The 72089-nt window shown below is 37.2% G+C and overlaps 1 protein-coding gene across 2 annotated transcripts; it reads left to right on the top strand.

The window, feature by feature from the left end:
- The first annotated feature begins 39979 nt into the window (after window positions 1–39979).
- Window positions 39980–66742, top strand: DCP1A (decapping mRNA 1A). 2 transcript variants are annotated; one of them, XM_032209885.1, is made up of 10 exons: window positions 39980–40152; window positions 43208–43248; window positions 43691–43818; window positions 49279–49345; window positions 53136–53259; window positions 55357–55467; window positions 56764–57516; window positions 58182–58247; window positions 58919–59134; window positions 64399–66742. In XM_032209885.1, the coding sequence occupies exons 1-10, from the start codon at window positions 40018–40020 to the stop codon at window positions 64477–64479; spliced, it is 1722 nt and encodes a 573-aa protein (XP_032065776.1). In that variant the 5' UTR covers window positions 39980–40017; the 3' UTR covers window positions 64480–66742. The 2 variants fall into 2 exon arrangements, with proteins under 2 accessions (XP_032065776.1, XP_032065777.1); XM_032209886.1 differs by lacking the exon at window positions 55357–55467.
- Window positions 66743–72089: the final 5347 nt, after the last annotated feature.

The following is a 72089-nucleotide window of genomic DNA, read 5'->3' as shown; positions in this document are numbered from 1 at the left end:
TCAATGGAGAAGAGCCTAATGCTGGGAAAGATTGAAGACAAAAGAAGAAAGGGACGATAGAGAATGAGGTGGCTGGATGGAGTCACCTAAGCAGTTATTATCTACTACAATGTTCTACCTGCCAATAACTACTTCAGCTTCAACCACAACAATACACAAGCACACAATAGATACAAACTCAAGGTAAACTGTACCAAACTCGATTGCAGAAAATACAACTTCAGCAATAGAGTGGTCAATGCCTGGAATGCATTATCTGACTCAGTGGTTTCTTCCCCAAACCCCCACAACTTTAACCATAGACTTGTCTACTGTTGACCTCACCCCATTCCTAAGAAGTCTGTAAGGGCATATATAAGCGCACCAATGTGTCCACCATCCCTGTCCTAATGTTCTCTTTTATTCATATCCATTTCATGTATTCATAATCTTTTATATACCTATATCTATTATCTCATACACGCTTGACAAAACAAATAAATAAATAAAATAAATAAACTAGAAATTATATTGTTGCTGTTTTTAATTATAGCCAACACTGTAGGAATGTAGAGTTACTTGTGAACTTGCACAGAGTCCTTGAAGAAGTTCTCAGCATGTGTATATGTATGGATGTAGGCAACTATTGGAAACTTTTACCACATAACTGAAGTGTTCTGAAGCCTGTGACAGTATTTCTCATTCTTCAAGAAGCTAACCCAGACTTTACTTTTAATTGATTGACTATATATTTTTATTGACTATATACTTTTTACCTCTTTGGAGTTTATAATGTCATTATTCTACAATTTATTTTTTTAATCCTAACCTAATTTTAATTTTAGCATTAATTTTTATATGTTGTTTTATTTATCAAGTATATTATACACTGCCCAGGGCCCCTCTTGGGGGAAGATGGGCAATTTAGAAATAAAATAAAATAAAATAAAAAAATAAAAAAATAAGTCATTAAGTCATATAGTGTTGACTCTTAGTGACCATGAAGATATATTTTGATACAGGATACTGTATCAAACCCAGTCCTTCAGATTTTCCAAATGGTACACCTATTGCTGCTGTAAAACTGAGTCCGTCTACCTTGTTGCTATAATCCCATTTTCTCTTTCCTTCCATTTTAATTTCTTCCCTATGTGCCACATAGCACCACAAAAAGAGACCATCGTCTCTGGACTACGGGACTAGAGATGGTATCCAGCAGGTTCTGACTAGTTCTGAAGAACCGGTAGCAGAAATTTTGAGTAGTTCGGAGAACTGGTAAATACCTCCTCTGACTGGCCCCATCCCCATCTATTATTTGCCTCCCAAGTCCCAGCTGATCTGGAGGAAATGGGGACTTTACAGTAACCTTCCCCTGGAGTGGGGAGGGAATAGAGATTTTACAGTATCCTTCCCATGCCACGCCCACCAAGCCATGCTCACCAAGCCACAGCCTCAGAACCGGTAGTAAAAAAATTGAATCCCACCACTGTAGGGGACAATAACCTTTTGTGTTCATTTCCTTTTGACCAGCAAAGAGACTTGATATACCCATGAGGCTATGGTCAGGCAAAGTGACCTTTAAAAAGTATGTGTCATTTCTCCTGTTTTCATGCATCTCTTCTGGCTGTATATGCAAATCTCTGACACTCCTGTATTAATCATATAAGTTAGTTTGGTATATTGGGTCATGGAAAGATTGAGTTAGATGGCTAATGCTCACATTCAGTTAGCAACAAGAAACAGGACAAATCTAAGGGTAAATTTGGTTGTCTCCAGAGCACTCCTGAAAGCAAAGATAATAAATCTTATCTTCAATGTATAGTGGACTGGTTTCAGCTTTAATGTAGTTTAAACACTGAAATCATCTTTCAATTAATATTTATCTGACTACATGACCCTGGAGTTCATTAAAAATTGCAGCATGAGTTAACACACTAATTGTTCAGTTACCCATCTGGCTTCATATGTTATCAGTATAGACAACTGGAGTGGTAGAATGGGATTAAATGATAAGATTTAACATGAAAAAATAGTAAATCTACTTAACATTGTATGTCCCTTAAAGTCTGCTAAAGACAGAAAGGTAGCATAATAATTATGATGATGATAGATACAAATGTGCATGCAAATATGCTGCCCTCAAACTACTGTGGGGGAGAAGGTTCCTTACTTTCGTGTATTTCCAAGGTTGCTAAATGCAATTTACCAAGCTTTAAACTGGCCCAGATGGCTAATCTTCTGGTTCTATTTATTCTAAATAGCACAATGGTGGGTGATAAGCCACGAGGCTTTAGCTTCAGGATGCAAAATGTCAACCCCTGACTATGCTAATAGCATACTGCAGTCTAGTAACTTATGTCTGCCACTTACAGGTTGATCCCCATCTAAACAGCAATCATCTGTCATTTTTCCTAAATGTTAAGTTCCCTAATGGGGCCTTTTGTGCAGAGACAGTATTTAATTTCAACACTAAGGCAGATTCTGGATTTGCTCAGATCAAGTGGAATGAGCATATCAGCAGAGCTCCAGGCAATCTGCAATTCTGTTTTGTAGATTAAGAAATGTTATTCTTGACCATGATGGTACAATCATCTAGAGGCTAGTGGAGTATCTAATCAATCAAATATATTCAGGCGCTTTAGCAAAGACTCAGACAGATCTAAAATGAGGATTGATCAAGGATAATATCTGTAGAAAAATAATAATGGTTAAGCTCTACAAGTTTAACCCATTGATAATTTTTCTGCATTTATTGGAAACTTATCAACACACACACACAAACACACACACATACACACACACCCCTTACACATATACATTTCTTTGAGGAATATACAGTATATAATAGAGATAGATAGATGGATGGATTGATAGATGGATGGAGATAGATAGATAGATAGATAGATAGATAGATAGATATAGATATAGATATAGATATAGATATAGATATAGATATAGATATAGATATAGATAGATAGATAGATAGATAGATAGATAGATATAGATAGATAGATAGATAGATAGATAGATAGATAGATAGATAGATATGAGAGAAAGAGAGAGATAAAAGAAAAAGAGAGAATATCTTATTCGTATGCCGTATTCCTCAAAGGTGCAGCAGTCCCATTTTTAATGCTTCAAATGACCTGAGATAATCCTGTGACTCCTACTAATTTCCTTGTTGGTCATTTACTTGACTGGTCACTTTCAAGATATTCAAGAACTGACATGAGGCCTCAAACTGGCAAGGCTCCAAGAAATGGTAAAACATCAGTTGAGCTCATGAAAGCAAATGCCGAGTGTTGGTTTCAAATTTTGCCATCTTTTTAAAAACATTTCTCTCAAACAGCATATAATTGTAATAATTTGAACATGACTACAAATGTCTTAATAAAACAAACAAAAATGGGACATCCAGGATGAAGCAGTAAACAACCCATAAACCTTATGCCACCAGACTCAAAATGTCTCTAGGATTTATTCATTTTAAGTGCAGCTTTCGACCTATCTCTAGAGAAGTCTTATAAGGAAGAACATAAAGCTTGAGAGCTTGGGAATGATTCTATGCTACTCTGGGAAGGATTCCATAGATGAACAACTTAAAGGGAAAAACAATTCAAGAAGCTTGGGAAACTCTGAAAAACATGATTTAAAAAACTCTGTTCAGCACAGTACTACTGGGGTATAAAAAGCTTCCACCACCAAACTTATGTGTAAGGGCAAATTCCTTTTTAAGGAATAATAAGAAATGATATTGAAAACAGAAATACCAATATTATAATACCGTAATATTAAATCAGTAATGTGACTAACCGCACCTAAAATATTATGTGTAGTTCTAGTCATCAGTCCTCAAAAATATAGTAGAGCTACAGAACATTCAGAGAAGGGCAACAACAATGGTGAACAAGATGCTGGAGATGTTTTCCTATGCAGAAAAGTTGCAATATTTAGAACTTTTTCATCTACAAATGAAGCAAATTTTGACAGGGGACATGATTGAAATGTATGAAATTATGCATGGAAATTTTGTACACCTAACATGCAACTCTCAGTCACAACATACAAATGGTATTCCTACTCATTCTTTTCCAACCTATTTTCTTCCCAAATGTTATATAACTTCTTCGGTACTGTCATCTGGACTCTTGCCTTACTAAAAGAGCTGGGAAAAGTTACCCATAGTATTTTATGCAGATGACATTATGAATTATTCACAAACTCTAGTCAGCAGTAACCCTCAGTAGAGCATTGAGACCCTTTCTCAGTAGTATACTGATATGTTGATAACCATCCACTGATTAATTGCAAGACGAGCCACAAGATGAATATTTGGAACTATGGTAGCAACCTTACTGCACTGAGCAGATTAAATAGTCTAAATCACTAGGGGATGGGTATTTCATGACTTCATGCTGATGCGCTTATGCATGCTCTTTTACGGCTCTCTTAGGAATGGTGTGAGGTCCACAGTAGACAGTTTAAGGTTGAAGCTTGGGAGTTTGAAGATGTAACAATGGAGTCAAGTAGAGCATTCCAGGCATTGAGCACTCAATTGCTGAAGTCATATTTTTCTGCAATTGAGTTTGGAGTGATTTACCTTGAGTTCGTATCTATTGTTTGCCTCTGTATTATTGAGGTTGAAGCTGAAGTAGTCATTGACAGGTAAGATATTGTAGCAGACAATGTTATGTACTATGCTTATGTCAGACCATAGGCGGCGTAGTTCCAGATTGTCCAAGCCCAAAATTTCGAGCCTGCTGGAGTAAGGAATTCTATTGTGAGCAGAGGAGTGGAGTACTCTTATCAGGAAATACCTGTGGACCAGGGGTGGGTTGCTGCCAACATTACTGCCAGTTTGCAACCTGGGTACCAGACATGCACTGTGCATGTGTGCATTGTTTAATGTAAATTGTTCTGCGTGCATGCGCAGAACAATTTACAGTGAACTGTGCACGCACAGTCATGAAAATCCAAAATGGTGGCAGCCAAGCAGCAGCGAGGGAACCGGTTTAGACCCAGGCCTGAATTCTATTACCAGTTCGGCCAAACCAAGCCGAACCAACAGCAACCAACCTTTCCTCTGGACCCGCTCAATTGTATTAATGTACGATAAACAGTGTGGATTCCAGTCAGAATATCATTGGGGCTAGGATTTACCTGCTCCAATAGGCATTTTAGGCTGATGTAGCTATATCCTTTACAGGGGCTCAGCTGCAGGAAAAGACCAGCCCCTCTGCCTTATGCAGAGGCAATTGAGGAAAGGGGGAGATAACAAAAAAAATTCTTTGATCTTAGTTCATTGTAGCCATGCACAGCATTGCACAATTACACACGAGGAGCAAAATTTGCCTGCCCGTGTTACAATCTTGTAACCAGGAACCTTTGAAACTGATCTTCATGGAAATCAAAGGAGTTTTAGTCCCAAGTAAATTCTGATTTGAATGGCATAGTTATGTGCTGAATGCCCAACAGGATTTAACATTAAAAAACAAACATCTTGGTTCAAATAGGTGGTTATTGTTTTGATAAATGAATGAATCGATCAAGTTCCTAATAACTATAACCATGGTCCTTTTGAATAAGGGACTTGTCCTTTGCAGAGGAAGGCAATTTTCTAAAAGGGGAATGCCCACCACTTGCCACTAATTGTAACATAACTGGTGCGTGGTGGGGCCTAGAGAATAATAAGTTAAACAAGTAATTCAGATTCCTTGCCAGCCGTAGTGCTTTAACCTCTGATGCCTCTATGATACTGTCTGTTTCAATTATGTACTGCATTGCTGTTTGGCCTTTGGGGTTTCTGCGGGATATTTTTAGTTGCTGGTCTTTGGCCATAATAAGGATATCTATCTATCTACTGATGCACATACACACAGCATTAATTCACCAACCATAAATCTAAAGACTGGGGGCAGACATCTCTCACAGTGCCCTAGAAAAGCTTGTGGCAAGTATGGCAAGCTCTGATTTCTTACTCTTGGCTGGAATAATAACTTTATATATAAAAGCTACCTGAATAATTGCACCCTTTGATCATGCCAAAAGTTCACTTTTGCATCTATATTTTATATCCTGGTGAGACATCATTTCTAAGTGATCTGAAACAAAGCTTGATCTCAGAAATGTCAAACATGCTAAAAGAGAGCGAGAGAGAGAGCTGGATATTGCAATCTTTGTAGTTCCCACTCTCAAAGGCTCTGCAGTTTCTTTTAACTCCATTAATTAAAGCTGACTTAGAAAAACAAGGTACGGCTTTTGTGTTGCACCCAACTGTACTACTGCTGCGTGTTCCTTTAGAATAATATAGCTTGAAGAACATGCTGTAGCATAAGTTGCCAGGGGCCCAGCCGATCTCTATCCTCTGAATTTTATGAGCACTTATCTGAAGCTATGAATTGGCAGTACAACTCCTACCCACCACCATAGCAGCCTGGACTCCAGCCAAGATCCTGCAATTCCCCACAGCAGTTTTTTTCCCAAAGAAAGGCAAAGTTCCCAGCCTTCATCAAGTGACTGTTCCACAATCGCAACAGGGAATCAGAAGGAAAGGGCTTTTTAAAGTGGGCTTCACTTTTGAACACAAATAGAAGCTCACGATAACATGAGCCTCTTGTTGTATCGCCTTGTTACCTTAAGGCAGTTTCCCCAAACAATACATGTGTGAAAATAGATGCAGGTGTATTGAATTGGGTCTTGCAGTAGTGAGCATGTGAAATGAAAAAGAAGCAAGCAAGCAAGATGGGAAGTAAAGGATAACAGCTACTTTGCTGTTTAATTATTTTTATTTTATTTATTTGTACCCGTCTTTCTTATTTTTACAAACAACTCAAGGTGGCAAACATAGCCACCACACCTTCCTCTCCCTATTTTCCCCACAACAACAATACTGTGAACTGGGTTGAGGTGAGAGAGAGGGACTGGCCCAAAGTCACCTAACTGTCTTTAGTATCCTTTCTTAGGAATTAAACAGCTATATCAGTAAAGTCGAAAACACAGAATACATCTTTGGAAAATGCTAAAATAATGATGGGCTTGGTAAAGAGAAATTGTGTGGCTTAGTTGAGCATGACTATACAGCTATATATTCTATGAAGCACCTCAAGCACTCCTTACTAGCACTGATGATGTTACCTAGTTTGGTAATGAAACATCTGCAGTAAAACAAGCAAGCTCAGAGAGCACGAAGGACCCCTCATTTAAACCCTGAGCTGCAAATAATTCTCCTTTATTGGTATGAAGTACCCCATTCACAATTTGGGCAAATGAAGTTAGCACTGTGATTTCCCCAAAATTGAAATACTTGTTAGAGAAGTACTGCTGGATAATGAGCTTAGTAACAGTTACATGACAGAGCCACTATAATTTTGAAGAGCTACAGTCACACCAGATAACAAATAACGCTGTGCCTTTCAACCGAACTTTGAAATTCTGCTAATTGGACAGAAATAGAGCAGAGTGCGGTGCTCAAATTGTCAGAGCTTGCCTCAGATCCCTAGAATTGAGGCATTTGCATTTATTAAGAGACGTCTAGGTAGGTGTAGAAATGAAATACAACTATGTAGTTCCCTTGGCAACCTATCACCTATAGTTTACATAACAAAAGCATGTATCTAGCCAAATCTGTCCAGGAGATCTAATCAGATTTAACCAGTCCTGCTGCTACATAAGTGCTCCCTTATAATACAAAATTATAGGGCAGTTACAGTTTTTTAGCATATTTTTTCTAGACAATATGATTAACCACAGTTTATTTACAGTATTATTAAACTGTAGAAGACAGGCTAGGAATACAAATCAAAATAGGCAAGAAGCTGGGAAGAGAACACCTATCCATGCTAGATTAGTTCAAATCGCCAGAACCATATAGATTACATCACAGGGTTCTGAAGGAGCTGACAGACATGATCTCAGAATCACTGAACAGCTCCTGATCCAGGAGCTAGGGGGAACTATCAGAGGACTGGAAAAGACCTGACCTGGTTCCAATCTTCAAAAAGGGGGAAAAACAGGTCCAGGTAATTAAAGACCAATCAGTCTGACATTAATAACTGGGAAAATCCTGGAAAAGATAATCAAATTGAGGATTTGTGAGGACCTGCAAATGAGCAAAGCTATTACCCGAAGCCAACATGGCTTTGTTAAAACAGATCACATCAGACAAACTTTATTGCCTTCTTTGACAAAGTGACTAAATTAGTGGATCAGGTAAACACTAGTTTACTTAAGACTTCAGTAAGGCATTTGACAAAGAAGATCACAACCAACTTCTTGGTAAGAGAGAAAAATAAGGGATAGACAGCATCACCACCAGATGGATTTTCAACTGGCTAATCAACCACTCTCAACATGAGGTCCTCAATGGAACTATATTTGGAGTACCTCAAGATTCTGTCTTAGGCCCACTTTGCCTCAACATCTTCAAAAATTATTTGGGAGAGGGGGATAGAAGGGAAGTAATCAAATTTGCAGACAACACCAAGCTGGGGGGAATAGCCAACCTTTAAAAGATACACTCAAGAAACAGAAAGAGCTTGGAAGACCTGAACACTGGGCCCTATCCCAGTTCAGTGGTGAGAAAAATAAGATCCTACACTTAGGCAGGAAGAACCAAATGCATAGTTACAGCGAAGGGGGTACCTGGCTCAACACTAGTAACTGTGAGAAAGTTGTCCTACAGACAGCCACTTAAGTATTGAACCCGCAGTGTGCTGGGGCTACCAAAAAGCCAATGCAGTTCTAGGCTGCATCAAAGAGGGATGCTATCAAATTCACAAGAAGTGATAATATCACATTATACTTCACTAATAAGACCACACTTGGAATACTTCATCCAGTTCTGATCACCACAATACAAAAAAATATGCTGGACTCTAGAAAGAGTGCAGAGAAGAGTAACAAAGATAAAGAATCTGGAGGCTAAACCATACAATGAAGGGTTGCAGGAGCTGGATATGTCTAGTCTAATAAAGAGCTTAAAGGTGGCATGATAGCAGTCTTCCAATATCTGAGAGACTGTCACAAAAAAAAGGGAGACAACCCAAGTTCCAAGAGCAAGACAAGAAGTAACAAATGAAAAATTATCACCTTAGAACTAAGGAGAAATTTCAGACAGTGAGAACAATTAATCAGTGGAATGGCTTAGCTCCAGAGGTTATGGGTGTTCCTTCACTGGAGATTTTCAAGAAGGCATTGAACAGCCATTTGTCTGGAATGGCATAGTCTCCTGGATGAGCAGTGAGTTGGACTGTAAGATCTCCAAGGTGCCTTCCAACCCTGTTATTCTACGTTCTATAGTTCATTTCTTTTTATCTCTGTTAATCAAAAATGTTGGTGTGTATGGCACAACTTCCTCTTTACTCCATCCTGCTATTTGTTCTCCCGAGGATATATATTGCTAAAAGTGTTTTGTTGAAACTCGTCATTCCAACCAATTTCCTTTGTTAGGAGAAACATTCTGTTATGCAATTTAAAGATTTATTTTTTAAAAATAAATGAGGAGATCTGCTTCAGAAACCTATTTGGACTTGTTCTTTCAGTTAATAAATGTCTGCACTGTGTAACAGATGGGGAAGAGTTTTCAGCAATATGTAACTGCTGGTGGGTGGTGGACTGTTACAAGTGTAGAAAAGTACCCTGGTCTTTTTATTAGTGAAATGTTGGTTGTTCGTTAAATCACTGGGGATCCAAATTAGGTGAAGAAAGGTCCGCAAAACTAAAGCTCAGCAACAATGACATCCAGCATTTGGAAACCATGGGAACCAGCCATGGGAGGGAAGAGCCCTGCAATTAGACTTAAGTTTCATACACTCTGTAGAATGATATCAATGTGGATATCAGGTTAACCAAAGCATGTTTAGATGAAAAAGGATTGGGAAACGAAATGGCTGAATCACAAGCTTTTATAGCTGCACAGCAGTAGAGAATACTAGAAACCATTTGGGATCAAACCAAAAGCCACATCGTGCTAGAAACCCCACTGAGTTTCTACTTGTTCTAGAAACAATTGGTTTTGGAGCTCATAAACAGCCCTCAGAACAATAATAGCAGCTTGTTTTATTACTTGTTAAAAGCAGGGTTACAATTTCACTTGGAGGATGCAGGAAGAAAGATAATTTTGTGATCTAAAAAGCCCAGTGATCTCTCAGGGATAATTGTGTTAAATTCCTCTTGACAGTTTACAATTCCAGGTCCACTAACTTCCCATTCTGATTATAGGATGAAATCAAGAGAATTTTGTTCCCCCTGAATGAGGGCAGGTACCTAGTTGCCATCCTGGCCATTGTTTCAAGTAAAGTTTTGCAATGTTTAGAATCAGACTGCGATGGAATGTAGTGAGGAGGTGGATTCCCAGGTGGAAAGGAGTGCATTCCATAGGAGGAAGAGGGAACTCAGACCAGATATTATATGTGAGGGAAAGAGGATGAAGACAGCTCACAGGGTATATTGTAGACGCAGATAGCAGAGTACTCAATCTAGCAAGATTTTGTCTATAGGTGAGAAACAATAAAGAGCTCAGCTTGGAAGAATCACCACACATCTTTCTTTGTTTTGGGTCTAATACAAACAAAAATTCCAAAAAAATAAATTTGATTTAAACAAAATGGCTTCCACCACCTCATTCTAAAGACATTTACACATTCTCCTACTTCTATGCACCTCAAAGTATCTAGTCCAATCAAAGTATGACTAGAAATTGTCTTCAAATCTAATCTAATCTAATCTAATCTAATCTAATTGGCTGTTTTTGCAACACTGAGCAAAAAGGAGGAATAGCAATAGCAATAGCAGTAGACTTATATACCGCTTCATAGGGCTTTCAGCCCTCTCTAAGCGGTTTACAGAGAGTCAGCATATTGCCCCCAACAATCTGGGTCCTCATTTTACCCACCTCGGAAGGATGGAAGGCTGAGTCAACCCTGAGCCGGTGAGATTTGAACCGCTGAACTGCTGATCTAGCAGTAGCCTGCAGTGCTGCATTTAACCACTGCGCCACCTCGGCTCAATATTCGGAAGAAATACTAACCTAAGATAAGCTGTTGCAGATTCTGCAACAACAATAATAACCACCAGAGTCATGGCCAAACACACCCAAAAGGACAAAATATTATGGAAAGTTCTGAACTGGATGTTGAGGGGTGGCCACAGGAGAGACTGGGGGAGGGGTTCCAGAGTTACCACAGCAAGCAAACCAAACTGTGCTGTGAGGAGAAAGGGTTATCATTCCCCAAAAGCTTCGGAGGTGAACCATGGATGCGTTACACGTGAGGCACCTTGGGATCGTGAGAATGAAGGCATTAGCGTGGAGCTACTTCTGGTGGCCCCAGATGGACAAGGACATTACTGAGTGGGTGGCCACTCAAACCTGCCAGGAAACACAACCAGCGCTGCCACGGGCACCCACTCGTGAATGGGAAGCAGCCAAGGAACCCTGGTCCTGCATACACATTGACTTTGCAGGGCCAATAGAAGAACAAACATTCCTGATTGTCGTGGACGCATACTCCAAATGGCTAGAAGTAATCATCATGAAGACAACCACAGCAGAAGCCACTATCCAAGCCCTCCAATGACTCTTCGCCACCCACAATCTACATGATGTCCTGGTTTCCGATAATGGCCCACAACTGACAGTCAAGACCATGGAGGCATTCCTCATGGAGCAAGGGATCCGGCATGTACTTATCTTTCCTTTCCACCCAGCAAGCAATGGGCAGGCCGAGCGGATGGTGATACTAACCAAAGAAACCCTCATCCGAAGGGGCCCAGGGAATTGGCAGGAAAAAGTGACCAGTTCCTCCTTACTCAACACATCACCCCCCCCCATGCAACTACCAACAAGAGCCCAACAGAGTTGCTAATAGGAAGAAGACTGAGGTTGCGACTTGACAGATACCACCCGGACGAACTTCCTGAGACCCCTCTGGACTCCTCATGGCCCACATGGGCATTCAACATATAGGACTCGGTATTCACACACAATTATGTGGGGTACCCGACCTGGCTGGCGAGCCAAGTCGTGGCTGTCACCAGCCCCAAGTCATACCACATTGAGCTGGAGGACGGGCGAATCTGGAGGAGGCATATCGACCAACTCATACACCACCTGAGGGACACCGAGTTGAGGAACCAGGATGACTGTACTGCGACCGGAGGGCCAGAGCAACCCTCGCAGAACTGAGGTGTCCACCCCGAGGAGCACGCTCAACTGCTGGCCGGGAAGCAGACAAGCGAGAACCAGGCCCACCCAGTGGCCCAACAAGGGAACTACATGTTAACCCGAGCCACGACCACTTATCTGGGATCGAGGGAATCCAGCAGGAAATGACGGTCTCAGAAGCCAAAGGATCCAGGCTGGAACTTGACATGCAGGCCGCAGAGCTCCAGAAGATTCCTTCCCAGGCAGCCAGAGGAACAGCAGATTTGACCACTGCAGCCTAGATCCAGGGGACAAGTGAACTGCGCAGGTCCAGTGCAGGGGTGGGTTGCTAATCCCATTCCAACCGAACTGGTTGGAACGGGGCCGGCGGTGTCCTCGTGCACGTGCGCAGTTCACGCATGCGTCTTAGCGCCTGCGTGATGCTCCAGCTGCTCGCAGAGACTCGCGCAGGCGCTGTATGTGCCATCCAGCTGCTCGCAGAAAATCGCGCAGGCGCTGTATGTGCCATGCACCTGCGTGGAAGCGCAAAAGCCTTCAAAGACCAGTAAGGAGCACGGGCGGGTGGATGGGCCCTTCACCGTTCCCGAAAGTTACTTACTTCCGGGTTCACCGTCCAACTGGTTCGCGGGGACCACCACGAACCGGTTGAAACCCACCCCTGGTCCAGTAGGAAGTCAGCGTGTCCTGCCTACCTGGAGGACTACGTCACATACATAGGCAGGGGATTGGGCACTGTTCATTCTAGGAGAGGAGGGGTGTTATGTACGGATGTACATCAGAAATCTACATAAGTTGTCATGCTCACTGCGGATTGGCTGTCCCAACCGCGGGGAATTTGAACTGCTGTCATTGGCTGGCTGGTCTGCCTGGAGCTCCTTAAAGGGACCAGCAGCCCAGCCAGTAGAGCGCCGTCACATTTTGCTGTAAATAAAAAGTGCTGAAATTACTAGCGACTCTCGCCTGCTGCATTCGTGCCGATCTAACACAGAGAGCAAATGCACCAAAGACAAATTTCTTGTGTGACCATTCACACTTGGGCAATAAATAATTCTATTCTATTCTATTCTTTCCCACCCCACATTCCATGTCTTGACTCCTTTGTCCCAAAGGAGTGGAAAAAATGAAGCTAGAAGAGCATCTGGTCATCCTTTCTCTTGAAAGACCTGAAGCCCAAAAGTCAGAAACTCTGGTCAGGCAACTCTTCATGCAAATGGAGAAATGGGTCACAGAACCAGTGTCCCAAAAGTGGAAAAGTTTCTTAGTGGTTTCAAACACACTGCAATGCAGTAAATAGATCTTCAGTAGAGCTTCTGAAACACAATCATAATTGTGGACTTGTGGACAATCAGACTTGCTTTCGAATGATGCAGACTCTTTGTATTGAAGTGCCCTATATATTTCTTTGCACGTCAGAGATGGTATTCAGCAGCTTCTGACTAGTTCTGGAGAACTGGTAGCGGAAATTTTGAGTAGTTCGGAGAACTGGTAAATACCACCTCTGACTGGCCCCGCCCCCATCTATTCTCTGCCTCCCGAGTCCAGCTGATCGGGAGGAAATGAGGATTATGCAGTAACCTTCCCCTGGAGTGGGGAGGGAATGGAGATTTTACAGAATCCTTCCCCTGCCATGCCCACCAAGCCCCACCCACAGAACCGGTAGTAAAAAAAATTGAATCCCACCACTGTTGTATGTGTTTGATTAAATTACTTCACCAACTTAGTATTTTCTTTCCCAAAGTACAAAATTTTAAGTCAATGTCAGAAGATGTTTAAATCACACCTTTTATAGTCAAGCACATGGATGGAGCTGAGAGAAGAAACAGTAAGCTTGATCTTATTGTAAGTTCTCTGACCATCTGAAAAAAAATTCTGATGAACTGGTGGGGGACGTGTAAAATGCTTAAATTTGGATTTCCTGATGGCTATTTCATAGCAATAGCAATAGCAGTAGACTTATATACCGCTTCATAGGCCTTTCAGGCCTCTCTAAGCGGTTTACAGAGAGTCAGCATATTGCCCCCAACAACAATCTGGGTCCTCATTTTACCCACCTCGGAAGGATGGAAGGCTGAGTCAACCCTGAGCCGGTGAGATTTGAACCGCTGACCTGCTGATCTAGCAGTAGCCTGCAGTGCTGCATTTAACCACTGCGCCACCTTGGCTCTTTCATCTTTACTGCAGAGCTCTAGAGCTCTAGATGACCAGGTAATGGCAGCAAAGTAAGAGTTTTCTGTGTCTCTTTATTGCTATCTAGTGGCTTTCTGGATTTTTTGTAGGCCAGATCTGACAGTCTCTTCCCCAGCCCCAACTGTTCAATTAACTCCATCCCTTTTGGTGTTTAGTAAGATGTGATTGTATCAGGTCTGAGGATCACAGGGAATCAGTGAGAGAGATTGTGAATCTACCTCTGGTATACAATACAAACCTGAATATACAAACCTGAGGCATGGAGAGAGAGAGATTGTGAATCTACCTCTGTTGTGCAGCTCATATGGCTGCACAACAGAGGTAGATTCACAATCTCTCTCTCTCCATGCCTCAGGTTTGTATATTTACTTTTAATTGTAATAATATTAATTTTAGCCTTGATTTCATTACATTTATGTTATTGTTTTCATGTATGGATTGTTTTATTGGATTATTCTATGCTACCCAGTGTCACCTTTGGTGATATGGGGCACCATATAAATTGAATGAATGAATAAATAAAATAAATAAAAATAGTAACAGCGTATTTTGCGGGAAGAAGGCGGGGCTTAGCAGTGAGAAGATGGAGTTTCAGGCTACTCCTGAAATTCCTCTATACCGAAGGATTTTTGGACGGGTTCTTTGAACTCTAGCTGTCCCAGAGACGACAGTGAAGGTGAGGAGAGACCCAGGACCTCAGAGACACCCGCAAGTCTCTGGGGGGGGGGTATTAACTCCTCGTGCCAATTCCTTTCTGGATTAGCTGCGTGCTAACTGAAACTGCAGGTTGCCCCTAAGAATGGTAGAAGTGATGTCATCTGGTAAGCTGATTTTATTATCCAAGAGAGACTGTTCGCGTTAAAAACTTAAGCTAACTGAAACCAAAGAATAGGAAAATTTAGCGGCGAATTGGCTTTTTTTTAATGGATTTATGGCTGGTGGTTACTTTACTTCTTAAATGCTTCAAGAAACTCCTCGACATCCTCCCCCCTCTGACTCTCCCTAAGTGGATCGTAAAATTTATTTTCTACTAATTAGCCCGTCACGATTCGACATTTTTATTACTTTATTACTTGGCTCTGTTTACGATCAGATAATATTGCACAACCTGCAAGAGAATAAGAAAAGTGCTTCGAAGTCTGTGGGGGAAAAAAAAAGAGCTTGCAATTTTTAACTGCGACACATCATGGCGTCTCAAAATACCTCTAAGATTTCATTTCAGATTCTTTTTTCCGCATGTAGAGGGCTTTTTGACTCTTATCAAAGGCTGGAAAGAAAATTGGATCATCTGATTTTAAAATATGAAGTAAAAACTGAGATCGTTGAATGTTTAAATGTTCCTGAAATACAAATGGAAAATGTGAGAAATGGTGTCTGGTCTATCTCAGAGGAAGAAAGGAGGGGGGAGCTATAAAGAAGACTCATTTAAAGAGACAGAGTGCAGGAGGAATGGAAAATCCACCCTTGAGAATTAAAGTTAATTTGGAAAATTTTACAAGCCCAGGACAACATTATTATTTCATCACTGACATTCAGAGTCCAAAGGTGCGAAAATATCTTTGTCTGGATTTGCTTATGAAAACATTTGGTAAATTTATCCAACGCGTGGCAATTGGTTTGAGAAGATTTTGCTATTGGAGAGACACTGGCTGACAGATGGATAAATCTGATTACCTTAATGTGTAATAGATATAGCTGAATAATGACTGATATGGATAGTAATATATATAATTTGGAACTGGCTGATAGATTGAAGAATACAATTGAAAACTAGCTAAACCTAATTGCTTTTTTTTGTAACAGATATAGTTGAATAATAATTGATATTGATAGTAATGTATATAATGTGGAGTTGATATGATAACTAACAATTGGATATGAGAAAACATCTTTAGATTATACATAAAGAGTATTAACTACAATAATTATCACTATTAAAAAAACTAAATAAAATACATACAATCAAATGTTAATCAATACTGGGAAAATGTTATGATATATGATATAATTAAATATTATGGATGTCCAGCTAAAATAGGACATGAGGATTTGATGATAATAGAGGATTCTACAAATAAGTAAATGAATTGTCAGCATGTGTTATGGATTAATTCTTTAGCATAGCTAAGGATGAAGGATGTTTAAATAACCATAGGTAATTAAAACTGGAGGTATAATGATGTTGATATGGTAAATATCCGAGTTAAGATATTTGAATTAATATGAGCTAATGGAAGAGAAGCACCAAAGCATGTTGTAACCAGTTGATATACTTCTTTTTTTTAATAATAGACACCTGTGTTTTGTTTTGTTTTCCTGCCTTGTCTCTTGTCGTTTTTGTCTTTTTTTTGTATTATTTTTATTTTTTATTTTTTATTTTAATTTTTATTTTTTATTTGCCCTTTTTTTTTTCCCCCACCGGTGTGGGCAGGTATTGTTCAAGATTATTACTTTTATTAATATTTCTAAATAATAATTACAGTTAAATGAAAATGGATATATAATAATGCTTGAGTTAATATGAGTTATGTTGGTTGACTGTGGAGGAGATGTACCAAAACTTATCTGTAATTGATTGATACATTTTCTACAGATGTAAAGAAAGATGATGTACCTGTTTTAAATTAAAATTAAAAAACATTTATTAAAAAAAAATAGTAACAGCGTATTTTGCTTTTTATTGTATCAAAACTTGCCAAGAGTCATTAATTGAATTATCTCTCAGTGTAGATTGAACTGCAAGGGGAGTCACACAGCAAATGCATTAAGATAATGCAGCTTTGCAAATGGTGTTGACTCAGGGCAAAATCAATATACCCTTGAAATGCAGAGTGTGAACCCAAAATACGTTAAAATTGAAGGTATTTCATTAAGCCCAAGCAAAAATGTGTTGAAAGAGAAATCAGAGGTTTTGTTTTGTAGCCTTTCCTGAAGAAATAAATAAGACAAAGGTACTGAAGCCTGTACTTCTCCCTTTGTCTCTTCAAAAAAATAACAATTCACTTCATTGCACAGAAAAAGATGGATTGGAACTAGACTTTCCTTTTTCATTCCAGGTGTTTAGAGAATACAACGTGTTAACATCCCAATTTTCTACCCCAGATTACAGATACTGCTGGTGGTTCTTATTGACTTTCTTCAAAAATATGTTGCCAATTTATATTGCTAAGATGTGAGAAGAAGGCATGAAGAGGATAGAGTCATTACCATCCTGATGTAATCCCCAGCTCTGCTGTCAGTGTGAGATACTGAATACATTTTAGGAAAATCAATTATATAATAACTACAAGTTCTTCTCACTTACACCCACACAGTTCCAATGACGTCAACGTGGGCTGGAGAATTCAGCCTTCCTTGTTCACAAATTCACTGCAAGACCACATATCTCAGGAATCCACACTGCTTGCTGGAATAATTTAAATGTGGGCATGTGTAATGAAATGAATGATCAAGCAGCACTAGAATGAATATTGTATACTTTGAATTGCTTGTTATTTATCAACAGCTTAACAAATGGACAGATGTAATAATAGTGTGCACACTCCTTGACCACAGGGCAGAGAAGCAATTAGGAAGTAAAATAGATGAACAGAACTATCTGCTCTCCATGTTTTACTTGGTGAAAAGAAAATCTACATTTTTTTTATAAGCACAGAGAGAAAATCAGTGATCATAAAGTACTGGCTGTCTTAAAGTGTGTTGATATAATGGTCATTTGGAGAACCACTGTAAAAGGAGTGTTATGTTTGAAGGAGAAGGTTGAAGACCAAAAAATTCATACACCACTCGTTTGATTTGTCTTTTGTTATTATAGAGCTACATTCTTCAAACTGCAGATGATAACTTATCAATTGCTGTTACAATCCTGCTATTTGGAACTAAAGTGCCCTTACAGCAAATGCTTACATGTCTGGCCCTTTAGCAGTTAGACTTATATACCGCTTCATAGGGCTTTCAGCCCTCTCTAAGCGGTTTACAGAGTCAGCATATTACCCCCAACAACAATCCGGGTCCTCATTTCACCCACCTCGGAAGGATGGAAGGCTGAGTCAACCTTGAGCCGGTGAGATTTGAACCGCTGAACTGCAGATAACAGTCAGCTGAAGTGGCCTGTAGTACTGCACTCTAACCACTGCGCCACCTCGGCTCTTTAAAAAATTGTGGGTGGGGGGGAGGGTTTTGTTAGCATTTGGACCAGAAGAACTGAAACAAATGTTTCAGACAAAGAAGGACTACTCAAGTTAAGGACTGCATTTATATTTGCCAATTATGACTGTAACGAAAAAAGTTGTAGTCAGAATCTCTTTCTTTTTTCTGTTGGAGTTTGTAATATGCTTGGATTCATAAAAGTAAAAATGTCATTTTTTTTTAATAAACACAAATACAACACAAAGAATCCTCTTTCTTTACATACTATAGAAAGTGTGTCAATTGGTTACAAAAAGCTTTCATGCATCTCTTCCACAGTCATCACCTATAATACATATCAAATCATATATTTTAAATCAAATATATTTATAGATATTACTATCATCATACTGCAGTTTTCATTTGACCACAATTGTTTTAATATCCTTTTGTATAAAATATTCCATTTAAAGCATAACCACATAATTGCATTTTGTTAACTATTTCCAATATCATCCAATAACATTAAATCCTTATAACCTATTCTAAATAAAAATCAATAATTTAGTAATCAAGTTTCTAGTCCTCCTTTCCAAATCACTGTTTACAATTTATATCCAATTTCCTTTTATTAAGCCAATACATATATATACATTATTATCATTATCAAACATTTATTTGACTATGTCCATTATCATAACATTTTTTGACCTAACACTCAAAGTTTAACTAGATTCAATTCATTTTTTTATTATTAGCTGTTATGTCATAACAAAATTTCTAATCTTCCTTTCATAGTCACCATTTACCATTCATAATTAATTCTTATCAAACCACTACATATGTATACATTATTATCATTGTCAATTATTTATTTAACCATATCAACTATCACTTCATTTTTACATAATGCTCTTAATTTTAACTAAGTTTAAGTAATTTTTTATTATAAGCTTTCATATATCAACCTGTATCTTTCCAGTAACAATGCAATCTTATGTCTTTTACCATTTGTGGAATTACTCTTCTGATTATTCCCTTAATAATATTTGTGCGGACTTCTCTTCACAACTCATTGCTTCTTGCATCTCTTATATAATCTCGATACCCTCCATCTGTTTCTTTAATCAGCATATTTTTGGTCATCAATGATGCTTCTGATAAGATTTCTCTCCTTAAATCCATCAATTCTTCTCCTTCTTCTTCTTATGTACTTTGCCATCTGGGTTAGAGTTCCTGGCCAGCTAGCTCCCCTTTCCATATTCCACTCTCTGCATTTCCAACCACACTCCATTCACCGTAGATGTCAACAAATTTCTTGACTTTATGCTCGTTTTTGTCTTCAATTTTTAGGACTCTAGCCTCCACTTTTTCCAATTGAGATTCTCCATCATATTTTGCTGTTGTATGCACTAGATTTTCCAGTTTCTCCTCAATTCTCTCTGATACTTTTAATAATTTTTGAATTTCAAACATTATCTCTTCCAATGTTAAAGTTTCTTTTTGATGTTGATGTGCCATTCTTCCGACTAGTAAACACTGCCACTCTGGCTTTCAAGGCTTTTTATTAGATTAAGCACAAATTCATTTATAATCTCTCACAATAAGACCTTGTTTCACTTTTCTCCAGCTGGCGATAAGGTTCAAAAGAACAACAGCATAAACACCCCATGCTCTTCTTATCACTCTCTGTAAACAAGCTGCAAGGTCATAAAACACAAAGTCGGAATGATCAAAGAGAGAAGTGAAAGTATGATGTTTCCAAGGCTCAAACCTCCAGCCTCCAAGTGGCAATGTTGCTTCCTTTCCCTCTAATGTTACAGCTCTCTTTGTACTCCTTTTGTATCTTTTTTGTATTCCAGGTTTTTAAAAAAGTAAAATTATTAAATGAAAAAAAATAGAAAAAAGGAAAAAACTCTTATAGAAATGAAAAAAGGAATTTTAATCCATATGTTACAAAAATAAAAAAGCAGTAGAAGAAAAACTAATCCATTCATTTTAAAAAGCTTTGCGCAAATTCCATCCATAAAATAGCATTTTAAAAGAAAGAGAACATACTGTCCAATGCAATCCAGTGTAGCTTAATTTCACCGCTTATTTCTTCTGTTCTCAAATTTAATTTAGCTTTAAGGTTTTTTTTCGGGCAGTCTCTTTTAAAACAGTAAAGTTTCCTCAACAGCTGTACACACTTTCTCTTTCCGTTTCCTTCCATTCTGGAGCTGTCCCAACTTCATCAGCTTGTGGCTGCACTTTTGTCGCGGGCTAGAAGAACTTCTCTTGGATCAATCAGGGACTTTGGGAGGTCCCTGAGATCAGCAAGACATATTCTTCCCAATCACCATCTCTGCGGGATGGTTTAGGTCCATACAGACCGTCCAGCGGCAAAGTATCAACTGAGATCTTGGGACTTTGAGATTGCAGGTTGTGTCGTCGCAACGCTGGCTCCTCCCTCCTCAAAATTTTTTCCTTATTTTCTTAGCATGTCCAAACAGGCAATATTTGACAAACAGCCAATAATTCCCAGAAATTAGGGAGAGTTCATTATTAAGCAGAAAGTACCTAAAACTACAGCAAAATATGATGCCAAATAAAATTATTTTTTTAAAGGAACAAAACTTTTGAAATTTAGCAGTTTTGTCACTAAAACTGCCTTGTAAGAGACAAACCTGTTGAACCTAAGTGTTTAACACTTTTGTAACTTTATGTACATTGTTTATGCTACATCTGGAATATTAATTGAGTAAACCAATTATTATAATAGACAATTGATAATAAGAAACAAAACTAAAAAGACTGACCAGGCATTAGATCACTTGACATGCTGAAGTACATCTGAATTGTATTCTGTAATACTACTAAAGAGCAGAAAATTATACTACACTATAATTCAGTATCAGGATAACAGATTAATAATACACCAATAATTACATGGAATCTATCCAAAAATTAAAATCAGGATTTGAAATAGATTTTAAGATCAGTATTAAAAAGATCAAGTACCTGGGAATTTAGTTTGCTACTTAATAGGTTGAAAATAAATTATAAGTTACCATGTGCCAAAAAAAAAGTTCTGCTCTATAGGGCAACATGAGCCTGCAGTTCAATGTCTTTCAAATTGGTAAAGTATTTTAGTTAATTCCCAATTTAGTTTGCACCTAGAACACTGCCTGTCAGTCTCTATATCCAGATTAGAACCAGTAGATACACTACTCATTTCAGTTAGCAAAAATGGTGGCTTGAAGCTTACTTGTTAAACATTATCAAACACCAAACCAATTAACTGGCAAAAAAAGAGAGATAAATGAACAACTGGTAACTTAACTGGGGACTTTATGTTATCAATGTATAAAAAGGCTCAAAACTTTCTAGAGACATTGAAAACAGCACTGAACATAAAGCAGCAGAGAAAGATGGAAAACCAATGAGCCCTTCTCTCTTCTGGTCCATGAAGGATACATTTAGGTGGATAGGATGGTATATTTAATAGCTCAGTTGCTTCTGGCAGATCCTTGAGGTGAAATAATTTCCACAAGGTTATGAAGAGTTGGAACTATAATAGCTTCTCTTTTTTGTAAGTTCACAATTGTGTTATTTTTAATAGTATTGAATCATCTGATTTTTTGTTGGACTTTTTACTGCTATTGACTTTTCCAAATTTCAGAGTTTGCTCCAATAACTCTGCCTTCATATGACACATCCATATTATTTAAGCCTCAGTTTCACTGTTGGTTTTTCCAATGAACAGTCTGGTTTTAGTTCATCTAAAATTGAATAGTTTGTTGTTCTTGCAAACCAAGTAATTCAGAATAATTTCGCCAGCATAGCATTTTAAAAGTATACATACTTTCTTTATTCAGGATTTCTGATGAATCAGTTTTCACACCCATATGTTACCATGGGGAAAACAATAACTTTGACAATCTGTATCTTTGTATTAGTTTTATATCTGTACTTTAATATTTAATCCGTTATAATATTTCTCTTAGTATCATATTTTAACTTGCCTGAAATACCAAGAAACAATATTTGATGCTTATGAAGTTAAAGTCTGCTGGTACCTCAGTTTTTCTGCTTAGCTGCACTAGCTTGATATTGCCTGTTAATGTTGTTTTTATCTTTGTTTCATCTAAATTTGGGGGGGGGGTTAGTACTGAATAGTAAATTGGCTTTCATCTTCTATAAGAGAAACATCACTTTAAGTCTTCCTCACTTTAGCCACAACATATCTAAGTTTATCAATTTTTCTAAGTTTTAATTCCAATGTCTATTTCTTACAGATGAGCATTTGTTATTGTATATTGCATTTTATACCTAAGTTAAATGAATAAGGTGAGAGTATATATTCTTTCCAATTTGATTGTGCTATATTCTATTCTTATTTTCTCTTTCTGGTCCTCATATAATTTTTTCCTTCAGCAGATGAGGTGACCTGGAATAAAATCTGCATTTAGCTTGTTCTTCGTTTCATTCTTAATTACAGATGGAAATTATGGAAATCACCCATCCACTATGACTAATGCCACATCCAACTGTTACTACATTTATACCATTCTAGGATAATCTGTCTAAAGTCATCCAAAACTTGAATATAGCATTAGCCTTTAGCAATAGAACTTAGATTTATATACCATTTCATAGTATTTTACAGCCCTCTCTAAGCAGTTACAGTGTCAGCATATTGCCCTAAACAATCTAGGTCCTTATTTTACCAACCTTAGAAGGATGGATGCTGAGTCAACCTTGAGCTGTTCAGAATCGAACTACTGGCAGTGGGCAGAATTAGCCTGCAATACTACATTGTAACCACTGCACCACCACTGCTGTTATATAAATAGACTCTGGGCTATAAATACAGTTTAATGTGATTTAAAAAAAAACAACAACGGTATAAATCTTAATCAGAATTGGCATCAGAACACCCACAAATCCTGGCAGAGATTATGATTCCATGGGATTATAGTCTAAGAATTCCAATGATCTAGTGCTTGTTAACATATCTTAATATATTTGTGTTGAGTAGTACATTCCAGCCTTTTTTGTTGCCTGATTAATCTTCTACTGAGACAAAACTTTATTCCTCAATAAATGGAAATAACTTTTTGAAAGAGATTTATGTAGCTTCCTGAATGTGCCAGACAATCTGCAGACCATTGCAGTTGGCCTGAGCCAAGAATCAGTGAAAGCTTAAGAAAGGATTTCAGCAAGGAGAATAATACACAGTTAATTCTGAGCTCTTAAACACAGGTTGTCACGTCTTTAGAATGTTGGCACCTTGCACTTGAACAAATTGTTCTGAGGCAAGTTTATTTTTGCTAAAACAATGTTCTTAAATGTTCATGTTAGGCATATTAGTAGAATTACAATAGTAAGTAATGTACTGCATCTTTCCCTTAACATATGACTTTCAGATATATTGGACTACAGCTTTACAATCTTGCAAACTGCATGAGATATTATCTAGCAGCAAAGCCGCCAGGAAGTCTTCCCACTTTGCTATAACTTGGCAAGTAGAGGAAATAAAAATCCCAATTGACCTCAAATGGCATTGTATAATTACTGAGCATCATTAAATATTAGAAGTATCTAGAATCAGATTTGAACAATTTGGATTAGTCCCAGACGGATCCAAATATTGTGCTACATATATCACTATGCAACAAAGACAAATTCCTTGTGTGTCCAATCACACTTGGCCAATAAAGAATTCTATTCTATTCTATTCATTACAGAAAGACTGGTTCTGAACAGATTTGTTAAATCACTCATTCACAGTTGTGCTTACTCTCAAGCAGGATATGCAGCCTCAGCCTAGCAACATCAATAAATATGGCAAGTAGATCTAGAGGGTTCCACCATAAAACCGCGGTAGACTAAAGCGCGCTCGACGAAAGCGTGTACGTGACGTCATCACAGCGCGACGAAAACATCACGCTGTGAGCGGTAAACTTAAAATTAATGCGTAAATCTAACCCTAACCCCCCCAAACCTAACCCTAAACCTAACCCTAAGCCTAACCCTTAACCTAACCCTAAACCTAACCCTATACCTAACCCTTAACCTAACGCTAAACCTAACACTAACCCTTAACCTAACCCTAAACCTAACCCTAACACTTAACGTAACCCTAAACCTAACCCTAACCCTTAACCTAACCCTAACCCTAAACCTAACCCTTACCTTTATGTGAATCGGCTTGCTTTAAAAGCGCTTTTTAAAGCGCCCGTTTTTCTCCGCGGTCGTATTTGTCGCGCTGCTGCTGATGTCAGGTACGCGCTTTAATCGGGCGCGCTTTAGTGGACCGCGGTTTTGACGGGTCACGGATGACGTCAGGTACGCGCTTTAATCGGGCGCGCTTTAGTGGACCGCGGTTTTGACGGGTCACGGATCTAGAGGTTCTGTAAGTGGATTGTAGGATGCTTTGCTAATAAAGAGCCTCTTTGGTATGGTCATTAGGGGACCAGGCTAGAAACTGGGAGACCATGACTTCTGGTCTTGCCTTAGACACACAAAGCTAGCTGGATGTCTATGGGCCACTTGCTCACTCTCTTTGTCCTAGGAAGAAGGTAATGGCAAACCACTTCTGAAATCTTGCCAAGAAAACTGCAGTCACCAGGAGATATGCCTTCAAATCACATGCTTTGTTAATGTACGTATTGTCGGAGACACATGGGGTGATACCTCATGCCTCATGGAGATATATGTTAAAGAAACAAGCTAGGCTTCTCTGAAAGTTGTTTCCCCAAAAATTATTTCAATTGTAATGATTAAAAAAGATAGCTATATAATCGTGCAACTGAAAGAATAGATCTATAATCAAGGATTTGAAAGAACTAACATGTAAAATGATGCCAGTGTTAAAATTGCTTTTTTGGCATTTTAATAATCAGTCACATAGCAGAGGATACATACCAAAGAAAAAATGCATTAATATGTCACTTCATAATCTGCTTTGAGAAGCATAGGTATATGCCACATTGGACTATTAAAAATATATAGTAATATGTAAAATATTTGCCTATTATTGCTTTTAAATTTAAGGGTATCTCTTCCAATAAATATAAAATGAATGAAATTTGGCAATAAAATGCTTTGGCAATGTTTGTATGTTATACGTATGCATGTGGTAGTGTGAAAGTGTAGTCCAGGATGCGTCTATGTAGTCTATGTAGTTCAGATGAAGCACAAGATAAATGCTAATATACTGTAATAAAATAAATAGAAAAAAGTACTTAGAGTAAATATTTCATCTAGCAATTATCTGACTAGTGATCCATAATAAGGTAAATAGAGGTTTCTGTATATATAGGAACCCTCTCTATTCCATATATACAATGGTGGGATTCAAATAATTTAACAACCAGTTCTGTACCCTAATGATTTTTTTCCAGCAACCAGTTCACCAAACTGCTCAGAAAATTAACAACTAGTTCTCCCGAAGTGGTGTGAACTGGCTGAATCCCACTGCATATATGCATGTACACTTTAAAAAAACCAATAGCTGGAGAATCCCATCAAAAATATTCTAGACATATGCAATAGGTGGGAAGAGAAGGTTAAATAGACAAAACCTTAACAATGACAAAACAAGCATCAGTCCAGGAATATCAATATTCTGATTCTGATTCAACAAAAATATTCCTCCTGTCTTTAATAAGAAAAAAATGGACTTGCCCAGAAAATATAAGATGGTATCAAATCTGCACCTTGAAACTTCCTATTACCAATAGATAGCATAAAAGCCATGAGATTCAGAACTCAAACAGATTTTTGCATTTCCAAACCTTGAATTTTTTGATGCAACATTGGTAAAAGTTTAAACACGGTTATGCTTAGTGGCTGGCAACCTGCAATTAACTCTCAAAATTTAAACCATCAGCTGGCCAATTTAGGATGCTCCTTCAACAAGGATGACAGTTCTCTGTAATGCAGAGCATATGGCCACCTTGTATTGAGAATGCATATCAAATTTCAATCCTTGTAACCAAATTTAATAAGTAAGATTGCATCAGATTCTGAAAGACTCCAGACCCACCAGTTGAGATTAAGTGAAAGGCTATTATGAAATACTATTCAGCAAACTGGAGACTTAACTTTATTCTACAAGGTTTATATCTTCATGACATTCCAATATGAAAATAAGTTAAACAACTATGCAACTCTTTGCTAGGTAGTCTCACTAAGTGAATCTGCCTAATTTGAAAGGCCTGTTAGAATGCAAATACATTCGAAGACAGATGAAAAACTCTGAATACTGGAGCATAATTCTCCATACAGAATTTTAAAAAATAATTACACTTTAAAATGCAATTATCCTTACAAGATGTATTATCCTTAAAAGATGTATTATCCTTACAAGATGTAAGGATAATTCAACATGTTTTGTTACACTAGGAATTTTGAAATCTTAGACTGGAACGGATAAGTATTTTCTGTAGGCTTTTATGAGCATCATGCAACCCCAAAAGTAAAGCTTGTGCTATAGATTAAGGGACTAACAGCCAAAAAATGCATTATGCTAATTGCATTTTTTCCTGTATGTTGTTTAATAGTGCCATTTTTATCCCAAAGACAAAGCAGCAGCTATGGCCTCAATTCAGCATTGTGCTTTCAATATGGAGCTAAGCCAGACACTGGTTTGTGGTCAAACAGTGCTATTAACCGGAAGGTGCCACTTGTTATAAACAGTCTAGGAATGAACAAAAGTAAACAGGCTACAATTCATTTGGGTATATATGTCATTAATTTAAATGAATGTTTCTTTTAAGCAAGTACATAGAGTTGTCATGAAATCTGAAGTGAACCCCTTAAAAGTTCAGAAGCTGCTGCTCTCAACAATCAAACATCATGTATGAGATGATATTTGCTAATTTTGTATAGATACAAACGTATATTTACCCATATGCACAGTATCTTATACACAGTCATGAAAATCCTATTTTACAGCAGTGGGATTGCTATCAATTACATTACTTGTATCAAAACACTGGCAAAATCCAAGGAAGTTTCTTTTTTTTAAAAAAAAATTCCTTGCATGCTAATTATATCTGTAACTTAATAGATAGCACAGAAACATATCATGAAAATACCAACATGCACTCTTAATTTAAGTAAAAAAGTAAAAAAACAGAAGTTCAAATTGCACATCCAATTGCTCATTTGCTTTAATGATTCTGAAAGCGATCCTTTGAAGATAAAATGGTTTTCCACCAATGAATCGCCCATTGGTGGACAACAAACCCTTTACCTGTGCTATGATACTGCTTGCTGTCTTCAAATAAAAGATGTCATACTGATGAAGCCAATTCCTGCCATTTGTCCATCTCCAGCTGGCAGGCTGCTACTGTCTTTCCAGCAAAGTTGCCCCCAGATGAAATGGCATCCCACTTCAGAAGAATCCAGGGGATTGGATTACCTGTCTGTACCAGACGATTGTTTTGAGGAGGTAATCCATCAATTATTAATCTCCTAATGTTCTTCAGCAAGTAAGGAAGGATGCCTCTGACCTATTTCAACCTTTTCTACAGCTATTATAAGAACAGCCTTGTTGTAGCAAAACAATTGGCTAACCTCAGCCCTGCTCTCATTGGACAATCGCCTTCGCTTGTGGCCATTTTCTTTTGGCAATGGCCATTTCACACCCACAATGTTAACTTAAATTCACAACTGGGAGGGAGACACGACAGAAAATTAAACAGTTCCTTTATGCAATTTGACTAGTACTTTATTACATTACATGCCTTCAATTATTAATGATTTTTGTAATGCTTTCTACTTCACGTTGTTTCTTAAAGGATTTCCTCAGTTTCATAGAACAGAACAAATAGCATATTGATTCATACTGACTTTCCCACACTTTATATTTCCCAAGAGGCCTGGAGGTATGTGAAAGATGAAGTAGAAAGAAAAAAGGACAATTAAACTGCATGGTTAAATCAGAAAGCTATAGTCATGGTTTTCTCCCTTTATGATTAGAAGAATATTTATTGTGGAGACTGCAAATAAATACTAATCCAACAACTACATTATAGCTCAACTCAAGGCACTTTCACATAACCAACACTTTTAACAACAAATCCCTTCTAAAACATTTTGAAAATGAGTTGTGATTGTTTTGGCTTCTGCAGATCCTGAAGATATACAGCAAGTACATAAAATGAATCTCTGTTCATTCTTTAGTTGACTAACAGAAAAGCACAAAAAAGAAAATTCAGTCAATGTCTCATCTCCTGAATTACCACTAATCATGGAATAACAAAAAATCTCCACAAATTACATATCTCGCTTGCATACTTCACCCAAAATAAAAATAAAACTACTACCATTCACTTTGGGATTCATGTTTTTCTATGAAGATCATTGTGCAAGGAACCTAGCTGCTGGAAAATTGATTTAAATAGTAAGGGGTTTGATTTATTTCAAAGATCAGATTATGCAAAGAAATTAAATTTAAAAACAAAATAGGTAAATGAAAGAACTTCATGCATCAATAAACACTAACGTAGGCTAGATTTAATAGCTTCTAAATCAATGCAATACAAATAGATTAAACCTTGAGATTCTACTGGAGATCTTAGGTTGTTTGTGTGAAAGTATGAGGTTGCTAAAATCCTCATCTATTAAGTATGAGGGAAAACATATAGTTAGAGCATATACTATATCCTATAGGGAGAGCAACACAAAAGTTCAGGGACTGGAGCTCAGTTTCTTGACCTTCATGTGGGAGTACATTTGCTCTGAGATGAGAATGCTTTCGCTTCAGTGCCTCAAAGGATGCAACCTTAAAACAAACAAGAAAGAAACCTTTGAAGTGGCTTTAAATATATAATATTAGATACTTTACCAGGGAGCAGGTTGCTATTAATTCCCAACCTGCAAAGGCTGCAGGTTCATTGATTCTTCTGGAAGGCTCTACTTTACCTAGGGCATGTTTTTAAAGTGTCAGTTTTAGCCCTATTGAACCCCAGTACTCTCAAACATTGGCTTGAAAAAACACTCTAGTAAGCATCCTTTTGGAACAGGATCTTCCAGGTCAAATAGAAATAATCAGGAAGAATCAAAGCAGCTAGATTGGGAGCCCTGGTGGTATAGTGGTTAAAGTGCAACAGTGCATGCTAACTTAATCCACAGTCTGGAGTTCGATCCTGACGGGGCTCAGGTTGCCTCGGTCTTCCATCTTTCCAAGGTCACTAAAATGATGATCCAGAGAGCAATATGCAAATAATACTTCAACATTATAAACCAACCACTATGGGATGGTAAGTCTAAATGCTATCACTATTACAAAACCACCCCTAGTAAATTTTAGTTGAAGCCAATAATTAAGTTGACAAATACAGTCCATTCAGCTTCAAGTTGGGTGAACAGAGTAGCAAGGAAAAAGGGGGGGGGGGTTGAAAAATTTGGATTGGATGTTTTTCACTGGATTTAGCTTTTTGTAAATGTTCACCTGGAAAACATTGAGCATCTGGGAAAATGTTTTTGCTCTGAAACTTAGTAGCCTCCTCATGAATAGAATAAACCCGAAATTAGCCACTCCTGTTGGCTATTCAGTGGTTGAAGATATCTGTTCCCTTTATATTCCAAAGGAATAGACAACAGGTTCTAGGTGGTTCAAAGTTCTGCTGCCTTTATTAAGTTTATTAAGTAAATTATGTACAGGAAGGACAATCAAAAACATCTAAAGGCTTCCTACCATTCCTCAAGTTTAAAAGTACCTATATGTTGTAAAGGTGAAAGAAAGCACTTTGCCAATTTTAGAACCAGGTGCTTTTTCCAATAGTTCTTTCCATGATGTGTACTACTTAAGATGAGGGTGTTGAGGAAGTAAGAAACAAGAAATCAACAGTATATTTTTTAAAAAAACAGGATGTTGAACTGCCATGGTTATGTCTGTAGAGAATAATGACTGATTTGAATTCAGAAACTAGCAAACCATAAAATTCAAAAGAAAATATTAGTTTTGCCAAACTTTACAATGTATCAGAGTCAGAAATAAATGAGTTCAGTGTCCCCAAACAAGTCTCACTGTGAGATTAATGAGGGCCCTGGTTCATCTTGAAGTGATGCAAAATACTGCAAGTGGAAATGTTCTCAGCGTTTGAATCTAGACATTGCTCTCACTTCTTAAAATAGCATAAAGCTGGCAAAACAGAGTGTAAGTTAAAACACTCCTATTTCCACTCAGTGCAAAATGGATTTTTAAGTAAAATGTAAAAACCCACTTGCATGGCTACACTGCCACCATTGAAGAAAGGATGTTAGACTTTTAAATTCTGTTGTATAATCTCCGTTGGTATAGATGGTATAAAAATATTTCAAATAAGAAGCAAATACATTTGCAAACAATAGCAATGCACCAGCAAAAGATTATCCATGCCAAGGAATCCATAAAACAAATCATCCTGGCATAAAGTCTTGAGATACATTAATAGTGTAAGGAACATTACTGGTGAGAATTGTGCTGAAAGAGGACTTGTTGTTAGCAATAGCAGTTAGACTTATATACCGCTTCATAGGACTTTCAGCCCTCTCTAAGCGGTTTACAGAGTCAGCATATCGCCCCCACAGTCTGGGTCCTCATTTTACCCACCTCGGAAGGATGGAAGGCTGAGTCAACCCTGAGCCGGTGAGATTTAAACCGCCGAACTGCAGATAACAGTCAGCTGAAGTGCCCTGCAGTACTGCACTCTAACCACTGCGCCACCTCGACTCTTGCAGATAAATTTGTTTTTGGTGGCAACACTGTTAGAAGGAAGTGCTTTATACAACCTTTGTGTTTTCAGATCTTCAGTGTGAGCTTTATTTCAGGACTACACCCACCAAATGCAAGTCTAAACTCCATTATTTTAATTTTGATACAAGAAATCACACTGAGAAGTTGGAAACAAGAAATCACCAGTAAATGAAGAACAGGATGCTGAGCCACTATAGATAGGTCTATGGAGAGTAATATAATGATATAGGTTAGGTGGGGTGGGGTTAGGTTAGGTTAGATTGGATTGGGTTGGGTTGGGTTAAGCTAGGCATGCTGATTATTCCAGTGATTCATGTTTCACACAATCATAGAAGTACTGAAAACTGGGTAGTGCATAAGCATTTTTTTTATCTCAAAAGACTCTGCTTGTGACTCTTGCATAGGGTACGGACAAAATAAAATTTGTGAAAGAAGGGAAGCAGAAGAGTGGTAGTTCTGGATTTAGACATGTAGATAAATTTGTTTTTGGTGGCAACACTACAATAAGCTTGTGTCACTTTTGCTTTGAGCAAGTAAAATGTTGACAACCAGAACAGAAACAAACTAAAGACAGAGTTTCATTGCTGACTTATAACATAGGCCAAAAGAGATGAATCTCCAAGTGTTGAATAGAAAGCAAGATGGCATTCCTTACATTTCCTCATTTGTTTGTTTCCATTTAAAGATGGGATGGCCCGGATTGGGCGAACCGGTAGTGGCGGTGGCAGGAAGCTCTGCCCACCCACCCAGATGTGCATGCATGCGAGCGCTTGTGAACATGAGCAAACCAGTAGTGGCGGGATTTACAATCCACCTCTGGTGTAAGCAGTTGGCAATATTTTGGGAGCTGAAAGTTACATTCAACATTTCAAAGAGTAGGTGACAAAATGATGCAAAGCATTTAAACTACGCCACACATGACGGGACCAGTATTCTTTTGTTTGACTATCTCCTTCTGGGCTTTTGACAAGAGACATTTGGGGTTTAAAAGCCCATTTAATGACTACATTATATTTTTGAGTATTTTCCACTTCCTGTTTTCAGTCTGTTCCATTGTTGAACAATTCTTTCCATTAGGACTTCCTGATTTCTCACTGAAATTTAATTCCTTGTAACTCTGCCCTGTCTCTTGCATTAGAGATCTTCAGATGTTTGAAAACATCTATCATGTCTTTGTAGAATCTTTTCTTCTCCAGCTAAATACGGGTATCTAGTCTCCAACTGTTACAATTTTTTTTCCCCTTCCTGACCTTGATTCCTTTCTTCTGGATATTCTCTAGTTTATCAGCATCCTTCCTAAAATGCATTAGCCAGAGGTGGAAACCTCATTCTAGATATGATATGTCCAAAATAGAACAGAGAGGAACTATAGCTTTCCTTGCTATGTTCACATACTGCGATGGCCTGCAAATTGAAGTTCTGAAAGGGAGATTCTGGAGAATCACATAAAATGAATGACTGTCACTTTAAATCAGGAGTCATTGAAGCAACAGTTCACTATCTTCTCTACTGTCAATCCTGCCAAGATTTGCAACACAAATTTATCACACCAGCATTAAATCAGCATCAAGCTGTACAGACTCTTTTTATTTCAATTATCTTTTAGCTGACCAGAGTGATGCACTCTAAGAATGTTGCCAAGTTTTGATTAGATTCAGTATGACTTCACTAAGAACAGTTTGTCTTGGTTAAACCTGTTCCAAGTTTAGTAATAGCAATAACTCTGAACTTTTCTGTTTACCCGTTTCTAGTTGTAATGAGGATCTTTGACTAAACCCTTTCTTGATTATGCTGCCTGTGTTTAGTTTATTTTTTATTCCATTTTATTATCATATTTTATTTTATTGTTTTATGTTATGTAAAACTTGGCAATGACCAAAATAAAGTATTTTTTGTACTTGACTCCTTCCTCTGTTGATACAGCCCAGGCCTAGAGCAGGAATCTTGGTGCCACATAGAATGTTGAAGATTCCATTTGTGTGCTGCATTCAAATTTCCCCCCATATTTTAAAAATTATTACTTTCTTGCAGCCATTATATTTTTGTGAATGTGGAAGAGTCTGCACCTCTGATTCTATTTCTTTTTCACTTCAGAAGTTTTGCTGTTAGCCCAGGATCTGCAATTTCTTCAACTCTCTAGCTCATGGGTCCTCAAATTATGGCCCATGGGGTGCATGCAGCCCACCGAAGCTATTAATCCAGCCTGTGCAGGACCATGAGGCTGCCCCACCCACACTGCCCCCCCCCCCCCCTTTTGGCTAAGTGCAGGACTTACCTTCATGATTCCCATGGGCTGGAATAGAAAGGCAAGGCGAACAATTTTGGCTTGCAGAGATGTTCTGGAGGCGGGGGAGGTGAAAAATGGGGCACACAGAGGCAAAATAGGGCGATTTTTGCCCGTTTTGGCAAAAAGAAATTGGCAATTTTTGCCTGTTTTTGGCCTACAGAATGCTTCTGGAGGTAGGGGGTGAAAACCGGGATACACAGACACTCCAGGAGGCCAGAAATAGGCAGAAATTGCCCTTTTTCACCTCCCCCACCTCCAGAAGATAGATAGAGACAGAGGGAGGGAGTAAGTGGGAGGGAGGGACAGAGAGAGAGAGACTGAAAAGAGACAGAGAGCGGGAGAGATATAGATACAGAGAGAGAGAGAGAGAGAGAGATTTCTAGGCCTCCTTGGGGCTGAGAAGAATTACTGCAAAACTGAGTTTCCTGGACCACTAGATTCCTAAATAATTGGAAAAAACGATCTAATAAAAAGAAAAGGCAACCCAAAGAGCAACATGCAAACAAAAACAAATAAATTAAAGTTTAATTTGTGTGCATTGATCAATGGACTGTTAAATTGCCCATGCCCATCTAGTCATATGACCTAGCCATGACCATCCAGTCACATGACTGCCTAGCCACGCTCACCCAGTCAGTCTGGCCCCCAACAGTCTGAGGGACTTGAATTTGCCCTCTGTTTAAAAAGTTTGAGGACCTCTGCTCCAGCCATTTAAACTCCAGAGAAGCTATAGAGGTATGTATCTAATATCTAACCAATGTTCTTGTTACTGCTGTGTGAAAAAATGATGCTGTCAATCTGTACAGTATGTGATGAAGAAGTAAAAGTGAAAATAACAGTTTGTGATGAGTTACAGTCCCAATTCTGTCTTTTTTATTTCTCCCTTGCCTGTGGATGAAAATGGAAGTGTCAGTGTGTTTAATACTATCAGGCAGTAGAAAGATTTCTGCTTTTCTTTGCTGCCATCTAATGGTCTCCAGATTTTTGCACACAGATATTATTCCTACCAAGGATACAGTATACATTTTGCACACAAGTCCTAGGTTTAGTACTCTGTGTATACTGGAAGAGCAGAAAAGTCTGTGAATACAGCCAGACAGCTATATAAAAGTGCAATCCAGTGGTTCTTCAAATAGCAGAAAAATATGTTAACATAAATGCCAAGCTTTATTTTGGCTTATTGACCAAGCTAACTTTATTGAGCACAGATCTTTTTCTTTCTTTCTTTCTTTCTTTCTTTCTTTCTTTCTTTCTTTCTTTCTTTCTTTCTTTCTTTTTCTTTCTTTTTCTTTCTTATTTTCAAAAGAGTGCTAGATTCATGTTCAAAGACAGCTGGCAGGTCACAAACACAATGGAAATGTTATTAGAAGCATTAAGTGAACTTTTTCAGCTTCACCTTGTACCCCTCTTTATGCCTGTGATTGGTCAGCTGGAATGAGAGAAATAGAGAAGTGTGGGGGAAGTGGGAGGAAGCAATCAGTAACCATTCTTGATTAGTTCATACTTTTTCCACATCTAATGAAGCCATCAATGCTGTTTCAGTATTGTCAGCATACAATCTTAGCTGTCTACTAACAGTCTAATACCGTGATGGCAAACCTATGGCACACGTGCCACAGGTGGCACAAAGAGCCATTTCTGCTGGCACCAAGCCATCAGCTCCAGCATGCACGTGCGTGCCAGCAGTTGGTTTTTGGACTTCCAGAGGTCCAGGGAGGCCATTTGCAACCTCCCCAGGTTTCAGGAAAGCCTTCGGAGCCTTGGGAGGGCGAAAAACAGGACTTCAGGAAGTTCAGAAACAGGCATGTTTCGGGCCTCCGAAGGAGTCTGGAGCCCAGGGGAGGCTGTTTTTGGCCTCCTGGAGGCTTGAGGAAAGCCTCCAGAGCCTGGGGAGTGTGAAAACTCCTCCCTGTATGGGGGGAGGAGTTGTGCATGTATGTGCGGGGGTCACATGTGCATGCGCAAGTGGGTGGGGCGCATTGCACTGTGGGTGTGGGGCACGCATGCATGCACTATTACGCGCTGCACACAAATTTGGCACGGGTTTACAAAAAGGTTCGCCATCGCTGGTCTAATATTATCACAGGTGTGACATTGTTTCATAAAACTCTTTGTACTGGATGAATTATTGTTGGTAGTATCTCTTATCTGTATCAAAGAGAGGCAAGTCCTTACAGCAACTGTCAAAATCTTTGTCTCCATGATTTTAAAAAAAGATGTCGGATAATTTTTACAATCATTCCCTATTTTTAAAATAAGTTGTATATGTTTTGTAGAAAGAAAAAAAGAGCAATATAGCATAGAGGACAGTGCCCAGCAAGTAAATGAAAATGGCCATTAGTGGCAGGCACATGCCAGCTCCTAATGATTTAGTCATCAACCAAAAGCATAATGAAGTATGCTGGATTGTATCCCTAAGAAAAACTGGGCTGAGAAGAGGGGAAAATTTTACTTCAAACAAAGTTTCCTCAACTGTGGGAAGAGGAAAAATGTAACATGCTGAGGACATCTCATATACAGGTGAAACTCAAAAAATTAGAATATCGTGTAAAAGTTCATTTATTTCAGTAATATGAAAAGCAAGATAGTTCAAGCCATGATTTGTCATAATTGTGACAATTGTGCACATAATTGTGCAACTTTTCCATCTCATTTGGAAACCAAGGACTCAGAGTATGGAGGAAGAATGGAGAGGTTCATTAAGACCAGGGTCAATGCAGCTGTCTACCAGGAGATTTTGGAGCACTTCATGCTTCCTTCCGCAGACGAGCTTTATGGGGATGCTGATTTCATTTTCCAGCTGCCCACACTGCCAAAAGCACCAAAACCTGGATCAATGACTGTGGAATTACTGTGCTTGATTGGCCAGCAAACTTGCCTGACCTGAACCCCATAGAGAATCTATGGGGCATTGCCAAGAGAAAGATGAGAGACATGAGACCGAACAATGCAGAAGAGCTGAAGGCCGCTATTGAAGCATCCTGGTCTTCTGTAACACCTCAGCAGTGCCACAGGCTGATAGCTTCCATGCCACGCCGCAATGGGGCAGTAATTGCTGCCAAAGGGGCCAAAACCAAGTACTGAGTACATATGCATGCTTATACTTTTCAGAGGTCCGATATTGTTCTATGTACAATCCTTGTTTTATTGATTGCCTGTAATATTCTAATTTTCTGAGATTGTGGATTTGGGGTTTTCATGAGCTGTACGCCATAATCATTACAATTATGACAAATCACGGCTTGAACTACCTTGCCTTGCATGTAATGAGTCTTATCTCATATATTAGTTTCACCTTTTAAATTGCATTACTGAAATAAATGAACTTTTGCACGATATTCTAATTTTTCAAGTTTCACCTGTAGAACAATATTGGACCTCTGAAAAGTATAAGCATGCATATGTACTCAGTACTTGGTTTCGGCCCCTTTGGCAGCAATTACTGCCTCAATGCGGCATGGCATGGAAGCTATCAGCCTGTGGCCCTGCTGAGGTGTGAAGACCAGGATGTTTCAATACCGGCCTTCAGCTCTTCTGCATTGTTTGGTCTCATGTCTCTCATCTTTCTCTTGGTAATGCCCCATAGATTCTCAGGCGAGGTCAGGCGAGTTTGCTGGCCAATCAAGCACAGTAATCCCACGGTCATTGAACCAGGTTTTGGTGCTTTTGGCAGTGTGGGCAGGTGCCAAGTCCTGCTGGAAAATGAAGTTAGCATCCCCATAAAGCTCATATGCAGAAGAATGAAATGCTCCAAAATCTCCTGGGAGATGGCTGTATTGACCCTGGACTTAATGAAGCACAGTGGACCAACACCAGATTATGACATGGCTCCCCAAATCAACAGAGACTGTGGAAACTTTACACTGGACTTCAAACATCTTGCAGTGTGTGCCTCTCCATTCTTCCTCCATACTCTGGGTCCTTGGTTTCCAAATGAGATGGAAAAGTTGCTCTCATCAGAAAAGAGGATTTTGGACCACTGAGCAACAGACCAGGTCTATTTTTTCTTTAGTCCAGGTTAAGACGCTTCTGATGTTTGATGTTCAGGAGCAGCTTAACAAGAGGAATACGACATTTGCAGCCCATGTCCAGGATCCATCTGTGTGTGGTGGCTCTTGATGCACTGACTCCAGCCTCAGTCCATTCCTTGTGAAAGTCCCCAACACTTTTGAATGGCTTTTCCTGACAATCCTCTCCAGGCTGCAGTCATCCCTGCTGCTTGTGCACCTTTTTCCTTCACTTTTTCCCCTTCCACATAACTTTCTATTACTGTGCTTTGAGACAGCACTTTGGGAACATCCAACTTATTTTGCAATTACCATTTGAGGCTTTCCCTCCTTATGGAGGGTGTCAATGATGGTTTTCTGCACAACTTTCAGGTCAGCAGTCTTTCCTATGATTGTGATTCCTGAACCAGACTGAGAGGCCATTTAAAGGCTCAGGAACCCTTTGCAGGTGTTATGGCTTAATTAGCTGATTAGAGTGGGACACTTTGAGCCTAGAATATTGCACCTTTTCACAATATTCTAATTTTCTGAGATTGTGGATTTGGGGTTTTCATGAGCTGTAAGACTTAATCATCGCAATTATGACAAATCACGGCTTAACTATCTTGCCTTGCATGTAATGAGTCTGTCTCATATATTAGTTTCACCTTTTAAGTTGCGTTACTGAAATAAATGAACTTTTGCACGATATCCTAATTTTTTGAGTTTCACCTGTAAACACAATTAGCATAGTATCTCTATGCCCAGATAGATGAACATCAGGATGACTCTATGCTGACCCAGAAATTAGTATTATTCAGTGTAAATCAGGTTCCTGTTGTTGCTACATTTGCACATCATACTATTACAAAATATAATGTATTAGTCTGGGGCCAGTATGTTGGATTTACTTCGTCATTATGTCTTATTCTATAAGTCATAGTTTAAAAAAATATAGTTCAGTGTACTATATGAACCCAGTTTTTATGTAGTTTGTAGTCCTTCTAAATTTAATACCTGGAAAAGTCTTAAAAGCTGACTACGCAGTATTGACATTACACCAGACTAAACATGATAATGCTGAATCCATTGTATTATCATGGTCAGGAAACCTCTGTGTTCCTTTACCCAATTTTATGGAATCAATGATTCTGAAATGTTTTAAATACATTATAAGTTATGGCAGCCTTTTACAACTTCATGCTTCTAGAAATGTTGGAACTTCATTTGTCAGAATTCCAATAATGACACAGTTGGGGAACCCAGTCTTCCCCAATCTTAGCAGAAATTTTAGGTATTGTCTATGTATTTCTACAGCATACATAAAAATATAAACCATTGATATGGACAGCAGAGGAGGATAGATTTTCTCCTACAATTTATAGGAAAAATATATAACAAAACCAAATGATGCTTGTTATTAACCCATTTTTCAATTTCAGTAGCAAATGTACTATCTTTCAAGATCATACTATTTCCAGTACAACACTTTCACAGAATGACCTGCTGTGGGATCTGGAAATGTTCTGATGGCAGACTGACAGCTTCCATGGTAACAACTGACTTCAGACAATTTGCACATCTTTTTTATTGTGTTCAGAATGTTAACTTTTCAAGTCTTCCTTGGTATATCTGTAGAAGGTTGCAAAGTAATAAAAGTACCATCCCATTCCAATTTAGATAGATTTGTAAAATCACACTTAAGACTTTTAATTGGATAGAAGTTTAAAAAATGAATATAGTCCCTTTTGATAGAAAAAATAAATTAACTCAGAAAATGTCATAAAAACCATTCTTGTTGCACTGGAGTCTCATATCTATAGACTTCTTCTCCTCTTATCATTCCCTATTAAAAGCATTTGGTCTCCACTCCCAAAATATTGCTTATTAAGATCCATTGCTGTTCTGTATCTGTTAGCTTTTCTAATTTATATGGAATACTGTACTTATTTCCATTTTCCTTTTAAATATTTTAAATAAAGCAACACTCACATTAAAAACAAACTATATTAAAACTATCTTAAGTATTAAAAGTTAAATTAATTAAATTAAAATTAAAAGTTGAATTAAAAGTCGACTTTTGAAGAAAACTTGATAGTATATTTAACTGTAGCATCAAATGTCTATGGAGATTCTCAGCCATCCAGGTCATGCTGCTTTTTTTCAAGCAGCAACTGAACTTTGTTTTTCTTTGAAGACTTTCGCTTCTCATCCAAGAAGCTTCTTCAGCTCTTCATCAGAACGAAGTTCAGAACATGTTCTGGTTATAAATTACCCAGTAACAAGTAAACGGTCTTCCAAAGTTTTTTTTTTAAACCTAAATTCGAATTTGTAGCTGAGAAAAGATCGCGAACGAAAAAAATGAGGAGAAACGAAAACAAGCCCCTGCCCCTCAAGGACGGAACGGAACGGAAAATCCAGGGTGGAAATTCCCGCCCGGCGGAGAAGGAAGGTTGCGCGCAGAGCGGAATATTACTGCGTTCCCCTCGGTTTCCGCTCCCCTGTTTCTTTTTCTCTTCCTTCCTTTCTCCGCTGTTGCCGAGATCCCGGATCCAAGATGGAGTCTCTGAATAAAGCGGGGCAAGAGATGAGCCTGGCGGCCTTAAAGCAGCACGACCCCTACATCACCAGCATCGCCGACGTGACCGGCCAGGTGGCCCTTTATCGCTTCAGTCCAAAGGCCAACGAGTGGGTGAGTGGGTGCCCTCCAGGGCGAGCGGGGCGGAGTAGGGTCTTGAGGAATGCGGGGCTTTCCACACCGCTTCCCGCGGCGTCGCCTTAGCGGTTCGTGGGGCGCCTCCGCTTTCTCGCCTTCCCTCGACGGAGCGAGTCTTTTGCTGGATTGGCGGAAGGGAAGGAGGGCGACTCTTTCTAGCCCCATCCCTGCGGCAACGGAGCTGCTCCTCTCAAGAGCTCCGAAACACACCCACTTTCTTGAGGCAACTGGTCGCCGTTTGTCGTTTCCTCCCCCCCCCCTTCCTAGCAATACGATGGGCTCAGCACTCAGGTAATTTGAGTGGGTCCTGCGTAACCGCCACCGCTGCCTTTCAGTTACTCCACGGATTAAAATGAGAATAAAGCTGAGCTGCGGTGGTACCAACTAACCGCAATCCATGTCTTGTCTACCTCAGAAGGGATGGTTTATGTAGTTGGCCTGTTTCGCAGGTAAACGAAATGGCTGTTCCTGGACTTTTTGACCAGTAGTTGTCCAGGGCATGGTTGACCTAAAGATTTTCATATTTGCCATCCATACCGAATAATGTAGAGGTTGAATAATCCATAGGTTGAAATCCCAGAAGTGCTTTTTTTCAAGAGGCAACTGGACTTTCTGGTTTTTCTTTGAAGACCTTTATCTTCTCATCCAAGAAGCTTCTTCAGCTCTGACTGATGGGGAGTGGAAGGATTCTACCATCCAGTCAGAGCTGAAGAAACTTCTTGGATGAGAAGCGAAACGTCTTCAAAAAAAAAAAAAAAAAGTCCAGTTGCCTCTTGAAAAAAAGCACTTTTGGGATTTCAACCTATGGATTATTCAACCACTACATTATTCGGTATGGATGGCAAATATGAAAATCTTTCAGAATTGAAGAACAGTTGTCTGCAATATTGTGTCTAAAAATGTATTCTGATATGTACTCTGTCTGCTTATGGTATACAGAAACATTAAAAATATCTCAAATGTAAAATGAGTCCTGACAACTTTACTGTATTTTGGGGGGGGGGGGGGGTGTTACATTTTTTCTTTCCTTCCTTGCCCTAGCAGGAATCCTATTCTTGCATTAAAAATTGCATTAGTTCTTGCAAGTATGGAATTTTAAAATGTTGGTTAATGCTGTATTCAAACATGAAATAAAATAATCTTTGATGGGCATGAAAACTGGTTGTGGTATTGAATCTTATGTACACTATTCCATTAATAAATCCTAACTAGCCTAACTTTAGGACTTTTCCCTCAGATAGTTGAGGATATTTTGAACATGTAGTAGCAAAGCTGTAGAGGGTGTAGGGAATTGCTTTGAAGAACAGGAGGAAGAGCCTCTGTCTACTAAGACAAGTGGGGATTGAGCCCATTCCAAGAAGCTAATTTGAATAAACATCCTAGATTTTTCTAGAACCCTTCCTAGTTCACACAAAGATAAAGTGAAGAAGCTGGAAGAAACACATCAAGATTTGCAAGATTCTGTTATTTTACAATAAAAGTAGTCCTGGCCTATATGGTATAGGCTTCTTAATCTGTTCTACCTGATATTGTTCTGTATAGGGTGAAAAGTTGATAAACCTCTCTAAGAAAGCTCCTGGGATCTACCTCCTCACTACTCTCCCTGACTTAGTACAGTAGTTTGATAATACTGTTGCCACCACCTATTTTTCAGGGAAGCAGTTGACCTAATGTTCTCTCTGTAATTGTGTTTTGTGGTAGTTTCCCATTCCTTTATAGGGAGATGAACTGATAACTTATGAGGTAAATAAAAATAAAATCAAATTTAATTTAAAAAGAAAGAAATAGAGGTAATCTAAGAAGTCTTTTTAAAAACTTTAAATATATTTATGTGGAATAGAGTATAATATAGAGCAGGGGTGTCAAACTCTCAGCGCCACGTGACATATTGAGATTCCCCCCCCCCCTTTCACTAAGCCAGGCGTGGGCATGGCCAGTGCGTGACGCATCCAGACCAAGTTTGACAGCCATTATAGAGCTTTCTAATTACAAACAATTTAAAAGCTATAGAGGGAAATATCAGAAGTGTCTGACACACCAAAATACTATACTGTTTTGTTTCTAATTTGAATAATTTCTACTCTAAAGGAATTCTCAATGGCATAAAGCAAACAGTCATTGAATTTGCACAGAGAAACTAAAACACTAGAGAAAGCAAATTTAAAAAGCACAGGCTGAAAAAAAAAATACATTGAGCTCAAATATACCACATTCTGAAAAATAATACAGGTAGTCCTCAACTTACGACGATAATTGAGCCTAAAATTTTTGTTGCTAGGTGAGACATTTGTTAAGTGAATTTTGTTCCATTTTATGACCTTTGCCACAGTTGTTAAGTGATTCTCTGCGGTTATTAAATTAGTGACACATTTGTTAAATGAATCTGGCTTCTCCATTAACTTTGCTTTGCTTGTATAATGTGGTCACTCACATATGAACTGAAGTCTTGCTATTGAGAGTATACATTCTTTTTCATGTTTCAGATTTTAGTATAACAATTTAATGCTCTGTGATACAACATTGTGTGATAGAAACTTCTTTACATTTGTAATCCATCAGTGTTAGCATTTTCTGGTGACTTTACATAGAAAAAAAGAAAAATATGTGTTACATAATTAACTTCTGGTGGTTATTGGTGGTATGATTAATATTAAAAATTAACTCACTTTCTTTTACTAATATGCTTGAAGAAATTGTTAGACCATTAAATGATATAGTTTTCTTAAGTCTTATTATTACAAAATCTATGATTATATCAATGATTTGAAGACTAATTACAAACTTTTTAATGATGTATTTTCCAACTCTACTATTATGCAGTCAATATTTTTGAAATTATTTCTAGTGAAGGTATTAATGAATTATCAGTGTGAATCTTTGATCTCAGGTATAACAGTTCTATCCTCTACTGTTGAATTAAATAAATCCCATTCATTATTCCATAGTTATAATTTTTTATTTAATGAAATTTAGGAATGTATCAAATGACCTGCTTGAGTTAATTTGTTGTTATTGTTTCTCTTTGTTATAGGAGAAGACTGACATAGAAGGTACCTTATTTGTGTATAAAAGGTAATGAAATAACTTTCAGGAATAATTGGATTAATAGTATAATAGAACAGTCTGTGAAATTTGTCTCTTGCTGATATAATATTGTATTTACTTAGGGCAATTAAACAATATTGCATTATTCTTAATCAGTGCTATGGCTTGTATAATGTGTTGAAATGAATCCAGAGATGCTGTGTCTCTGAATGGTGGTTCTGTTTGGCAATAGGTATTTTTAAAATTTGGTATAGTATCTTTGAAACTGTGCTTCTGTTTGCACAAAGCACTCCATAGTCTCTTGCAGAAAGTCTCAAGAATTGTGCTAATGCAGAGTATTGTTAATTATCTTGCTCTCTGTCTTTTTCAACTTACTCTTCAATGGCACTTTAAGAGCACTGCTACTATCAAACTTTCTTCTGCTTTTGCAGATCAGATTATCCATAGTTTGTTTCCCTTGAAATAATAGGTCTGCTTCACCTTACCATGGTTTTACGATTGTAAATCGATTGAACATGCACAACTTGGTTGAGCCCGTAAACAAAGACTTGGAGTTTCAACTTCATGAACCTTTTCTTCTTTATAGAAATGCCAACTGTAAGTATGCCCTTAAATATATTATTTAGGAAATGCCACTTGTAGAAGTTTAGAAAATTTCTCCTGTTTTAAGTGCAGTAAAATCTCAGTTTAACATCCTTTATTTAAAGGATTTTGGATTTAGTTGCACAAAGTTTGACTTCACAAATGCTACCAAGTATGAAATCTGCCCAAGCAATTGATGTAATCTATGTAATTACAGTAATTATGGTAATGCAAATTTATGCAAATAACATTAATGTTTAATAAACATTTATGTTTATGAAGCACCTTTCTTCCAAAAGGTATGTTGAATCAGGATTTTAGTGTTTATGTGTGACATGATCTTGGAGAGCGACTGTCCCAGTGGGGAGGAGGACTAAAGCTGGAATTAGTCTGAACTCATCACTAGTCTAACACAAGAGGGCAAGGTGTAATCCCCCTCCCCCCCCCCCCCAGTTCTCCCAATGCCTTTGAGCCTTTTCTAGTCTTTCCCAAGCAAAAACTGCCAGTCTGGGGAGATTCCTGTGAAATAGACATGGAACAATAAAGTAGCTAATTTGAACTTACATGTGTAGGTCTGGTTTGTTCATGCCTGGCGTACAATGAAAACAAGTTAACATTCAATTTGGGTTGAATGGATGCAATGAGCTGAGGAAAATACAAAGAAAAATTAAAGAGCTTTGAAAGTATTACAATGGGAAAGCCTTTACTCTGGCTCAATGTCATGTCCTTCCCTCAGCTGTTCTTGAAGGCCAACAGGAAAATTCCCTACCCAGAGAGACAATGCCCCTGTGACTCTGGATACATAGAAACAACAGACTTTGTACTCCTCCAATGCCTCTATTACAGAGACATTTGTATTACGGTAGCTGTATGCAGTTTTATTACTGCACAAATACTTAGGGCGAACAAGACAATTCTACGCCACCCTGCTACTTGTAGATACTAACCCTGCTACAACATATAACAGTGATGGCTAACCTTTTTTCCATTGTGTGCCAAAAGTGGGGAGAGCGCAGGGGGGTCATTCGTGGGCATGCCCACACCCATAATGCTATGTGCGCAACCTCCCTGCGCGCATGTGTATGCGATCCCTGCCCTCCCCCTGCTTTTGGAGTGTGATGGACCCATTTTTCACCCTCCCCAAGCTCCAGAGGCTTTCTCTGTCTCCCCCGCCTCCCCAGAGGCCCTCCGGAGCCTTCTGGAGGCTTCCCTGAAGCCTCTGGAAGGCGAAAAACAGCCCTACGGGCAAACCGGAAGTCCATTCCCGAACTTCTGGTTTGTGCATTGGGTTGTTTTTCGCCCTCAGGGAAGCCTCTGGAGGGCGAAAAATGGCCAAAAAAGAAGGCCAAAGTCAGCTGGCCAGCACAGCGGATGTGCGCTGGAACTGTCAGGGCAACACCTCGCATGCCCTACCAAATGGCTCCACCTGCCACCTGTAGCACATGTGCCATAGGTTCGCCATCTTGGACATATAATATTGCCAAGTTCTGCACAGCAGTGTTTAAAATCTGACAGAAGATGACCTGTGCCATAAACTAACCTTAATTAACCTTGTATGTGACAGATTTAATTAGCCATATGCTAACTTTTATGTTCCCTTTCTTACATCTGCTTAATGTTTCTATCCCTCCTTTAAAAAATTTTGCTCTTGATTTTTACAGTTTTTAAACACTTAAACTTTTTAAAAATTAGACTTGGATGTATCTACCTTTTAAATCTTTTAGTGTTTTTTAAATTGCCAATTGTTTGTACCCCATTATCCTTATTCTAGTCTATGTTTGTAATAAGGATTTGATTTGAAAATATTGTTATACAGCAGGTAAATAGCACATACTTCATATATGGTAGAACCTCTTTTAGTAACATATTGCGTGTTCTCAAGATTCAATTGGAATTGCTATTTTAGTCAATTCATTAGTCACTATTTATGTAGTATTTCAAGAAGCCATGATTCTGAGTAAATATCTGAATAATTGCTCTGCTGCTTGTTTATCTAAAATGCCTTTAAAACTCACTTTTATTTTAAAAGCCTGCATTCACGTTGATTTATTTCTGTTTAATTTGCTAAAGAAATGCAAATCACCATAAATTGACACTGAAGTTCCAGTAATGATTCCAATAGAAGAACTATATGTAGCTTAGGATTGAACTGTTGAGTGCTGGGTAATGTCTGGCTTGGCTGTCTGCTTGCAGATATTTGATTATCTGACTAGGTAACAGTGCTTGTGAATGTAGAGTTTGCTCCCTGTTTATATATATAGTGGCTTGCCCTGCCAGTATTGGTGAGTGATGTTACCTCATCAAGCAATAAAATGTTTGCAAGCAAACACTAAAACATGATTGCTAAATAATATATGATTAATATGTATTTATTTAAGAAGGACGCGGTGGCTCAGTGGCTAAGACGATGAACTTTTTGATCAGAAAGGTCGGCAGTTCGAATCTGTAGCAATACGTAACAGAGTGAGCTCCGTTACTTGTCCCAGGTTCTGCTAACCTAGCAGTTCAAAAGCATGTTTAAAAAGCAAGTAGAAAAATAGGGACCACTTTGGTGGGAAGGTAACAGTGTTCCATGCACCTTCGGCGTTTAGTCATGCCGGTCATGTGACCAGGGAGACGTCTTTGGACAGCCCTGGCTCTTCGGCCCACTTTTGACTACTCACTTGATACTATGCCCTGCTGCCTTCATAAAGGATTTGGTTTAAGTGTTCTTTGATAAGTGATATTAAGAAAACATTGTATGAGAATCTAAGGAAAAATTGCAGAGGCTTGATTTCTTTTTTTAAAAAAATCAAAATATTTTTAACTCACTCTTAAAAGTCACTAAGAAGCATGTTTCCATATCAGTTTCCTTTATACCTTTTTGTTTATATCTGATGTTTCTATCTGGAGGTAAAGACCAAATCTCCATGATGTTAAAAGGATGGATATGGTATGAATCTTTAAATCAGAAATGAGGTTTACATATTATTGTTTTCTCTTTCTTTTTTGCTGGATTTCCCATTGCTTTTGTCCAGTTGAAATGCAGCAGCAAATAGTTTGTCCTATGTGACTATACTCAAAATGTTCTGACAACACCTTACTTCTTTTGAGCAGAGCAATGCTGTTTCCGTCATTAAAAATATCAAAGTAGGTTCAGGAAGAGAAATAAGAGTCACTCAGGTGGTGACAGAGAAAGTGCTTACCACAAGGAGGTAAAGGGTTTAATGCATTGGTGTTCACTTGAGAACAGGCAACAGAATTTCATTTTTAATGTGGGCCAGTCTGCTCACAGAAAAAAAAAGGCAATAAAGTTATCAGGAGATTGGCAATGTTGGTAGGACACCGTGTGTTTCATTGCAGAAGATGAATGAATTGGTAGTTATCTTAAGCATTTTCAGCCAAGATAAGGAGGGGAACTGTTTTGCTATTTCTGTAGACAGAAACGATGGAATTGCATTAGGATTTGTATAATGGAATTTAAATTGAGAGCAGTCAAATATGTACAGTTGTGTGATGCACTGAACTAATGTGTCAGCAGCCGTCACTGCAATCTATTGCAAAGTATTTATCTCTCTCCTTTCTTTGATAGCTATGCTTAGGACAAACCCATTAGCTCTTGGCTTTGATATCCACTTTAGACACACTGTATGTTTTATTTCATCATGCTTATACCTCTAAATTAATTATTCTTCATCATCAAATGCTTAAAATGCCATCTGGAGAACTTAGGGTTCCATATTGTGATATCTTTGCCTTCCAGTCAGAACATTTATTTCTGTTTCATAAAAAGATATTAGTAAGAGAGCAAAAATATTATGGTTCTGGTGGCCAAAATCAGACCAAAGGGTTTTTCTTTATTGTCTGCTCAGGCCATTGGTCAGCAGAATCATACTGAAATTCACGGGGATTCTATAAATTCCAGATTAGCCTTTATTCAGCTTCTGATTGAAGTTGGATTAGTCAAACCACATAGTCCTAGTCTTCTTAAGAGTTGAGCCAAATGAGCTCTTCTATTAAGTGTCCTTGAATAGGTGGCTTCATATATTGAAGTTGTATCTCTTCCAGGTGGTGGATTTACCAACACATTTTCATCTTTGTAGACCCTTTGTAGACCATTATTTCTACAGTCCTAGAAAGAGATAGTCTAAGGTGTTAGTTGTTGTTGCACTTGAATATGTATTGCTTTTTCACATCACAGGAATTACAAGACATCAGATTAAGCATCATACCCCAAATGATCTGAATTAGCTCCAAATTGGCAAGCGGAAAAAGATGTAATAATTGGTTGTAATAATTGTTAAAAGTGGTGTGTAAGCATTTTGAATGTAAACCATTTTGCATTTGAAATACTCCAGTCTGAGTTTAAAAACAGCTTTACCAGAAGTATTGCAGCACTGTTCTGCCTTTCTATAAGCATCTTTTTTGCTCATAATGATCTGCCTTGAACTTAAAATACTTCAGGAATTTTCAAAATAGTGTTAGAAATTAAACATCTTCATAATGGGAGATGTTTAAATAGATTGCACACTGGTTTGGTTAGAACAAAAGGCCACATGGAATAATAGGGGTTTCTCCCAGAGGACAAGAGTATTTACTGCTAATGTGGCACTATTCAAACAACTATCCATCTTTTGCAATGCCCCCTGGGACTGACATGCACAAAGAACTCTGGTCAGAAATGTCTATGCCATAGTGTGGCCCTTATTGGGCTAGAATGATATAAAGTTGTTTTTATTAACAGTTTTTAATCTTTTTAAATTTAAATTAATAATTTCCCTTTTCTAATTATTCCATGTCTGACACCAAACAAGCATCAGAACTCTTCTGGGAAAGTTTGAATAACCTGTATCAAACAACAAAAGTGGAATTGAATAATTTGAGCTTGAAATGTTTTATACAACTCTAGCTTGTAATTAATGTTATATAAATATTAATCCTGTATTATGGTACAGATAGTGCTTGCTTACCAACTGCTCTTTTAGCAATATTCAAAATTACAATGATGTAAAAAAAAAACAAGCTATGCAATCAGACCTCACATTTACAACTAATTGCAGCATCCTGCAGTCATATTATTGCCATTTGGGTGCTTTGCAATTGGCCTGCAACAAGCAGAATTAATAGAGAACACGGAAGTAAAATTTAAGCTGCCGTCATTTGATGTTTTGCTTAATGACCATGGTGGTTCCTTTAAGGACCAAATGGGAAGTGATGTTATTAGTTTGTCATAGTCACATGACTTTTCACTTAGTGAATGCAGCACATGGTGATGGAGTTGCCGGTCCCAATTTTAGTTGTTAAGCAAGCACTACCTGCATTATGTTATAGTATTGATTCTTAACATTGCAAACTACATAGTAGCAGTACTTAGTTTTGCATAATGATTTTAAGTAAATTGCAATCTATTCATTCTGCTGCTGCTTTACATTTTTATTCACATATCCTCTGTAATATTTCTTTAAAAAATAACCACTTTTTAAAAATATCTTCCAGTGTTAATTTACAGTATCTGGTTTTATGATAAGAATGACTGTCATCGAATAGCAAAACTCATGTCTAAGTAAGTACCATTTTTAAAAAATATATAACTTGAAAGAATGAATAAGCATGCTTAGGTTATTTTTAGCTTCATAGCATCTCACTGCAAAATTTATTTTTGCGTGATTTTTTTTTCTTCTCACCTACCTTCTAAAGGTGCATTATGACTTAATATGATACTTTATGATAAAAATAGATTGTGACAATGTTTGGAACAGATATTCAAATTGTAATTCTGTATCCCACATTTGGAATCAAGGTATGGTTTTATGTCTGCTGGAGATAATTTAAAATCACAATGAGTGGTAGCACTGATTGACTTTATAATTATATTAATGTATTTAATCTTAATATAATTGTACTGTAACACTTTTATAGTATCTGGAAATGGAGTGGTATATGAATTATAACTTCAAACATCTTGATCTTAAAAATGCCAGATACAAGCATGCATTATTTCCTGCATTATCATGAGGCTCTGAATTCTCAGGAAACATTCAGACATTTAGCATATAAAAGATCTTGTGATTTTTTTTTAAAAAAAACTATGTAACCTAAATATTTCTTAAGAAATACATATTTCTTTTTGATCAAAAAGCATTTAAACAACTGTCCATGGAGGTTATCATTCACTCAGGTCATGGTTGCTCCAAAGGTGTTTCTATTTTAAAGGCAATTGGACTTTCTGATATTTCTTAAAGACGTTTCAGTTCTCATTCAAAAAACTTCTTCAGTTCCAACTAACAGTTGGGAAAAAGAAGGAATTTATACTCTCTGCAGTCAGCCAGTCCTTAACATTCTGAGGGGTTGTTGAAACAACCTAGACGCTAATCTGTGTCCTCAGGGTCACCTGAATAAGAATGCAAAGAAGGACAGAACCCCATTGGGACTGGGCTGCATTGTAAATGATGATACTGTAGAGTGGTGCTGAGATGGGATGAATGGTGTGGTGCCATATCCCTCCCCCTCTGTTGAGAGAAAACTGTTCAATTTTAACATAAATAAATTTAAACAACTATCTCTTTCAGTTTTCCTCATCCTAACAACTTTTACAATAAGTGTATAGTAAAATAACGAATTGATCTGTGTGTGCTTAATCAAGCATTGCTAAGTTTTTATTGTTATTAGATTTAATATAGTAGCTCATTCCAGTTGACATTTTCCTTGCTGGTAATGTAAATAATTTAAGCTTTTAGTTATATATGCCTGGATATTTGGTCACTATTTCTAACTCACTCACTATGTTATCTGCTATTGTATTTTAGATTTATCCTTTATATCCAAGATGGAGTTGGCCTTTTTCAAAATAACCTCAAATATTTTATCAAGCTATCTATCACAATTTATTTTTATAAAGACACTATGAGCTGAAATTCTTACCCAGCATATTCCATTTAATATGCCCCCCTACAATCCAAAATGATTCTCAGTGGGTTATAAGACCATCTTGTATTTATTTATTACATTAAACAGTTCATCATTTTAATGTTTGCTCGATTTAATAAGATCATTTAAAAGGTTTTGCTGCCTTTTGTATTTTTATCATTCTAAATAGTTTGGTGTTATGTTCATCACCAAGCCCAGAAATTTATAAAGAACCTAAAACCCAATATAAATCCGTATATGCTTTCTTCCATTTTGAGAACTGTCAATTTATTCCTACACTGTCTTTAACTAGAAAAGAATATGCCTGTAAGTTTTTGGTGAAAGAATTTGCCAAAGCCTTTTGAAAACAAGTCACCTGATTGGAGTCATTACTATGTTTATTGAGATTTTCAGAGATGTCTAAAAGGTTAGTGAGGTTGGACTTATTACAGAAGCCATATTGATTTTTCTCCAGAAGGGTTTGCTTTTCTGTATGTCAATTTAATTGCTTTCTACCAATGATACTGAACTGCCCTGCAGTTGATTATGTGCCATCAGGTCAATATCAACTCTTAGGGTCCACATAAAGCAGCACATTAAGGGTCTTTGTAATTTTATCTGTATTTTAAGAAATGTTTGTTTCTGAATGTAACTTTAACTTTTTCTTAATAACTTCATTTATTCTTGTTAGCAATGCTGGTGACATTTTGGGTAGCATGTTACCTTTGCACTGTATACTGTACCTGAGTTTTTATTTTAGGTTTGCAATGGAGAAAGTTAATCCACTTGGTTTTCTCTTTTGGGTTGTTTTTCATAAGTTTTTCCTTTTGAAATTGAATATGACAGTATAAAAATTTCATAACAACCTTACTAGTATTGGTAGATTTGGTGTGAGGAATTGGTAAAAATACACATATGATTTCCTTGACTGTGCTTCAGATTCTTAATTATACTTTCAGTGTTGGAGATACTGTACTAATTTTGATGATATATAATACATGCAATGATATAGTGGCATATGAATCTAAAATGTATTTATGTAATGACATAATCCAAATTAAAAGTATTTTAAATTTGGTATGAATTACAAGCTTTTTGCATCTTAAGGTCCATTTGTACTCCCTGATGCAGTTTAGCAACTATATTACAAAATATGTTAAATAATCCACATTATAGCTAATGTAGGCTATGTTTCAGAAGATAAATGTATTCAGATTTTGTTTTAGACTAGAAATAGCAAATGTGGGTTTTACAAACATAGTATTCCCATGTTTAGTGTTACCTTTATTTAAATAATTTCTCTTAAGTACACAGACATCCTTAGAAAATGCAGCCTGGTACTTTATTTGCTTTGCCCACTCTCCAAAAAAGGCAAAGATATATTGATATACTATAATATAGTTAATCATTGATATTAGAGAAAATATCCTCATCATAACAGTAATAGGCTAGCTCTCTGCTATGGCAGCCATTTTGTGAGAATGCAAAATATTAATTTTTTTTGTTCAATATTATTTTAATATTATTACATATTCTCATCATTTCAAATGCATCCAAAATGATTCATAGCATCCTTACCTGGCTTTATTTTTAAGACTATAATCTGTCCCATTTTTTCTTTGAAAAATAAATATCTGCTCCATTACTGTATGTCATACTAGTTTGATCTATATCCTGTCTTTCCCCCATTTCAGTTTACCTGGGACCTTCACTTCATTTTATCCTCATAGCAACATCTCTATGAAATGGGTTGAGCCCAAATTATCAGCCATGATTGAGGGTAGCCTTAAGTCTGGGTTTCCTTAGTCCTAGTCTAATACCTGCTTTGTCTTAATTTCAAGTTGTTTGAGCCAATTTATTTTAAGTTCTAAATCAGTGAGAAAACTGAAGATTAAACATTGCATTTCTTTTTATTTTATTCTAAAGCATTCTTTATATTTCTGGCAAATGTCAAATTGGTGTATAGATATTTAAAGTAAAGTTAACAATAATATATTCAGCTAAGTTGTAATGGAGGTAGTAAACACAAATTATTTGAAAGTGTTCAATAAATTGTGGAGAAAACATGAGGTTTCTAATGCAATGTATGAAACAACCAGTTACATATTGTACAGTGGTTTGGCCCAGTATTGTGAATTAAGGCACTATTAGCTCATTCAGCAAACCTTAGTCAGAGCAAATGCTTGCTTATTTCAATTTGTAAATCCTTTTATTAAAATAAAATGGGCATAGTAAAGATCAGTGTAAAAAGGAATAAATAATGTACACTTTATACTGATTAATCTTTGTTGCCTATTACATTTTAATCTTGTTGGTTGTTAATTGCATGTTATGTGTTCTCTTCCTTTCATTAAAATCATGCTTTTCCAAGAAGGGTATATGTTTTTAAATATAAGTTTATATTTATAAGCTAAATATAAGTAATATTTTGTTCTCTTTTGTGATAGGGTGGTACAGGAAGAAACTCAGAGATCACAGCAACAATTTCAGGATAGAAAACATGTCAGTCGGGTTAATGGTTGCACAGATATCCTAGAGTTGCTTAGTAAAGCAAAGGTTGAATATGAACGGGTAAGAAAATTGTGCATGTTATCTATCATTTTAAGACCTGATTAATTCTGATTTTAGGATTTTATGTATTTAAAAACAAAATAATTACCTACAAATATGCTTAAAAGGGTCCTCAAATTTTGACCATTCATTCAGTAACTGTTTGAAGTTGCATTGCTACTGAACTACTTATAATCAGTATTCAAAGTTCCAGCGCTATCCTCGCAGTCATGTGAGCAAAATTTGGTTGCATGGCATCCAGTTTGCATTTACGACCAATTGCAGTGTCTTGCAACAACAAGGACAACCAATTTGTGACCTGTACCAGCTTCTTCCAAGTAACATCTATGAGAAGTCGGCAAAGATGGTCGCACATATCTACAATTTCCCTCTAATCCCCCCCATGCCGTCTTTCATTCTCCCTGCATACAGACAGGAACACACTCTGTGACTTTTTCCCAAAGTCACCCTTTGATTGCAATCAAACTTTGATTGCACTCATGCATGCACATCCCCATGCCCTCTTTCAATAGTCTCCCTGGAATTGCACACATGCACCCCAGGCATCATACCCCGGCCTTTCTGAATTCACACCGCACTGGGCATCTCCACCCATGACTTGGGTATGGCCTGCGCCAGTCCTCCCAGAGCTTTACCTATTCACTGTAGCATTCCTGCACTCCTTACCTGGAATTTCCTCAGCTTCCCACTTAATGAGCCAATGCATCTTGGGTTATAATAACAAGTGGAACTGCCTGTGTTATTGCTAAAGAGTGTCCTGTGATGTCATGCTTTCTGACCACATCCCTAGCAAATGGCAATTCTGGTCTCAATTGCAAGTTCCTGGTCCCTACTAATTGCTATTAGTATTCCACGCTGTGAAAGTTTGTTTTGTTTACAGATCTCTATTGTTTATGGTAAAATGCATATTCAGTAACTGATTTAAATCCTTTTGTAACATCTTGTTCATCACAATAATAAAAAGCTTTCTACATTTACATCTACATTTCCGTAAGCCTTTTCTAACACTGCACATGCAGCACAGAACTACAATTACTTAGGTTCTAACAATGCATGGCAACTTGCCAGTCCAAAAACCCATAGACCAGAAATATCCAATCTATAATCCTCATTTAATGGTGAACTTTGTGTGTTAAACAGGTAGTTTATAAAAATGGAAATGATACAGTACCATCCCATTTGCTGTTAAACTTGACCAGTGTAATTGGTTTTACTTCCTTACATTTGTTAGTCACTTTTTATATTTAGGCTAGCTTCATAAAGTGATGTAGAAAATGAAGTTTTTTCTCTATAATCAGTTCATTTCTTCTGAAATATATCTATTAAGTTTATAGATGATTTCAGTCACAAAACTAACTCATTTATTTATTTTAATATTATTAATATGTTTGCCTAATATATGAAAACACATTCGGCACTTGCTGGGGTAATTTTATAATGGTTTTGCAGTCAGCATGTTTTTGGGAAACTTCTTTTTTAACTTTAGAGTAATCCTGTGATTGGAATTATTATTTTTTAATTTAATTTTACTATTTGAATATTTGCATAAAAGCTTTCATTAAACACTTGGGAAACATAGAGATTTATTTGTCACATCATCATAATATAACAACATAATTTATATTTTGTATGAGCAAGTTATGTGAAGCCAGGTAGCACATTTATTCATCATAGCATGGTTAAACAAAGTGTGTGATATGTGAATTCTATCAAAGAGTTATGGGCCTCTAACAACAGTTAACAATTGGGTAAATAACATCCAGAATCCATAATGGCAGGACCATTGGTCATGAGGCAAGATTGTTATTAAAAAAGAGGTAAGAAGGGAAAAATGGATGAGTCTTGAAATTGTGTCTATATACAGATAATGTTCAATTTATGACTATTTGTTTAGCAACCATATTAAATTACAATAATGCTAAAAAAAGTGAGTTACAAATGGTTATCACACAATGACTCTTGCAGTGAACCCATGGCCACATGAACACAATCCAAGGGAGAAAGCTTATTGAACTCTCCTAAAGGTATTACATAAATCGTAATTATTTCATTCAGTCCAAACTTTAATTTAAAATAACATTTATTTTATTCTTTTAGAATCAGAAAAGTGACTTCATTTCAGGGACACAAGAAAGTGGAAATCTTACGCAGACTGAAAATACAGAGGCATCTGAATATGAAACACCAGTGTTACAAGTCCAAGATCATGTATGTTAAAATCAGAACCTATGAGATCTGCCTTTTTATCCTTATAAAATGCTATTTTAAATGGAATGGAAGTACAGGTAGTCCTCGAATTCATTTAGTGACTGTTCGAAGCTACAATTGCACTGAAAAAAGTGATTTATGACCATTTTTTACACTTATGACCGTTGCAGCATCTCCATGGTCATGTGATCCAAATTCGGACACTTAGCAACTGACTCATATTCATGACAGTTGTGGTTTCATAGGGTCATGTGATCCCGTTTTGCAACCTTCTTACAAATAAAGTCAATGGCAAAGGCAGATTCATTTAACTATAGTACTAACTTTAACAACTGCATTGATTCACTTAACAACAACCTAAAATGTGGCAAAATTCACTTAGTAAATAGTTTTTTATTAGCAATAGAAAGTTTGGGTTCAATACTGGTCATAAGGACTACCTTATTTCTTTCCAAATGTGTACATCAGGGATCCGTTTGGAACCTAACCTGTCCAAGTGGTGGGTCAGACTAAATATGCTTTGGCAGCAATAGGAGGAAGATGGAGAAAGTCAGGCGGAGCCTGTGGAGGGTGGGCATTGGAGGCAACTGGGGGTTTCGGCAGTGATGCTGGGATAGCTGGTTGCAGTATAGGGCTTGACGCAGCATTTTTTAGTAATGGCAGCAGTAGCACTGGGTCTGAAGTTGAGACCTGGGATGATAATAGCTGCCTGAGACTCCTTCCGCCCCAGCCCAGTGCTGCTTCTATCAAGTACTGTTGTGCAGGAAACCCAAACGGGCATAGATCGGAGGGGGTGGAGAGATAGACAGGTAGGGGCGAGTTGAAGCATTTCTGTGTTTGTAAATAGCTTGAATTGTGTTCACGTGCCTGGGCATGCTACAGGGGTTGTAACTTCAGTCACTGAACAAGTGGACATAAGTCGAGGATTGCCTGTATATTTGTATATTTCATTCTTTTTGTAGTGATGAGTTTTTGATAAATAGATTTATCTGTTACTATACATGTTATAATTGTTTCCCTTTAATGGATTACATATATATTTGTGGGTATAGTATATGTGTACATATTTGTGTGTGAGATTGATTGAACGAGAGACAAGACTAGGATATAAGAATTGTTCATTATTGTTGATATTAGGGAAATGTGCTTCATTTGAATACAGTAATACTTTTGCTGCAGTAGATGGCTTTGTAGCAATCTTTTTGTTTTTTAAGTAGCACTTTGGCATTCATTTGTATGCAAGGAAAGAAGTGTGTACATTCTATATTAAGCTAAACTTGTACACTTTTTTCCTAGTCATGTCAGTCCGTCCCTAAACATCTAACAGTGGAAGAATTATTTGGAACTTCATTACCAAAGGAAAACTCCGCAGCTCCCATGTCCAATCCAGAGAGGATAGAGAAAACTGATACCTCATGCAGAGAACACAATTTGCTTTTGCCCTTTTCATTTGAACAATCAACAGTGATCCATCAGCCTCTGGGGAAGCTGGATGCTCCAAGCCTCAGAAATAACTCTTTGACTTTATTATCACAGGAATGTGTACCGTCTGTACTAACTTCATCGCCTTCAGTTTTACAAACTGAAGTAAATAAAGTTTCAAACTATAACGTGCATTTAAGTCCTATCCTTAATTCGACTTTGGCAACAGAAGCACCTTGTCGTCCTGTGCTGCAGAATATCAATGCAAACAATAATGTAACACAAGTCATGCAGCAGACTACCAAGCAAATACCTTCACTTGTGAATCAGCCATTGTGTGATATAAACCACGGTACACAAAATGTAAGTTCTGGTCAAAACCAATTCCTAGGATCAATGACTTTGCCAAATACAGGAGATGCTTCAAACACATCACTTCCCAGTGTGGATCTTCTTCAAAAACTCAGGTTGACACCACAACATGACCAAATGCAGCAATCTCTTATTAAACCCCCAGTAGCACCAAATGCTTCTTCTGCTATTAGCCAACTGGCAACACCAGATTGTTTCAAGGAATCCCACATGAAGCAACAGGCTTCGACTGGTAAAGTCATTCATCCCTATCAGGTGGGTATTTGTAGGTGAAAAAACTTCTTGTGAAGTCATTTGTAAGTCATTACTGAAAATGGCTCCCGTGTCATTATGCTATGGTCTTTCTTGAGTCTGGAAATGCCATTTGAGATACAACGCTACATATCTTTGGTGTGTGTGTGTGTTTTGTTGTATTTGTGCTGATAAATAAATAAAGGGAGACTACTATAGATCTATTTCAAGCTATTTAGCTCTCATCAGCTAGCCATACCCTTACTGGGATTTGAACCTGGGCTATATTACATACTAGGCAGACATCTTAGCCATTAGGCCACAGGCTCCTATCCGTTATCAGCGAAAATGTAACAAAAAGGCAACAGTAAAAATATTGGGTTTCTGCCTGGATGGTCTCTTGTGACGAGCCGAAGGACAGAGAATGGAAGTAGTGATCTTCCTCCCATATTTGGGCATACCGGGGGTTGTAAAAAATCTATGTATGTATGTATGTATGTATGTATGTATGTATGTATGTATGTATGTATGTAATACAACAAAATCAGTGTTGATTACTTGGATAAATAAATTAGTGTGTGTATGTGTGTGTCTGTATGGTGAGATTGGCTATTTCAGAATAGTACTATATCTGCAAGAAAGAAATTGTACATACCGTAAAATATTTTATTTTCGTTTAAAATTTTTAGGTTTCACAGCAAAATAAGGAGCCTGAAACATTTCAAAATCCTAAAGTGTTGTCAAAAGCAAACCAGGTACATATTAAAAACCAGGCATTGTAACATTGTCTTCACGGAAAAACTTCGCTCTTCAACCTCTCTTAATTAACTAATCAATTGAAGCTGAATATGCAAAACAAACTTATTTGTCAGGTTGTGTTTTGCTGTTCTAAAGAACAAATATTGTTACAACTTTAATATATTCTGTTGTAATATTAATACACTTTTCTTGGAGAGAGTTTCATATCTTGCTAGACTCAAAAAATGCTCTTTGAATACATCTCATAAAATTATTGCAGCTAACTATATTCATATATTTTTCTTAATGCTTTCTATTGTTGTCTGAGCATATACTAGTATCTTTTATTTGTAAGATTGAATCTATTTGTAATAAACTCAATAAAATATAATACATCCATATTATGAATTGCAACGTAATAGTCTTTCAACTAAAGTGTCAGTATATATAAGAACCTTGCATAATTTCAAGTCATTTAATTATGTCCTCAAAGAGATTCTTTTAACTTTGATATATATAATTTTTGTTATGTACTTTCACTTGACATTTTTCATTTTAATTGGGAATCTCTGCAACCTCTTTCTGTTATGATAATAATGGAAGTAATGGACTTAACATTATGAGGACTGGATTTATACAGTGTTCTTTGAAACAATAAATAAGGATTCTCAAAATTGTTTTTTTTTAGGTTGCTTCTACACAGTTTGCTACCACTGCAACTACAATTGCACCTTCTGTCCTCCTTTCACCTAGTGTGTTTCAACAGTCCACTATGAAATCCTCTGAAATTGAAAACAAAGTTGGCTTACCTTCTCCTGTTACACTTGGTACAGATGTTCAGGCATTACCTTCAGCGGTACTCAGCAGATCTCAACTTCAGCAAACTTTGATACATCTAATAAAGGTACAATCACTATCTTGAGATAATAAGCATTACATAGAACCCATTGTTGATGGAGCTGCTTCCATAAAAAGAAGTAGAAGGAGCTGGTTCCCCTTGACTCCCAGAGATGTTGAATATTGGAAGTCCATAAAGCAGGGAAAATTACTTGCTTTTGGAAGCAGTCATATTTTATTTATTATTCAATTTATTTTCAGAGTGACTCTTGAGTGGCTTAAGCATAATGCTAATTGTTTCTTAATATCAGTATTGCAGCAATATTGCAATATTCATGCACCCCGTGCAAATTATTTTAAAATATAAGCTTCAAACTGAAAAATAAATAAGATTATTTTCAGTACAGGTAGTCCTTGCTATACATCCTAATACTTAGCCACCATTTCAGGCTCCAACAAACCTACCTGGAAGATACTCATGACCCAGATTCAAAATGACCAAAAAATGAGCCATTTTTTGCCCTCCCAGCAGCACTCTATAAGCCTCCATAAGGCTATGCATGCATTTTTTTTTGACAAAAAACAGACCAGTTTTTACAAAAAATGGGCCATTTTTTGCTCATTCCCCCCTCCTCCCGGAGCATTCTGCAAGTCCCCCCAAGGCAATTCATGCCTTTTATTTGATAAAAACGGGCCCATGTTCGCAAAAAATGGGCTGTTTTGGGGAGGTTTGCAAAGTGCAAAAACTTTTTTTCCCCTTTTGGAAAGCTCTTTAACTGATGAGAATTACATTGACCCAGTGCTGTGGCAGCAGAAACAAGTCTTAGGTGCTGCAGGTTGTCTGCTATTTCCTTCTCCAGCACATGGATAAATACACCTGGAAACATCTAACTACCTACCTACTCTCTCTCTCTCCCTACCTACCTATATACTGTATTTTTCTCTCTCTCTCTATCCACCTACCTACCTACCTACTCTCTCTCTCCCTCCCTACCTACTATATCTATCTATCTATCTATCTATCTATCTATATCTATCTATCTATCTATCTATCTATCTCTATCTATCATCTATCGATAGATAGATAGATAGATAGATAGATAGATAGATAGATAGATAGATGTTATGTTTGTGCTGATAAATAACAAAAAGGCAACAGTAAAAATATTGGGTTTCTGTCTGGATGGTCTCTTGTGACGAGCCGAAGGACAGAGAATGGAAGTAGTGATCTTCCTCCCATATTTGGGCATACGAGGGGGTTGTAAAAATCACACACACACATACACACACACACACACACACACAGACACCTACCTACCCTCTCTCTCCATACCTACCTACTGTACTTCTCTCTCTATCCCTCTATCTACCTACCTACTTTCTGAAAAAAATTGCCTCTTCAAAACCTTGGTGCGTCTTATACTCCAAAAAATACAGTCTATATGATTCTTGCTAGCTCATACCTAGGCAGCATTTTTGCCTGTAATAGTTAACCACTGTAGTTTCTGTTCTCTAGTAAACAATAATAAAATGCACAGTGCCTACAATTATAGAAATAATATATTCTTTTCATGCCTCGTAGCTAATGACAACTTAGTTCTGATAAATATATCTTGCTTTCTTGTAATGACAAGAACCACTGAATTAAATTCTGAGGTAAATATACCGGTAAATAAGTTGTTATCTGTTCATCTTTTTTGATTCTGAATTTGATTTTACTGATTATGAGACAAGGCAAAAAGTTAAGCCGTATTGTATTTTGCCTTTTGGAATGTTGTACAAGGCAGTAAAATCCTTGATTTTGTTATATGTAAAATGATATGTCCTTAATTATTTATGTTAATGTTCTGTATTTTTTGGCATTTTTTTGTTTCCATACAAATTAAATTTGAAGGCAGTATAGTCACTGCCTCCCAATCTGTTTAGCAGTGCTTTCTTTTCAGATTTGGACATCCCTAATGATTTAAATATCTGTTCTCTCTGATTTCAGAACCAAGTGGTTTGAAACAAATTGTTGTATTTTGTATCTAAAACATTTTATCTTTTTCAAAGCAATGGAATATGCATTTAACCAACATATATGAAATCATTTGAATATTTCTCAGATTTAATTTTAGTGAATTATTCAAAATTGCCTCGGCAAATAGGTCTATTCCAATAGCTTCAATAAATGCTAAACAGGAGTGAGGAGAAAGTCAAATCCTGAGGCACCCTACACAAGAGGGCTTGTGGGGTAGATTTTTCCTCCCCATCAACACCAACTGGAATTGACTTTAAAGGAAGGAGGAGAACCATAATAATGCTGGCTTCAATTACTAAGTGACAGTTGTCTATGGAGATTCTCAGTCATCCAGATCATGGTTGTCCCAAAGGTGCATTTTTAAGAGGCAACTGGACTTTCTTGTTTTTTCTTCAAAGATTTTCGCTTCTCATCCAAGATGCTTCTTCAGCTCTGATCGGGTGGTGGGGAATGGAAAGTTTTATATTTCTTGCAGACAGCTGGTCGTTTGCATTCTTTTAGAGGCCACTTGGAGGTTTAGCTATGTCCTCAGGGTCATGGGTGTAGATCCTTCTTGGAACTGCAGACCAGCTGTTCACAAAGAATATAAATCCTTCCATTCCCCACCATCCAGTCAGACCTGAAGAAGCTTCTTGGATGAGAAGCAAAACGTATCCAAAGAAAAACAAAAAAGTCCAGTTGTCTCTTGAAAAAGCACCTTTGGAACTTTTAAGCACCAGAGTTAATCTAGTATAGTAGCTTTCTATACCATAGTATAGAAAGCTACTGAAAGATCAAGGAGAGAACAAGGATGTATGCACTGTAGCCATCCCATTCCCACTAAAATTCATCTGTAAATGTAACCCCTGCTGTTTTGGTCACATGCCCAGCTTGAACCTAACTGGAATGGACCAGATGATCCAAAATTGTATTTTCCTCTTCGTCATCAATCAAGATACCAATGTTTAGTGCTATATTAATACATTTTTGTTCTTTTTTTATACTGATATTGAAAAACATTGTGTATATATATATATATATATATATAGCAATTCACTGAAATATAGTACCATAATAATAACATTGAAATATTCCATATTAACTCATATAATAATTTTGCTGTCAGTACTTTGTTTTGTGCATAGCCTGCTGTTTCTTTTTTTCTTCAGGACCACTGTTAAAACAAAAATCTTGCTGACTTTGAAGGGAGAAACATTTTCTGAACACAGGCTGAACTGTCAGCAATTTTACATTGTAATAAAAGTAAAGTCATTTTTTTCAGATTCCTGTCCATTGTTTTGACATATTTTGCATTGCATTAATTGAGATTTAGACTGCTTGTCTTACGTGTTGTGTGCTTTTTTTGTTCATCAAAACCCTACTCTTTTTTACAATCAAGTTCCATGCAAAAAGAAAAAAGAAATGTTCTGTTTGGGCTTAGAACTGTCAATCTAGAATGCGCAAGGTTATTATTTCCCGTGACCCGTCAAAACCGCGTTCCACAAAAGCGCGGTCGACGAAATCGCGTATGTGACGTCATCACAACGCGACGAAAAAGATTGAAAAATTGAAATAAAAATTACATTACAGCAAGCCGATTCACATAAAGGTAAGCGTTAGGTTAAGGGTTAGGGTTAGGGTTAGGTTAAGGGTTAGGGTTAGGTTTAGAGCGTTAGCGTTATGTTTAGCGTTAGGTTAAGGGTTAGCGTTAGGTTTTTCGTTAGGTTAAGGGTTAGATTTAGGGTTAGGTTTAGGTTAAGGGTTAGGTTTAGGGTTAGGTTTGAGGGGGGGTTAGGGTTAGGGTTAGGGTTAGGGTTTTCGCTTTATTTTTACATTTTTCGATCTTTTTCGTCGCGCTGTGATGACGTCACATACGCGCTTTCGTCGACCGCGATTTTGTCGTCCGCGGTTTTGTGGTGGAACCATTATTTCCAAGGGCTAATTATGAATATGAATAATTGAGGAAATGTTAATTGTTGTAGCTTAATTACAATGCAGCAAAAATAGGGTATAGAAAAAAATACTAAAATGAATAGATGGTTTCACTGGGTGGATATAACAGAATTCAGTGTTCAATTACAAAACATCTAAAGATTATTGGGTTAATAATACTGTCAAAATACCGATAGTCTTTAAAAAGTCACCCTGTATGAATGCACCATAATCAGTATACAAACAGTAATCTGCGGTCCAGAATATTTGCTAAAATCTTAATATCCAATATTTATAAATTAAATTGTTTTAATTATTGGTTATATAGAGAGTATAAATTCTTCATTTTGGGAAGGATTAACAGAATTCAGATTTCTTTAAATTTTGCAAAATATTAATTGAATATAATTTGGGATGATGACTTATGATATAAAATTGGAACTAAAGCTTGATTTTAATCTAAGATAGTCTTCTGATCAGTGCAAAGATACGGAAAACAATTATGCATTACTTTAGATAATCACTGATTAGGCAATATTGATTCAGGAATCCTAATTAACTGTGTTCCTTTTTTGATATTTCTTATTCAACCATCATCTTAGAAAATTTACCAATCCAAATGAAATTGCACCATGTTTTGAATACTTATTATTACCCCTTGCATAGACCCTTTTCCCCTTTCCCCATTCATGTTCTCTGTAAACGCTGCTTATCATAAATATAAAAATTTTAAGGGGGGGAGATTATCACTTTCTAACACTATTTAATAGTAGAAACATAACAGAAAGAAGCACACACACACACACACACACACAAACAAACATTCATTCTACTATATTTTGTAATATACACAGCCATCAATATACAACATTATACATTTATATAATGTTAAATTGATCATACTGCGACTGGGAAGAAAAGATATATTGAACAAATAAATTATTCTGATGGGCAAATCTTTTATTGCTGCAAATGTATTAAATTTAATATTCTGCATGTTCTTCCATAATTCATGCTAATTTCATCCATTAGATTTTGTTTATTTGTACAAACTATTGTCTAAATTCTAGTCAAATATCAGCACTTCTTATACATTCATGACTAGTGTAACACTGATACAATTCAAAATGATTTAATGTATGATTTCAAAACATGTAATCTATCTGTGCTGAATTTGTGCTGCTCATTTGACTCTCAAAATCTAGTCTTGACAGCATTGCTATGTATTGTTCCTGGTAAAAGCTTTGTTCTTGTTTCTTTCTTCTTTGACCATCTGAATTCTTCAGTTTGTTCATTAAATGTGTTTCCCGGAGCGTCCAATTCAAATATGTATTTATTTAGAAATGATGTTATGAAGTATTTATTTCATTGGCCTGATTATATTCTTTTTTTTCTCTCAGAACGATGCAAATTTTCTTAATACTCTACATGAAGTCTATTTACAAGTCTTGACCAAGGATACGGATAGCATCAAGCTATAACTGCAATGAATTGAATCCTACTGATCACCTATCTGCTTCAGAAACATTATGCCTCTTCTGTACAACTCTTATATTTTAAAGACATTTTTTTGAGTACCTGAAGTCTTTCTAAGCCTCCAGGGAATACTGTTCCTTAGAAATATTGTATAAATAATGTTCTAAGAAATGGTGTGGTTTAACTGTGACCAGTTACCAGCAGGATTTTATTTCTGTGTTGGAAATATGGTCTTACGTTTAATGGCACATTTTTCTTATTGTTTTAAGCAGTGTAAAATATTTGATATAATTCTTTACCATATGCACCCTGACTGTTCAGGATAACTAAATTTAGAACATCAACAGTTGTGAAATCAGCTTCAAATTTAAGGAGCCATGGAAGAGTTAAGTCTAAGGCTTTCGAAGGAATGGACATGCAGTATAATATTTCTGCTTTTAGCTTTAACATAGCAACAGGATGACTTCTGGGTTATATCAACCACAAATTGGCTCTTCTGTATGCAGAATACACATTCACTTTTACTAGGAATATATGAGATATGATTTCCCTTGAACAATAAGTTCAGTGTGTTTTGTCAGATATATATATTTTTAAAAAACATTTTAAAAAATTATTTCAGTGGAATATCATTTGCCTCCCTATCCAGGTCAAATGCCAGTTTTGGTATAGATTTTCCTATAGAAAGGTTGAAGTGTTTCTAGATAAGCTGTTGTTCAGTTACTGTTTGGAATAGTATTAAAAACTCTCCCTAAACTTGCATTATATACTGCTGTAAAGATCAAACTTCTTCCCAAAATAAGTCAAAATCTGATCTCTGTTTTATATGCTGCTATTGGTCTTTTGTGATTTCTATTTATTTCATTCTAGCATGTTACAGTAGCTAGCAATACTTAAGTGATAACATATACCCAATTTACTCAAGCAATAGCAATGTAAAAATTAGCATTTTTAAAATTATGTCTTTGTTTTATATTGTGAAATGTAATTTTGTAGTCAGTTTAGCCATTCAAGTTGCATTGCTTATTTTTCAAAGCATGGTTGAAATGGAGGAGCATAGTCTTCGCTCTGTATATTATGGTACATTTCTGTGAAGCTATTGAAAAAGAGGGCTGGCAAAAAAATAATAGCCTACTATATATGCCCATTGTTTCAAGAGAATCTGTAACAAAGTTCTGGAGTAAATCTTACTGGTCACTGTCAGTGTGACAATGAAGATGGCATCATTATCCAGTTGTTATTTCTAATTCATCAATGAAGTTTTGATTATTGTGACTCCATCACAAATCAGTGTTTTTGATATAAACAGTGTGTTATTTTTTTTTAACTAATCAATATGTATACTTAGATTTTAGGTAGAAGTTTTTATGTTTAGCAAACTGCCTTCTGAAAGAACCTCTTCAGCCTTTGAAAGTGTTTCTAATAACATAGTATTTTATATTGGTTATATGTACAAAATTCAGGGAAATATGTGTATAGTGACACATATTTGACAGGCTTTAATAGTGAAACTCAAAAGTATCTTTTCGGGCTTCGTAGACTTTTTATAGAAAACCAGAGAGCTCTCTGCTTGTACACTGGATTTGTTGTAGCATACCCATGTACGTATACCAACAACAAATTAGCTTAGTGCAGCATTCTTCCATGTATGATTACAGGCTATTGTCAGACTATTAAAACTGAATTTTGCTACCGTGTTTTGTTTATGGACAAGAAAGAAATACAGTCATAAATTATTGTAGGAAAAAAAACTCAGCCATAAATGTGAGATTTGCAGTGATGAAACATATGAAGTATAATAACAGTGAATGCAAGTATTATATTAAATATATAGAGAAAAGGTTTCCTTGACATTGAATGTATTGTTAAGTTCCTCAGTCTCCAAGAATTAATGAGAAAGGGAATATTGCATTAAACAGCAAAGATATATCTTTGGTATGTTTGCTCCAATAAAACTTTTTTATTCTTTTTTACTCTTTTGTGTTGACAAGCAGTGCAAAAGTTAGTTCGTGGCAATTCTCAATTCTTCTTATATTCTCAATATATAAGGATCACAAAATAAGCCGCTATTCTCCAGAGAATGTCCTTCATTAGAAGGTAGTTTGAAAGCTTAGTGATTTTTAACATTTTTCATTGATACTGAGACCGCTACGCCCATTAACATTGCAATACGTAGCTTAAGGTAGAAGAGGGATGTACTGGGTAGTACAAAGCACTATTGGCAGCATTCACTGTTATCACACTAGTGCTCTTATTGCTTGTGGTCCTGTGACAAAATGAAATGCTTTTTAAGAATTGCTTTGACAAACTAAACTGCAGAGTAAAATCACAGATGTTTACAAAATGTGAAATCACTGGACAGCTTTAGCCTGATTATCTAAATTTTTAGTAAAGGTTTTACTTTATAATCTCTCTTATTGTTCTCTGCATGCACCAATAACAAATGCTTAAATAACCAATTTAGGCTATTGATTTTAATTTTTCTCCTGTCAAAATAGCTCTTGAAAGTAGCTCATATTTTAGACTAGATTCTAAAATGAATATACACTATCTAAGCATGTATTTTTACACTGCCTATATGCAACTTCTAAAAAAGTTTATTTGTCTAAAGTGGCTTTCAAATATGCAGCTTATTGAAGATCTGATTGTTGTTTTGTAGGTAAAGATATTGTCTTTGAATTGTGCCTAATAACTATACATTTGTGACACATTTTACAGCATCTAAATATTTTGCAAAGGCCTAAGGCACAATATGACAACAGAAAAGCAATTTGTATTTTCAGTCTTGAAATGGAACTTATATTTCAAACTGATTAAATTTTAATTTTTCCTATGTTTGTTTGCTTGGGTCTATTGCATTCCCAGAACTTTCTAATATTATGTGTTAGCAAGGATATAATTATTAAGGGACTTTCAATAAAAGTATTTAATATCAAGTGTTTGGCACAAATAACAAGAAACCAAAAAAAAAAAAGCCCACAAAAAACCCTAGCAATCTCTTCTTGGCTATTTAATTGCTCTTTTAGCATATCTTAAAGAGGAAAGTGTGCAATATATATACATATATATTTCACCTCATTTTTGACATTTGCAAAAATGTTAAGATGCAATATCTTCACCTTTGGTGGGGAAAAATTGCAATAATTTTTCCCTTGTAGTTTGCTTTTGTAAACAATAGCATGTCTTTGTTTGAAATCCATACAATATTCAGTACGTGGATTTACTGCTTTAGTTTGCACTCCCATACTGATTGTGAGTTTGGGGAGCTTCAGATCTTTATTATCTTAATAACTTTTAGAGATTATTGGGCATACTTATATCCCAGTGGTGCAGCACCTATATCTGAAGAATTGCAATAAACAAAATATGACCTCAGTTTCCTAGGTCTGTGGACATAATAGAAAACACTAAAGGCCATTAAGGAAGAAATACTTGTGTATATTCTCTTCCCAATCTCCTTGACTGTAATATAACTTGTTTATGACCCTGTACACAGTTATTGGTGAATCAGCTTGTTGGAATACATGTGTTGGAATCCTTGATCTGTTGATGCTCCTAGGATAGACTGAATTGTGCCTACTGGTTTTCAAGCAGTTTTTAAATTGTCATCACAATGCATCAACAGTTCAGTATATGGGTATGTAATTGGTGCCACCATATTATGTTGGCAAATATTAAGTTATTGCATAAATGTTTAAAAATGAACATTTTCAGTGGAAATTTTGTATGTTTTCAAATATATTTTTGTAATAAAAGCTCAAAAAGACAAAAGTTTCAATCTGTCCTGAAACTTTCTTGGTCATGGTTTAACTTTGTGAGAAAAAGTTTAGCCAGGCAGCATATTGAAATATACATCAATTGGTTTTATAAACGGAACTGGAAGATGAACAAAGCATTTTTTGTTTTAAACCCCCTTCCCTTTTGGTTTTTTTAGTATTGTTTCCAGTGTCTTATAGCATTTGACATAAAGGGGGATTAATTTTGGTTTTTTGGTAAAATGATAGTCAAAAATATAGTTTAACTTCATTATACAGTACTTAAATGTGCTGAGCTATGCTAGATTTATTGGTAGGTTATATCACTACAATTATTCATAATTAAGAGCTGAACTATGAGGATGTTATTTTCCTTTGGCATTAAAATGACAAAGGATAAAGATTTGTGAGTGAAATGCTAATTAAATACTAATGAGTGAACCATTGTGATTTCATGATGGATTGTATCCAACTGCATTCTTCTGCCTTTAATTAAGAAACTTAATTAAAATGCCTTCTTCTGTACTTTCCTATACCTCCTAGATTTCCAGGTATACACCATACATTCAGCAACCATTCAGAATTCCAACAGTGCTGATGTACCTGTACTTGAAGTTACAACTATTGCATCTCACACACTGGTCACATCATTAAAAAATTGACTCTTAGCAGTTTGGCTACTCTTGCAACTTACTGAAGGGATGCTGCTATTGCCCCACTCACCTGCCTTTCCCTCATCTCAGCCACACACCCAGCCCACCAATGAGACCAAAGTTGCTGCAGTCCTTGGGCCCTGCTTCCTGCCCTGCCAGGCCCTAAGGCCTTTGGTTACCTCCCCAGTCATGTGTGGGAGGTATACATTGCTCCACTTCCTTTTTTTATTTTTCTGCAGCTGCTGACAGGAGCATCCAGCCAATGCAACATATAGCCTTACTGCAGATGCCGCCTTGTACCGTTTGTGAAACAGCTGCTATTCTTGTGATCTCTCAGAAGGATCCTTTTCCTAAGTTGCATGAAGCAGCCCCTGTAGGAAGGCCACTCCTTGCATCAGCTGAGTGATCTTTGGAAAGGCAACTTCCGATATATGCTTACGTATTTTCCACCATGATTACATAGAACATTGCATCTGATAAAACCTAACCGTGAAAAATGAGTTATTTGGACCTGGCAGAAAAAGATTGAGATAATTAAGAGCTTTTAAAAGTCTTAATTAGATAAATAGTGTGATTAAGGGGGGGGGGGTTACTACTAATGGAAAGGGGGGGGAGACAATTTTGAGGACAAATAAGGAATTTTGTCAATGTTAATTACTACAGCTTACCCATGTACCTATGCAGAGGTCTCAATTCATTATGTTTGATTAAAAGTTTTAGAAAACTATAGAACAAACGAAATGAAAAAAAAAATAAGGCAAATGTGTGGAAATGTGAAAATAGAAGCTTTCTTTTCAGTAAATATGATTACAAAGCTCCCTAGTGTTCTCAGTTTTCTATATGGGAACATGAATCAACCTCTTAATATAAAATAGGAAATGACCAATCCAGACAACATGATGGATTTATTTTATTTCCATTTTTAAAGCATCCTAATTCCAAACTTTAAGCTTGTTAATTGCCTATCATTTCAAATTTATAGTGTTGGATTGGTAGGGGGAGCAATCATGAGGTTAACAAGTCTACCAAACTGAACCTTGTATCACAAAACTTTGTTATAATAAATATTTAAGTCTTTGAAGACTTTCACACAATTATTAGCTTAAGACATTGCATGTTAAGTCAAGGATTATACCATATTTCATTGGGTGAGTCAAAAACTACATTCCAAACATGGGTATAAGCAAACATGGGTGGAGGCTGTTTTTTTTTTAATGTTATTCATACCATATAGTACTTGCAAATTCCTCTTCTCTCCCCACCCCAAAAATGGCTACAGCTGTTTTTGCATTTGTAAAGGGCCATGACCAACTCTTGGATAAAATACTGGATTTGTGTTTTCTCTTAGAGCCAGCAAGCTACAGAATTGATAAAACCCCAAGCATTTTGTGCTTATTTTGTTTGGTTTTAGGGGACAAAATGATTAAAGTTCTGGTTTATAAATCAGGAGACTGAGTTCTAGTTAGCCTTATTCATGAAAAATCAAGGTGACTTTGGCCCAGGCAATCACTCTCTCAAAGCAAATAGTCTCACATGGTTGTTGTGGGAAAAATAGGAGTATTGGCGCGTTCACCATCTTGAATTGTATATGAAAAAAAACTGCTGAATCAATATTTTTTAAAAAAATGAATAATCTTCCCACATTTAAAAAAAGAACTCTGGTGGAAGAAATGTCCTTCTGGGTTCAGCTCCAAGTGGGAAAAAAGACACTTGAGACATGGAAGCTACTTGCAAAGATGGTTTAATGGTGGACAGGATCACATGGCTTGTTCCTGAACAGAAAAGGGGGTCACGTGCTTGCAGATGTTGGGTGAAGAAGAGAAGAGAGTGAAGAAGGGGCTTGCTGGGTTTTTTATACTCTGTTTGGCTCCACCTCTCTATTTCCTGATCCTGTGTAAGAAATGTATGCTGATTGGTTGTCAGACTCCCATGGGGCCATGCAGGGACAACTCTCTAGGCTGTTTTGAGTGCCAAATTTGATTGAGTTTCCAGATGCCATGTGGTGAGTTTCTGTGGAAGGCTGGTCCTACCTTTATTATGTAAAGTAGACTAGCTCAGGCTTTAATGGCTCATTGACAAAGGGGGGTGGGTTTTAACTTCCTACAACTCAATCTATAAATAAGGGTAATTGGGTATGTCATCAAATCTCAAAACAGACCTAAAATATTACACCCATCAGTTTCAGGAGATGCCTAAATTGGTGGTTCAGTCTTGCTGCATCAAATTGGGCAAGAAAGTGCATGGCATATGGCTCTTTTTTACGTGACTACCTAAACCTGAATACGGAAGGTTTTTAATCAGTACGATCGTTTGCGTAGAGAAAGTGAATGAAACCAGCAGCATATCAGCCCTTGCACAAGCCAGCCACTTCCGAGAACTACACTTCCCAAGATTCTTCGAGGGGAAAAAATGGCAACAATCTGAGCAATCAGTACGATGGGTCAGAGGTGCAACTTTCATCTGCTACACAAGGAAATGGCAGATTACATAATTACCCGTTGAAACGTGTCTTTAAATCTAGCCAAAACAGGGCAAGTGCCAACCTGTGTCCTTGAGCAGGGCTACCACCCAAGCATCTGCCTGCCTAAGCTAAGATCACCGTAAGCAATGAAACCGACGCATAACACGCGCGCTGCATCGGTCTGCAGCGATAACAGTAAAAGAAGGGCTCGGGAATGGAGAAGACGACGTTGCAATTATTACAGGATCCCAGAGTTAAAAGGGGCCTTGGAGCTCTTCTAGTCCAACCCCCTCCTCAAGCAGGAAATTATAGCGTTTTCCAGATAAATGGCTGTTCAATCTCTTCTTTGGATTTTGTATCAGGGACAAGATTGAAAACACCGTGTTTTAAACTGGTCAGAACAGCTGGGCATCTAATCGGGATTGCCAGAGTTTGGCCCCCAAAGTCGTCCTTACTTGCTGCTGACTGAGCAAAAATTGTCCTGTTCCCATTCATTTGTCCCCATTTCCTGTATTCTTGTCCATGTTTATTCTTATTCCTGTTACCTTGTGCATGAGTAATAAACTAAATAAGTAAAATAAAAACATTTGTGAGTGTCTTGTGTCCCCGCGGGTTTAAAAATTTCTCTCCCTTCCCCCAAAAAAGCCCCACTAGGGGAGGGGGAAAAAGCAAGAGGCGCTTGGAAAGTACGCCGGTCAGAAAAGAGGTGGTTACTCTGTTTCTCTCTCTGGCAGCGGCTAGGGCGC

This window comes from Thamnophis elegans, chromosome 2 (genome assembly GCF_009769535.1).
Source record: "Thamnophis elegans isolate rThaEle1 chromosome 2, rThaEle1.pri, whole genome shotgun sequence".
NCBI classification, from domain to species: domain Eukaryota; kingdom Metazoa; phylum Chordata; class Lepidosauria; order Squamata; family Colubridae; genus Thamnophis; species Thamnophis elegans.
This window is presented reverse-complemented; position numbering and strand designations above follow the sequence as displayed.

What these genes read in the sequence shown, in the direction of transcription:
- DCP1A (XM_032209885.1), top strand. Translation starts at nt 40,018, where the DNA reads ATGGAGTCTCTGAATAAAGCGGGGCAAGAGATGAGCCTGGCGGCCTTA. An exon ending in ATAGCAAAACTCATGTCTAA is followed by an intron (nt 49,346 to 53,135) that starts GTAAGTACCATT and finishes CTTTTGTGATAG; the next exon opens with GGTGGTACAGGAAGAAACTC. An exon ending in TGTTGTCAAAAGCAAACCAG is followed by an intron (nt 58,248 to 58,918) that starts GTACATATTAAA and finishes GTTTTTTTTTAG; the next exon opens with GTTGCTTCTACACAGTTTGC.